This window comes from Ostrea edulis, chromosome 2, assembly GCF_947568905.1.
Source record: "Ostrea edulis chromosome 2, xbOstEdul1.1, whole genome shotgun sequence".
Lineage (NCBI taxonomy): Eukaryota > Metazoa > Mollusca > Bivalvia > Ostreida > Ostreidae > Ostrea > Ostrea edulis.
This window is the reverse complement of record NC_079165.1, coordinates 65,299,269-65,360,216: the sequence shown is the minus strand read 5'-3', so window position 1 is coordinate 65,360,216 and position 60,948 is coordinate 65,299,269. Positions and strand designations below refer to the sequence as shown.

At 35.4% G+C, this 60,948-nt stretch overlaps 4 protein-coding genes across 8 annotated transcripts in view; 2 read left to right on the top strand and 2 right to left on the bottom strand.

Annotated features, from left to right (window-relative positions):
• The first annotated feature begins 258 nt into the window (after positions 1-258).
• Positions 259-1,302, top strand: LOC130051481 (uncharacterized). The gene has a single exon (XM_056153432.1). It carries the CDS (start codon positions 259-261, stop codon positions 1,300-1,302), a length of 1,044 nt encoding a protein of 347 aa, XP_056009407.1.
• A 3,750-nt stretch (positions 1,303-5,052) lies between these two features.
• On the bottom strand, positions 5,053-21,552 carry LOC130052324 (protocadherin-9-like). 2 transcript variants are annotated; one of them, XM_056156823.1, is made up of 20 exons: positions 21,429-21,552; positions 21,098-21,334; positions 17,757-17,900; positions 16,997-17,179; positions 16,742-16,804; positions 16,448-16,612; positions 16,274-16,355; positions 15,806-15,984; positions 14,566-14,727; positions 14,327-14,442; positions 14,037-14,214; positions 13,784-13,945; positions 12,909-13,040; positions 10,655-10,777; positions 9,638-9,826; positions 9,186-9,376; positions 6,123-6,683; positions 5,658-5,830; positions 5,519-5,574; positions 5,053-5,381 (listed from the first exon to the last, which is right to left on the bottom strand). In XM_056156823.1, the coding sequence occupies exons 1-20, from the start codon at positions 21,496-21,498 to the stop codon at positions 5,197-5,199; spliced, it is 3,351 nt and encodes a 1,116-aa protein (XP_056012798.1). In that variant the 5' UTR covers positions 21,499-21,552; the 3' UTR covers positions 5,053-5,196. The 2 variants fall into 2 exon arrangements, with proteins under 2 accessions (XP_056012798.1, XP_056012799.1); XM_056156824.1 differs by lacking the exon at positions 9,638-9,826.
• A 4,386-nt stretch (positions 21,553-25,938) lies between these two features.
• On the bottom strand, positions 25,939-49,269 carry LOC130052325 (TBC1 domain family member 13-like). Of its 3 annotated transcripts, XM_056156825.1 has the most exons (16): positions 49,227-49,269; positions 49,039-49,112; positions 45,206-45,246; positions 44,133-44,183; positions 43,265-43,326; positions 42,867-42,948; positions 38,367-38,449; positions 30,331-30,490; positions 30,034-30,165; positions 29,732-29,798; positions 29,105-29,206; positions 27,264-27,407; positions 27,036-27,117; positions 26,542-26,599; positions 26,335-26,417; positions 25,939-26,179 (listed from the first exon to the last, which is right to left on the bottom strand). In XM_056156825.1, the coding sequence occupies exons 1-15, from the start codon at positions 49,244-49,246 to the stop codon at positions 26,355-26,357; spliced, it is 1,221 nt and encodes a 406-aa protein (XP_056012800.1). In that variant the 5' UTR covers positions 49,247-49,269; the 3' UTR covers positions 25,939-26,179; positions 26,335-26,354. The 3 variants fall into 3 exon arrangements, with proteins under 3 accessions (XP_056012800.1, XP_056012801.1, XP_056012802.1); XM_056156826.1 differs by lacking the exon at positions 44,133-44,183; XM_056156827.1 differs by lacking the exon at positions 49,227-49,269 and having other exon boundaries at positions 44,133-44,167.
• A 6,346-nt stretch (positions 49,270-55,615) lies between these two features.
• Positions 55,616-60,948, top strand: part of LOC130052323 (von Willebrand factor D and EGF domain-containing protein-like) — a 15,533-nt gene continuing 10,200 nt past the window's right edge. For both annotated transcript variants that reach the window (XM_056156822.1, XM_056156821.1), the window contains exons 1-2: positions 55,616-55,836; positions 60,920-60,948. The exon at positions 60,920-60,948 is cut by the window's right edge and continues 358 nt beyond it. In XM_056156822.1, the coding sequence (XP_056012797.1) occupies positions 55,800-55,836; positions 60,920-60,948 (66 nt within the window). In that variant the 5' untranslated portion in view covers positions 55,616-55,799. The remainder of the gene's footprint in view (positions 55,837-60,919) is intronic.

Below are 60,948 nucleotides of genomic sequence, written 5' to 3'. Positions count from 1 at the left end.
ATATGCGACAATTGGAGAGGTATAACATTGTTATCCATACCAAGTAAAGTATTCCTTAGAATATTGTTAAATAGAATAGATGACTTAATCGACAAGAAATTGAGGGAAGAACAGTCTGGATTTAGACGAAACAGAGGATGTATTGACCATATATTTACAATCAGAAATATCATCGAACAAAGCTTAGAATGGCAAAGCAAAATCATCTTCAATTTCGTAGACTTCAAAAAAGCATTTGACAGCATTGATAGACATTACATGTGGAAAATACTTTCAGCATATGGACTACCAGACAAAATAGTAGCACTTGTCAAAGCGTTCTACAACAACTATGAATGCTGTGTTATCCACAACGGGAAACAATCTGATTGGTTTAATGTACACACTGGAGTGAGGCAAGGCTGTATTATATCTCTTCTTCTCTTTATCACGGCTATAGATTGGTGCATGAGATCTACCCTCGGAAATGAAAATACTGGAATAAGATGGACATTGGAATCATTTCTCGAAGACCTGGATTTTGCCGATGATGTATGTCTTATCTCTAGCAACAAACAACAAATGCAAAGAAAGACAGCACGACTAGAAACAACTGCACAGTATATTGGTTTGGACACAAATGCAACGAAGACAAAAGTATTGGCGATAAACAATACCTGTAATACACCCATAAGAATCCAGGATCATGACATCGAAGAAATAGACAACTTTACATACTTAGGAGCCATCATAAGTAAAGACAATGGAACATCAAAAGACATAACATCGAGAATTAGCAAGGCAAGATCAGCTTTTTGTCAGTTAAGACCTTTATGGAGATCTGGAAAAGTTTCCCTTAAAACTAAAGTAAAGATCTATAGCAGTAATATCAAGTCCATATTACTTTATGGAGCAGAGTGCTGGAAACTCGTTCAGAGCGACCCTAAGAAGCTGTCATCCTTCCATAACACCTGCCTTAGGAGAATCTGCAAAATCTATTGGCCGAAAAAGATCTCTAATAAAGACCTATGGAGTAAGACATCTCAAAAGAGCATCCAATTAGAAATTAAACAACGCAGATGGAGGTGGCTAGGGCACGCCATGAGAATGAACAAAGCATGCCCAGCAAATGTCGCTCTCAGATGGACTCCTAAAAGGAAAAGAAAGAGGGGAAGACCAAAAGAAACCTGGCGAAGAATGATAGATGGAGAGTTGAAAGAGATGGGACTAACCTGGAAAGAAGCAGAAAAGAAGGCAAGGGACAGACAAGTGTGGCGGGAGCTGATTTCAGCCTTATGTGCAGACATGCACGAAGAGGATTAAGTAAGTAAGTATATAGGAAAAATCTTTTAAAATCTTCTTCTCAAGAGTCATTGGGCCAAAGAAGTTCACATTTACATGAAAGCTTTCTGACATAATGTAGATTCAAGTTTGCAAAAACCATGGCCTCCAGGGGTAGGTTGGGGCCATAATAGGGACTAGGGTTTTACATGCAAATATATATATGGGAAGTCTTCTGATATGGACCAAGGTGACTCAGGTGAGCGATGTGGCTCATGGGCCTCTTGTTAAGTAGATGGTTACAAAGCTGGAATAAATTGACTCCATTAGTATCAAACAGGCATGATAGTTTGGGATCAAATTGTGGAATGCAATGACCATTCCTGACTGACAAGAATTTGATTGTTTCCCTATCCATTCTACTTCTTATCTTATTCATAGCTTTGGTATTTCCAGAAAAACGCCAAGAGGATCTAGGCAACGCGGAAGACCAAACTATTGAGATGAAAGGGAACATGATATGTCTTTCCGACGATTTTGGTAACAAGAATCTGCAGCAAGCATTCTTTATTTGTTCAACATTATTGGCTCCACAGTGAATAATGAGAAATTGAGGACTATCCTCTAATTTTAACAATGCGGAAAGTTCTCGGACAAGATCTTGTAGTTTCATGCCGCTATATCTCTGCCACCATGCAAATGGAAATATTTTGTAGATTGAGATCAAGCTCGCGAGTCTTGAAACCACATACATAGCTGTCTTTTTTATGATGGAGGATCCAACGAGTAAATCCACCTACGAGATCTCGAGATAACAAGCATGGCGGAGCAGATGAAAACTTTTGTGTGCTGTACATGCTATTTAATGAATAACACCTTTATTAGACATCCTCGAGCACAAAGTTGGTACTCCTTTTGGTGTCAACAACTTTTGGGACTAATACACGGAGCTTATTATCGGTTATTCATTAAATTATTTTGCACCATTGCAGAGATCCTATGGAAGTGTAGCCCTATCCCGAAAACGTCAGAATAAAAATATAGGATAGGACTACATTATTGCAGCTAATGAAACAGGTGTGAATGCCATTATCCAGATGATAGAATAACATCACTGTGAACGCCTTACATAGCAAGGGTAGTGGTTGTCTCTTTCATAAATGAATAGGAATTAATATGTTGTACGGTGTGTCCGTTGAGACGAGCGAAGCCTATTAAAATCTTGCTTATAGACATTTTATCCGCCTCTTCATTTAACGCGGGAAATATAACGAGGTGGGTGTAAACAGTTACATTGTGACGTCATATTAGGTGCAATTTTTTTTTTCTTCTTCTCTCAAACAAAGCAAAAACAAAATGTTTGAAGCTATGAGAAAGCTTGTCTGGAATTTAAAAACATTTATTGTACTTTCTAAACAATCTAATTATTTTAATTACGGGATTATCAATGAAGTATACCGCAGTGACGGCGATATTTTTTCAGAAGCATTATGGGTAATACTCATCTTTTTTCAGCTGATAAAGAGCAAATCACGTGACTCATATGTATAATCATTGGAGCGAGCTCGTCGCGTCGCTTTACGACGCGAGCTTCGCTCGCTATAATTGGTATCGAGGGAACGAGTCAAGGTAGTACATTGTTACAAATTGATAGCGAATCAAAGGTTATCCCTGAAACTGAGTAAACTTTGGACCTGATTTAGAAGGGTGTATTTTGGTCTGTATTAGAATGTTTGATTGGGAGTTGGATTTTAGCCTGATGCAACAAAGTATCAGGAAATTAATATACTTTGAGCAGTGACACTCTTGGTCAGTATGAATTGGCCTATACATAAGAAGGCGCGAAATGCTAATGTAAAGGCAGCTGTGAACAGTTTCATTTCCAATACGACAGGTATATACTGTTTATAATGTAGGAATAGTTCTTATCTAAGAGATCTAATGCTATGGGCAGCCGTGTGTCTTCATGATAAAGTGTTCTTTGCATACCCTGTATCAGCTTTCTAATGAAAAAGTAATCCTTTAAAGGGAAAGGTAACGCAAAATATTTTTACATGATAAATGATAGGATTAATCATATGATAAAGATTTGTCATACAATTCTGTTGATATATGGCCTAGATAAGCTTCAGGACTAATTTGAAACGTCAAAAATTGAAATTCCTGTGACCTATACAGGTTGCCATGATGTGTAACTCTTATGTATTTAAGATCAGAAAAATCAATAATTTTGACGTCACACCATCTGTTCCGGTTTTGATGAGATTCTAAGATCATCCACAGGTGCTTGGGTAATATTTCTAATGCATGTCAACAACGTCTTGCATACCCATAAAGTCCAAAATAATTCAAAATAAACCCTTTTAAAAAAAAAAATACCCTCACTGGTTATTATAACAGAACTTATAATAACCAGTGAGGGTATTTTTTTTAAAAGGGCTTATTTTGAATTACATGTATTTTGGACTTCATGGGTATGCAAGACTTTGTTGACATGCATAAGAAATATTTTCAACAACAAAAAATTAAATCAACTCATGTAGCTTATTCGGATGGGGGGGGGGGGGGGTCCTGAACCCAAGCACCTGTGAGATCATCAAAGATGTGCATGTGGTAGATCTTACGAATAAATAGGTTGATGCCTTCCTGGCAAGCAGTTAATTACACTAATGCGAAGGGGAGACGTGAAAAAAGTTGGAGGTTTTTTTCTCGAAATTCCCGACTCAACCAAGTCATTTAAAAAGACAAGTTGAGGTTCAAGACATTAGAATGAAGAAACGTATACCGTCTGCCTGCTCTGCAACTTGAGTGAATGTCTTCTTTCCTCAATTTCTTCTTGCGAAAGAGCAGTCTCAAATCTATACGGCTCCAAACTTAACTGTTTGTGACTTGTCATGTTTACAGTGCTTATGATGAAATAACCGGAATAGACGGTGTGACGTCATAAATTAAACTCCAATGGCCACTCTCTTAGTGGCGGGTAATTCAAAATACATGATTGATTAATATTGATTTAATTGTTAAGCAAGGATTTTTGTTGTTAAAGACTGTCAATGACGATATCAGTAAGTAATACTTTATTCATAAAAGCAACTATGTGGTTAGGGTTGCCTTTCCCTTTAAATTTCTTGTCAACACATCCACTGTAGGTTTTAGTTAATTGTAAACCTTGATTTATGAATTGCCTTCTCCTTTGGTGGTGTTGCATGCGTTACGCAGAAGAATTTAGCATGCTTTTTGGTCGTTTGTGTAAGTCACCTTGTTGCAATCATCATGTAACAATAGTTGGAATAAAGGCCAAATTGCAACATAGCATTTCTTAGCCTAAATTCATCATTACAAGACCTTGTCACAGTTATTACATGTAATATTGATTGATATAGATCAATATGTATTGTATGTACTTTTTATTCATTCTTTGTCATTTAACTGGTGAATAAATGACGCAATCACACAATGCTTTTTGTTTTCCTTCAGTAGTCCATGGAAAAGAAACAAACTTCAGAAAAGGTATTTCATATCACTTGTTTGTAAGAAATGTTATTAATGAAATACTGGTGACTATAAATCCCATTCTCTGTGAATCAATGCTTCCACATTGTCGGGTATTGCAATAATCCATCAAGTTTCAGCTTCGTAGATATTTTGTGACTTGTATCTTGGAAAAAAATATTTTGTTTTAAGTGTAAACTAATTTTCACTAGATTGGTGTTTAAAATTCTATAGCATCATTTACATAACACAAAAATGATGCGTAATTCTTTCAACTAAAGTAAAATAACAAATAAAACAACAATTCTCAATATATAATGTGCAACAGGTGTTAAAAGAAAAACAAACATCCGATTTATAATGGAAAATAATAGCAAAAACATGAAATTGACAGTCCTGCAAGAGTACCAGACGTCTATATTTAACACACACTCTTAATATGTTTCATTTCCACACATCAACTTCCACTGATTTGGGTAAATCCTCTTCGTAGTTTTTAGGAAATGGGTGTGTAGATGCTGGGTTTGGCTCCTTGTCTCTCGTGGATTGTAGACAGTGTTTTGAATTGTGAATTACTTCCTCAATGGCATTGTTCTGGCTGACTTCTGTAATATCTGTGTTTGATGTTTCTGTTTTACAAATATACATCAAATTCGATAATCTTTAAAAATGTCAAGTTTTTACAACAACTAAAAGTATAGATTTTCAAAAGTTTAACAATGAAATAAAAACAAAATTATGTTTCATTTTTAAAACTGATACCAACCTTTTGTTCCCTTTATCTTTTTCTTTTGCAGTGTTTGTAGTCTTTTCTTTCTAACTCTAAAACAAAAAAGTGAAACTATATTCAACGAACACTTCCCTTTAATTACAAGATCTCGGAATATGGTAGAAACCAAACATACGTGGTGGTAAGCAATCCTTTCATGGACTCTGGTGTATACGTGAAGAAAAAATAAATAGAAAGAACTCCCATAATTCCCAGTAAAACACTCATGCATGTCAACCACAGTGTGTTCCACGACGAAGCGATGAATTCAACAGGCTTTTCTGTAGTCGATGTGGTTGTCGTATTTAGCTGCAAGATTTAAAATGTAAACTTGTTTTAGACAAAATTGGAAATGCATTTTAAATGTCAAATATGAATTATTTTTTAAGGTTTCAGATTTTATTCTGGTCTTGATCAATGATTAATGAATCTAATATTGACTGAAAATTAATGCATTTTGTGTGTAGAGATAACTCCTAAACTCCCGCGCTTTTTCAGCTTGCTTAAGAGCCGATGTTCAGACACCGTTGAAACGTATCATTTATATCAGTTTGTAGGAATCTTCAATTACCGATGATCAAAGAATGCAAACATCATATACCTCATAAAACACGATACGAATTTTAACCGTTCCCTGCTTTCCTCCAATATCCACTGCAGACAAATTGAGGTCAAGCGTGTCTCCTATAACGAAATCCGTCAATTCCTTATTGACAAACAGGGCTCCATCAGATGTCACATCAAAATATTCAAAGTTATATGACGACATATCGAGTCTATACGTGACATCACCATAGCTAGATATATCTGCATCTGTAGCTGTGACATTTACCAGAACTGTTCCCGTTGTTTCGTATGGAGTGATGTAAACAGGCACTTCTGACAAATCAAACGTAGGAGTATTATCGTTAATGTCTAAAATATTGATCACTAGAGAGGTGGTACAGGATAACGAGCCGGAGTCGGTGGCTGTCACTTTACAGTTGTAGCTAGAAGTCTTTTCTGTGTCAAGGTCATACGAATAAAAATAGGACACCCTTCCTGAATTAGTATTGATGGAGAATCTCCACGACTCTACTCCACAGCTCAGTTTGTAGGTATGAGAGGAACCGGCATCTTCGTCAAGTATCACAAACCCTGCGTCCGAAAATAGACCACCTGCCTATAAAAATGTAACAGTGTATATATTTAGTGCAAACGATGAAGATAACGAATATTAATGAATCTCATAAATCCTATAAAGAATACGAAATCGAGATCAGGGCAAAAACGAACCCCTGAAAACACCAGAAATGGGATCAGGTGTCCAGGATCAGAAACCATACCCTGTTGACCGGTCGTACCTGCAGTGAGCCCTCTATTTAGATCAGTAAGCAGAGTAATCCGTGGTCAAAATTAGTGTGGAAAAAACGGCCTAACAATATAGGTATGAAACACGTCATATAGCATTCCAACTCATGGCAGGTTGTGTTTGCAAATAAGATTATTATCACGACCATAGAATTTGCTAGCTGTGCCTTTAAACACGAGACGTTTGAAACCTCTGTAACATTAACTTATTTGTCAGTAGTCTGCCTTGGATTAAAAATTAGACCACAAATATAGAATATAACATGAACGATATCAATTATTATTTCTAACAAAAATACCATACGCTTAAGCAGTCACCCTAAAATAAAAATCCTAAGTGAAAATTAATCACTTCTAGACCCATTCCCATAATTAGAGGTCAACTCATGGGATATATATTTCATAATTTCGATATGCGTATCATTGTTCATTTTTATGAAGAAGTAAAAATGACATTTTTTAATTATCGAAACATTTTTTCAAGGTTTGGGTGCAATCAAAAGGGCGAGTGACCATGAATTTCAAACTCATTCATCCTCTCATTCAAACTTATACAAAATTGATTAGGATTTAATGTTTGGTAGATTCAGAGGAGTTAATTATTAAGTTTGTTGGAGAACACAAAGAATGAACACAAGTAAAGAATGACACCAGAAATATGGGTAAGAGATGAAGAAAGAATAGGATCTTAAACAAAGAACAAAGGATTAACTAGATTCCCTACAAAAGATGGGTCAAGGAGCACAGTAATGGCAAACAAATAGAGATTGATTGATTGACGTTTTCCGCCACAATCAACAAATTTTCAGTTAAATGATGGCGCCAGGTTTTTATTGGTGGAAGAGAGAATCCAGATACAATGTACCTCGGAAGAGACCACCGACCTTCTGAAAGTAAACTGGAAAACTTTCTCACTTACCGGCGCGAGCGGGATTCGAACCCGCACCGACCAGAGGCGAGAGGCCGTGTAAATTTGAGCGCGATGCTCTAAGCCCTCAGCCACGGAGGCGAAATAAAGAAAAGTAGCAAAATAGACAGAAGGTAGATTTAAAACGAGACAGAATGAAGAAACGTTAGGAAAACATGTGCCCTGACAGGAAAGAACTTGTACCAGTAAAATATAAACACGATATGATCATGGCCAGTGCTATAGAGTAAAGGGCTAGATTATTCAAAAACTTGTACGTGAGAAGAAAAAATCTCTCGCTGTGACCTTCAATTCGACTTTTAGATATATCGATGACGTTTTGTCTATTAACAATGATAGCTTTCATTCATATGTCGATTTGATATATCCCTGTGAGCTCGAAATAATGGACACCACAGAGTCGTCCACTTCTGCTTCATACTTAGATATTTTATTGAAAGTAGACATTAACGGCAAACTAACAACTCAACTGTATGGCAAACGGGATGATTTCAGCTTCTCCATCGTCAACTTCCCACATTTATGTAGCAATATTCCATTATCACCTGCATATGGTGTTTATATATCTCAACTGATTCGATATGCAAGAGCTTGTTCTGGGTATAGTCAGTTTTTAAATCGAGGTAAGCTACTGACAAACAAGTTGATGGTACAGGGATTTCAACAGTCTCGATTGAAGTCAGCATTTCGCAAATTCTATGGTCGTTATAACGATCTAGTTCGTCAATACAACCTCGCATTGGGTCAAATGCTGTCTGACGTGTTTCATACCGATTGTTAAGCCGTTCTTGGCACACTGATTTTGACTGCGGATAACTCCGTTTAGCTGATCAGGTTATAGGGCGCACGGCGGGTGTGACCGGTCAACAGGGGATGCTTACTCCTCCTAGGCACCTGATCCCACCTCTGGTGTGTCCAGGGGTCCGTGTTTGCCCAACTATTTATTTTGTATTGCTTGTAGGAATTATGAGATTGATCACTGTTCGTTATCTTCATCTTGCATTAGAGCACTTTAATGAAGTTCGAAAATCCACCGAAACCATCAACTACATGCAAAGAAAACCAATCTTCATATCAAACACCAAGACAGAATTTAGGAAAAAAGAGAAAATCTACCAATTTCCAGGTAGATGTAGAGAACATAAAAGAAATAAAAGGTTACTTGCCTGGAAAACATAGTACGTAGAGATTGTGGAAGATGACGAGATCAAGAGTTAAATCAATAAAGCTGGATTCACTATAAGAACAACGTGGAAGTCAAACGCACGTTGCTATCGAAACAAAAGAATTGTTAAAAATATTGCTGAAATAGTTCTTCTATACGACTCGGAAACATCGAGGGTAACTAACACCACAATTGCCTATTTGACATGGCATTTATCTTACCGATCCTTCATCAGCAGTAACCGAGTACTGATTCTGATGGAACGAGCACTGTTCATTTTCGTCGGCAATAGAGACAGTCATGGTGGCCGTAGAGGTATCTTTACCATCTGTTGCTGTGATAATCAGCTTATATTGTTTAGAAGGAACCGTTTCATAATCAAGTATTGTAGAACTTGTCATCACCTCCCCATCTGTAAATCAAAATTACAAAAACGAGAAACGAAAAATAAAACATTGAATTTTCATTGCTTTTCCATATTCCATAAATCTAGTAAATCAAACGAAATTCCTTTTAAATCATGCTGAGATCGTTGCCATCTAAAAATGAGAGTTCAATTACGTATACAAAATGAAACTATAAAACAAAAATCAAATCTTATCCAGATTGTTTAATCCTTCCTTTTCTTCAACTGGTTGTTCAAATAATGGTTGAAATATAATTCATAAATTACTTGTCTCGTTTATTGTAAAATAAGATGATCCAGTTGTTGGATTAAATCCCACATCATATTGCAATGTACTCCCTAGATCTAGGTCGTTAACGGCCACTTTGTACAGAGTAATTCCTAGTGGCGAATTTTCCGGCACATTCCAAGTTCCGCTGATGGGCAAATTGCCGAAGAGAGGAACGTCATTGACGTCTGGAATGAAGAGCGCTTCCATACTCATATAACAGAGAAAAGGTACACCGGTGTCAATTTTAATGCAACTTAGACTGAATGGGACATTGCATTAAATCAACATTTTAGTATGGCAGCTTATCAGATCTACAAAAACGAGAGTGGGTACGCAGGACTCATTTGCATATCTGTTGACAGGTTTACTCAAAAACACTATGTGTATATTTCATCAAAGGCTATTGTCTGGATTAATATCCGAATTTCACTTAAAAAGTTACATGTATCTTTTTATTGATTAAGTGTATGGTGTTCTACACCAAGTTTTAAATATCGTGATGGTCTCTTGAAAAAGTTCAGAAAGCAAACACGTAAAATTAGAGAGTGAATTTTTTTTTTCAATTTTGTTGTGTGACACATTTTTCATAAAGGATTTGCTGTTTGGACAAGTAGTGACTCCTTTTGATGGACATGATTGTTTAATCCAGTATCTAATGCATGTATATAAAATAAAGCAATACACCTCTTTCAAATTTTAGGACTAAACAGTTATTCCAATCAGTAGTTGATTAAGAGATATTGATTCAAAATTATTTTAATTACATTCCTTATAGTGTCTAGATACCCTTTTGTATCCATTCTGTTTGTGATTTTGAAACTACCAATATTAGTTGGACTGTGAGTACTACGAAAGGGAACCATGCATAAGAAAATGCAATTAATTAAACTGGTGTTAGACATCTATTGGTTACAATAAGATATATGTTCGACATTAAGAGGTCTCCAAACACACTTTTGTTCACAACGATATTCAACTGTGTGTAACTGATTCTATATAAATGAAGTACTTACTTTGTAAGTGGACAGCCAGAACCCGAGCTGGTATCGTTGTACGAGGGTCAGCCACAGTTATAGACAGATCATACCCCGCCTGGAATACTTCTGCCAAATCCCTAGTCACCTGTATATCGCCATCTTTGTAAAAAGATTCCGTAGACTGTATATCTATACATGCACTGTCAATAAGCGTGATCGAATTACACACCATTTGTTCAAATTAGCCTATTTCGCATAATTAGAAAATTAGTCATCTCCGCTATATTCAGTTAGCAAACACAAATTTTAAAAGCTAGTATGTAAGATCGATAAAAATGTACAGCGGCATCCTTGATAAGCATATTAGCATTCCTATCAAACGTATAGCAGCATAATTATCAAGCGTATGCGAGCATTTTTATCCAGCATATAACGATATCTTTATCAAGAATATCGCGGTATCTCCATTAAGAGTATTGAGACATCTTTATTACATTGTAAGTGTATGCGGCATCTTTATTAAGTGTACATCTTCATTCTTTACTTCAAAAAAGCAGTTCAAATGACTTAAAAACTTTTGTTTTGTTATATAGAATTATTATGACCATGTGGGCTAAAATTCAAAGAATAAAGTTATAATATGGAGTACGATTCAATACAGACTGGAAGCCATATACTGAATATAAATCGATTCAAGTGAAATACGAGGGCTGTTCGATATGTAATGTGTATTGTACGATATCTCAAAAGCATTCGACTCAAATAGTAAAATGAACATTACATCCCTTCAAAGTATTCTCCGCGGTTTGAAATACATAATTTCAATCTCTGAATCCATTTCTGAAATGCGTCACGGTACGCTGATTTAGGTAGACCTCTGAGGCACTGACTGATGGCTGAGCCAAGGGCTTGTCGGGACTTCTACCGACGACCAGATAAGAACTTTTTAAGTTTTGTAAAAAGGAAAAGGTCGAATGGAGTAGCAAGACGGTAACCTTCTCCGACTTCAAATATTGCTTCACAAACTCAGATGTATGTCGACAGGGGATGCTTACTCCTCCTAGGCACCTGATCCCACCTCTGGTATATCCGGGGGTCCGTGTTTGTCCAACTTTCTGTTTAGGAGTTATGAGATTGATCATCATTCGTTGTCTTCGCCTTTCATGTCATTGTCGGATACCCACGGCTGATCTCGTCTTCTAGTCATCAGTGATGAGTAGAAGACGAGATCAGCCGTGGGTATTCGACGATGCTTTCATGTATGTGATGGAGCATTATCATGAAGTAGACGAACATGCCTAAATACTGACACAGGGCGTTGTTTATGATAATATTTCTTGAGCTTTTTAATATAACATCTCGGTAATACCGACCATTTAACACTTTTGCCCATCGGCAACGAAATTTGTACGACTATACCATCACATGAGAAGAATATGCAATAAAGAACCTTCTTTGTGCTTATGGTTCTTTTGGCAACTACAAGCCTTCTACCGTGTTTAGTTAGTCATATTTTGTTTCCCATTTTTCTTACTGGTTCGAAATAGTAAACCCATGTTTGCAAACAATGTTTGCAAATTTTCTTTGATTGAATTTTGGAAACATTTTGAGCAATTGCTTAGCGGTTTGTACTCGTATCCATTTTTGGTCATCTGCCAATATATACGGTATCCATCTGGCAGAAATCTTTCGTACTTTCAAAATACTCTTCAAAATGATATGCACCCGCAATAGCGATATGCCAACAGCTTTTGTATTATCACGAATCGTGTATCTGCCATCACTTTCAATTATTTCTCTGACTTTTTCTCTGACTTTTGAGACATTTGCCTTGCCTATTACAGTCACAGGTCGGCAATATTTTGCTGCATCTTTGACGGACTCTTTGCTAGTCAGACATTTCTTTCTCCACCTACGAACTGTTTCATAAGATACCTTATCAGACCCATAAACTTCCCCTAATTCAGTAAAAATCTACAATACCGAATGATCGAGTTTTGTACGAACTTTTATATAAGCTCTAATTTTTTCAATATTCTCAACTCGTTTCCCAAACATTTTTAATACAGTGGTCAACGACTGGCTCTATTGAAATGACTATAAGTTTAAAACTATGTGGAGCTGAAGGCTTGTGTTTATACCGTTGGAAAGGTATTGAATAGAGCTATTCAAGAGTATCATTATCCACGAAATCGTTCAAAGTGTTATCGCGCTGTGGTACAATACATATTACATATTTAACAACCCTCGTATCTCAAAGTTCATCAAGTAACTGAAGAAAGCAACTCACAGTTCAATATTTGGAAGGGAGCGTTGCTAGGACTCAAAGTAAATGTTAACGTGTCGTTTTCCTCGTCATGAGTGACGACAGTAAACACTACGTCACCCGAATGTATCGTGGAGACGTCCAAAATGACGTCAGCTTGAATAAAATAGATAACAATTAGTGCAGAAAGGACTTTTACTCATCACAATTGGCAAATTTGTTTCGGGTTAATTACACATTTCAATCCATTTCATATTGTATTAATATTGAAATAGAGGAATTATTAATATTATATTCCACCACAATTTTATCCAATGATTTTGTTCAATTCCATTTACTAATAGCATGCTGCCTACAAGAAAGCCATTAGATGACCGGTCGACAGGAGATGCTTACTCCTCCTAGGCACCTGATCCCATCTCTGGTGTGCCCAGGGGTCCGTGTTTGCACAACTATCTATTTTGTATTGCTTATGGGATTTATGAGATTGATCATGCACTGTTCGTTATCTTCACTTTTCATTACTAGTATTGTACATTAAAATGAGACTTTCGAGGAAAGTCGAAGTTAAGCAAACTACTACTTCAAGTGATCCATATTGAATTAACTGACAATATTCTTTATTTGGCTACCTTCGAAAATACTTTGTCCTCATTTGAATCTATTTGAAAAGTTTGGGTAGGAAGGTAGGCAAAATAGGAAGTACTTTTACTTTAAGCTATGGGAACGTTACAGAGATTCAAATCTACCTACCGGTAAATAAATTTTAATAAAATCCACCCAAAAATCTCGTGGAAATTTTGCGTTAAAAATGGTCGGTTCAGTGAGATGAATTTCAGCCGGTCGAGTAAAAGAAAACAAACAATATTAATATCGAATTATGAAAATTGCAACATTACCTGGAAGATTTTTAATGACAGGTGGAGAATTTTTCTGTATGTTCACAAAGAAGTCCCCGGAGTCAGACCCTCCAGTTGCATCGGAACAGGAAACCGATATTTTGTATTGTTTGACAGTATCAAAACTGAAGTTAGGATTTGGCAAGGAAAATATTCCATAATCTAGAATAAGATTTTTGAAATGAAAAGTTCACTGTAAGCATGTTGAATACATTTTATTTCTTTATATAAAACCATTTCAAAATGAGTATACCTGAAGTCCCTTGGATCACTTGAACTTCGAATGGTGCGTTTGATGGTGATGTGGATGACTTAACACAAATGATGAAGTCAGACTGACGGTCAAATGCTCTTATAGTAAATAGGCGCACACGGTCCTTTGCATCTTCATGTAACAGATAGCTGTCTGGCAAATTAGTGATAACCGGAGGCTGAAATATTCATTTGTACATATATCAGTCATTGGGGACTTTAATTTAAAATACAACCAAAATTAACTTGCTTTGAACCACTTTTAAAGTTAAAACATGTTCAAAATCTTACCGTGTTGACTACTTCGATAGTTCCAGTCGCCTCAATTGAGTTTTGACATGAGTCCGTAGCCCTGAGGGATAGCGAGTAAGTCCCCAGCGACAAGTCAGACTCGGTGACAATGTATCCTGTAATTAAAAAAGATAACTATATTCAGTTACATATCTTAATGGAAAGACTCTTTATCTTAGAATTTTATGTATTACTTTTAACGCTACTAAGAGATATCTCCTATGATAATGACGTCAAACCGTTGTTATAGTTGAGGTGGGTGACTGCAGTTGTTGGGGAAATGGTGATAGTTTCCCGTTTATCGGCGTCCCAGACACTGACGGCATACACCCGGCTCCCTATCATAGTATTGTCATATACCGTACTCGTCAGCCCCATGTTCACAAAGTAAGGAGAGCCACCTGGTATACAAATCGACAAATTGACAAATGTACAGTAAGTTAATAATTTTCTTTCTCTTTCTATCTCACTCATTACAATTTTCACAGAATAGGTTTCATGAGCTGCAAGAGTTCATAAAATTTTGGGAGTGATCTGCAGTCTAAAGAAGTTGTAAACAGAGACATACAGGCAGGGAAAAACTTTGTTGGGAGTTTGCAGTCTGTGAATGCTGTTGTTTCCATAGGCGATCATTGCATAGGAATATCTAATAGCATAGTTACTTTTGATAACCTTTACAATAATACGGAAGAAAAATGTATTCTGTTTAACTTAACGAAATGGAAAATCTTCATTTTTTGACAAGTAGGAATATTTGTTACTGACCTAATATCCTATACAATTGATTTCGAAAAATATTTGATATTATGTATTTTCATACAAATTATATATATGCCTTATATAAAATAATATTATAATAAAATACATTCAATCCAATGGGCCCCTGGCACCATTGGTGAGAATTAAGAGGGAGTATCCGAGGATATTTTATCCCAAATAGTATGTATACTTTTTAATAAATGATGAAATTATAAAAAAAAAACAAATAATAATAATATCCTATACAATGTATATGATAAGCAAATCCGAATTCAATTCATAGTGACCAAGTTTATATTGTTGTGAACGTGTATCCATGTACTATCTCATGTTATAACGAAATCAAATTCCCATTTTATTTCACAAAAGTTGATGAATTAAACAAATGGATCTAGTTATCCTTAAGCTGCATTCTAATAATTACAAACTGATAAAAGGTGAAGATAACGAATAGTGATCAATTTGATAACACCTATAAGGAATACAAAATCAAGAGTTGAGCAAACTCGGACCCCTGGATATACAAGAGGTGGTATCAAATGCCTAGGTGGAGTAAGCATCCCCTGTCGACCGGTCACACCAGTACACACTGATCAGACTTTCTCTTCGTCAAGGAATACGACGCTTGTCTTTCCCTATCGGCAAGACTCCGAATAGACTTCAATTCATATCAAAAGAACAAAGACGTTGTGGTGGTCAGAAAATATAAATCGTACTCACTGTCCGCTGTTGACACTTTGATGGCGTATGAAATATCGTTAGTATACCCCACAGAGGTCCAGGAGAACGTGCTCCCCTCATACATAGTCACACCAGCGGCTAACGTCCCGACTCTAATGTTATCAGGATAATCTAAATTCCCGGAGGAGAAGGATACCACCGGGTCTACCGGACAGAACCTGTATGATGTAAAAGTGGCGTGTATTTGCAACTGGTTTACAAAATATGATATATATATATATATATATATATATATATATATATATGAACTGTCTTTGCTGTTGTGGTCTCTGGTCCCAAAATTAGAATAAACTTATCGCATATGTATTTGTATTATCCTAAATACTTTCAAGAATCAAAATTTTCAGCATTGCATTGTTTATATTCTTCCTTCTTCATTCTTTTATTTAGTGGTACACGTATTTTAAAGACAAGAGAACGATCTTAGAATGTAATATTTTCACCAACCACCCAATTAGATCCCCACTTTGTGTTGTGATTCTGTCAAACTCGGGAACTTGGTAAGTGTGAGTTATTCCAGTAGCTCCGGCTAATAATAGTTATAATGAAAGTTATATGTACATATGGTCACTTAGACTTTCGGCATGAACATACTCGGAATACATCAAGATTTATACCTACCTGGTACAGTATAACTGTTTTTGCCAAGCAGTGTGTAAGTGGTTCCATCCTTTCGCCAAACCTGGAAGTTGATTTCTCCTGCTCTGCCAGCGTGGAAAGTCCACGTCTTTATAACACCGCAACAAGTCAATCTTAGTGATGCGTCTTCAATCAAAACAATCTGTCCTGGACGTAAAAAATACTTTGTTGGATTTGCAAAGCTTATTCGTAGTATGAATCGATGGTGTGTTTTTTAAAAAAGCCATGGATTAGAATTTTTTAGTGTTAGCCATATACATGTATTGGCACACATACTTTGAGCTGTGTTCGTCGATGACGTAGTAGAAATAGAGTGAACGTAATCCCTGCTACCACAAACTGAAATATAATGACTTATGATTCAGAGTATTGAATGATATAACGCAAGAACGAATGTCTTAATTTTGGAAGTAGCCCATCGCTATGAATTTATAAGTTACACGAATATGCAAGCAATGCTCCCATGGAAGTGTAACGATCGTTAAAAAAAGTAAAAACCAATATAACTTTTATCTAACAAGTTACACTTACTGAAGCAGTCCAGAGTGTTACAGTTGACAGTTTCTGTGTCTGTATACGGGCCAGGGTACCCGCAGGTGTTGCCTCCATTATGGGGGGAGGGATTGTCACATTCTCTTGACCGTGTCTTCGTACCCCCGCCACAAGTGACTGAACATGAATTCCACGTATCCCATGTTCCCCATTCCCCGTGTCCTAAAGTCAAGAAAATAAACGATCAGATTACGAAAACCAACAAAATAATTATTGAAAGAGTAACATGCACTCAATATCAGAACGAGAATCTACTAGATAACGTATGAACTTTCATTATCCTGTTGTCTATCAGTGGACTAATTAACAGTGTTTGTTTGTTTCTACTTAATTTCTCTGTGAATGTAACAGTTTAAACATTGATAGTTTTAACCTGTTCATGGCACTGCACTTTTGCTTCGAATGTGTTGTATCGAAATAGCTGTATATTATCATAAACTACAACACTGTGGTTCTAAGTAGATTTTTATTGGATAATAAATCTGTTATTTTATGTATCTCAGGAAAAGAGTCAAAACTCTTGTCACTTGGAGGTGTGGTCGACCTCATGAACTATTGCCCTCAGCAATTGAACTCAGATAATAGTTCATGAAGTCTTCTTCACCAGTGCGGAGCATTACTTTTGACTATTTCCCCAAGATACATAATACAACTGTATACCATAAAACGCATAAAAGATACAAACTGCGAAAAACACAATTCACTATTCAGTAGCGTAATATATTACACGTGTACATACGGGGACATCCTACAGACAAGCAGTCACTGGACTCGCTGGAGGAACCAGAACATCCCGCGGGTCGATTACAGGTCCTGGTTCTGGTCAGCGTCTGGCTGGTACAGGTCGTGGGGCAGGTCCAGGAACTCCAGGAAGTCCAGATATCTGCACGAGATCAACAGTAACATCTTACCGATTGATACAACGACCATTACTTACAGAAATGATGATATCATGGAGTCTTTCACATGATCAACTGCGGGACTTCGCGGAAAAGGAGCTTATCATTCTTTCAGTATTACATGTAGCTATGCCTTCGGATTCAACCCATTTCCCGTTGTTTTTACTCAGCGCATGAAATCTTTATTCAAACTCTGAAAAGCTAAATATCACAAACCTGGTATTTATACAAATGATGACAATGGTTTATCATCGGATTTTGAGCAATGTAAATTTACAATTTATATTATACAACTATGAAAAATAAATTTGCGGTTTTACTTAAGAGTAGAGAGAAAAAATTCAGATCTTTGTTAATTGATGGAATGTCTCGGTTTCATTCGGGGTACGTGTTTTTACATTAATGCACAAATTTCCAATATATGTATAATGTCATGATATCCTAGTCTAGCTAAAAATTATTCCAACAAAGTTTTCAATAAGTACTGTGCACATAATGTGTCTTGAAATTGTCCCACGGATAATAATGCAGAGGAAATTCTTTCTGATTATATAATGAGAATAACAATTTTCATCTACATAATTTTCAAACCTTTTATTCTAACTAATCCTAGACAATACTTTCTCAGAATATGCAGATGAAAGGTGAAGATAACGAAGTGATCAATCTCATAACTCCTATAATCAATACAAAATAGATAGTTGGCAAACACGGACCCCTGGACACACCAGAGGTGGGATCAGGTGCCTAGGAGGAGTAAGCATCCCCTGTCGACCGGTCACACCCGCCGTGAGCCCTATATTCCGATCGGGTAAACGGAGTTATCCGTAGTCAAAATCAATGTGCCAGGAACGGCCTAACAATCGGTATGAAACACGTCAGAAAGCACTTGACCTAATGATAGGTTGTATTGACGAACAGATATAATTTTTAAAAAAAAAATGTTCATTTACCCTTATGAGGAATAAAATTTGAGGCAAATATGCTTAAATCCAAAGTTCAGTGTGAGAACTCTACAATTACGTTTAGACACAATCGTAAAAAAGAAAGACAATGCTTCATAATTACTCCCCACTGTGAAATGGGGAGGTGGTGTTTTTGGACTGTTCCATGAACCTCTTTGTCCGCCCAACTTGGTGGAGGTAAATTTCATAGTGAAGTACTAGTACTTGAAAGCAACACATTTGTTCCGTAGACCACCTTCAATCATCGTTTCGTTCTTACAAATGAAAACGGAGTATATCTCCAGAAAGAACACTACATTATATTAAAGATATATACAATACTGATCAAAAAACAAAACGCATAGCACGATAAGACATGAAAAATATTTAATGATTCTTTATTGATAATTCAAAAATAATGTAAACGTTGGGTTAATAATCAAAGTATCACAACTACTAATGATAATTACAGTCATTAACAGTTCAAGGTCATCCAAGTTCGATATCTAGTGTATCCCATGCGCACCAATGACTGCCTAACAACACCTTCTCATGAACGCAATTAAGTCTCTAAAAACTATCTAGGGATGTTGTTCCATTCTAACTGCAGAGCTTGGACCAGTTATTGCAGAACCTGAGGCTGCGGTTGTTATTGGCGGATGCACCTATCCAGTTCGTCCCATGCATGTTCAGTATGGTTCAAATCTCTTGATTTGGATGGACAAGGAAAAACCTGGATATTGTATCTTTGCATAACATCATGCGTTGAACGAGCAGTATGTGGTCTGGTGGTGTCATGTTGGAATACTGCTCCATGATGCTGCATTATTGAAACCACGAGTGGGTGTATGACTTAATTAGTATACCGTTGAGCCGTCAAAGTATCCTGTATGGGAGCCAATGTTGGCCTGTCTGTATAAGATATTGCTGCCCACATCATAACACTACCCCTCCAAACCAGTCAGCTGCCTGGATGCAATTTTGCGCAAAACGTTTATTTGTGGCGCCTGAACACTTTTAAGTATTTCACCAGGCTGTAGTAAAAATCGAGATTCACTGCTGAACCAAACTGACCGCCATTGTTGTCGTAGCCATACTCTATGACTCTGACACCATTGAAGTCGGTTCCGGCAATGTTGCAGAGTCAGAACATTGCCACGAACAGGTCTGCGCGCTCTAATCCCAGCATCCCGCAGTCGATTGCGAACAGTATGATCTGACATTCTACGAATCCCAGGAATGGCAGATGCTCTAAATGACGCTGTTGTAAATCGTTGACGAAGATGACGCAATCGGATGAAGAGATCCTGTGCGGCTGACATCACGCGTGGTCTACCTGCTCTATGACTATCATTTGTTGTACCATGCTGTTGATGTCTGCTCCAAAGACGAGCTATGGTGCGTTGTGTAACATTGAAACCTCTTGCAACTGAAGACTGTAACACACCTGCTTCCAGTCGTCCTATTGCGTTTCTGCATTGAGCATCATTCAGACGCGGCATTTCTCAAAAAAGCGGTTACAGTTAAATAGAACGCAATCAAATATCGAGAACCCGTGTATCTGAGAACCTACTGGTGCCTGAATCACGTGCATTAGGGATTTACAAATATCAAGAGTTACAGAGTTTATGAAAACACGTTTTATTGTCCTCAAATTCTGTAGAATATCTCTCCGGTAAACAATAGAGTTAGATGCAACAAGGAGTAATCGCCTATTCATTCTGGAAAAAATAATTTCAAAAAATTCTGCGAAAAATTACTACTATACGGTATTTTTTTCAAACAAACTTCAATATCTTCGAAGAGAAACGAAATCATGATGCAGAGAGACTCACCCCCAGTAGAACATCCGAAGAAGATTCGAGTTTTGGGGTTCAACAGATAAATATGTGTATAATATTTTTTCCATATCACAACCAGGTGCGTAACTATGATCTTATTATTGTATTATGTACTTAATTACATTTGTCAGCAAAATTAAGAAATAATTTTGAATGGATTGACTTTATACATAATGATATGTTTTATCTATGTTTTATCTATGTTTTGTGTACATTTTCCATAAGATAAAATCCGTAGCTGAATCAAATAAAACAAAGACTCAGTAATAACATGAACCACAGTACAAAACAAAACTTGAAAAGCAGCGATTTTGATATCGAAATAAACCGGTGTTTAAAAACCATGAAATTAAGTGAAAGTTACAATGTTTCCCAAAGTACAAGGAAAATGGTTACCTGTACACGATTCCTGCCAAACCAGGTCTTTGTGGGCCCCTACACACGGATCGTGACCGAGCCAGCTGTTTGTTGCCTGGATGGTACAGCTACTGACGTAGTTACAATTTGTGTTGAGAGCACTTGTTGCATCCCAAATACAACTTCCCTCGAAGTACCTAGCGTTACTGAACGTCAAGAACTGGACAGCAGAACAGGATCTACTACTGCTGTCACCCTCGGTAATTGTGTACCCCCCTAGAAATACGAAAATCGCTGTATTTCTTGAATTAAAGTAAATTTTAATATTTCATGTAATATTCAGTAAATCACGAAATGGGAATAAACTTACCAGAAATATCGACAGAAATCAAAATGCTAAATATCCATAGGCAAAAGTAATTTCTTTTACACATATCCATGTCCGATAGGCATGCCGATAATTTTAAATGCCCGTAAAATTTTAAACGGCTTTCTTTTCTTGAGAGGTCTGACAATTGTAATTTTACAATCGTTTTACATAAATGAAATATGATATGTGTAGTTTTGCGCACGAGTTCATATTGTTCTACTGACTCTACATTTTAAAAAATCTGCACTTATTTGTCCTTATCCATAATTTCTTGTACTGTGTTTCGCGAGGTCATTGTATTCATTATTGTATAATATTCATCATTTCGACTTTAAAGTTAAGAAATCTTTTTTTAAATAAAAGAAATCTAATGAATAAATGAACGTCATTTTTATGCATTTCGTTTGTACCCGAATATTTCACACGTGAAATTCCCGTGGTTCGTTTTCATACACGTGAATAATTAGTATATGAGTTTATTGTGGTGACCTCTTTTACAATGCCTCACCTGATACGCATCTTCCAAAGCCTACAGAATCATTCTAAGTTCTGAGACTGAATTAGTTTAAAGCCTACAGAATCATTCTAAGTTCTGAGACTGAATTAGTTTAAAAAGCTATCAACTTTCACTGAATCAAATGCCAGAAAACAATTGCATTTGGAAGAAAATAGTGGAAGGTTATTTTATAAAATATAGTGAGGCGACACCCTAATTTAAACGTTGGTTGATGATGTTAGCAACTCCTGCGCACAATTTGATGTAAATATTGACTTGGGGAAATTGACAGATTAAGCACTGAATAAACCGTTTAACACGACTTTGTACATTCAGTCTCGAGCACATCGATATGTCCATCAGTATTCATGCTCGTTGACGTCTGCAATGTTCACGTAACTAATACTTTAAAAATATGCATTATGTAGTACAGATGTTCGATTGACACCAAACCAAATGCATCTGGTTAAAACAATTATACACTGCAACAATACAAGGCATGTCTGATATCCGTATGAATACACACATGCGACAATTATCTCAGAAAGTGCAAACAGACACAAGCAATATGTGTTTATAAATTTTATTTGGCGATAAAGGGCACGGCTGATTAAAGTATCAAAAGCAAACAAATCAAGTTCAAATTGTGGGCTGCCTCACACAAATGGCAAACCCCATAAGCATCATATCAATGTCAACATCAATTAGGGATGACCTTGACCCTGGGAGATGCAGAGGTCAAGGTCGAGATTCAAACACATCAAACAAACATGGCCTTAAGCCTGGGAGGAGCAGAAATCAAGGCCGAATTTTCAAATCAAATGTCATATATTTCACATGTATATAATAAGCCGCTCGTTGGGCAATGAGCTCATAAGTCACACCAAAGTCATTGTTTCTGTATCAGTCGCACCGACATTTATTTGGGAGTGTAACCTGAAAGATAAAGCAAGCACAAGCAGTATCCTGGTTTCAGAAGAAAAACCAAAGACAACAGAACAGTTCTGGGTGGGTGGGTTTGGGTTTTGAAAATTCAGATATTAAATACGTCAAATTCTTATGAAATAGGGGAACACCAACCTGTGTGTAGCAGTTATAAATGGAAAAGGTTGATTTAATCCGGGGCACTTAATTCATATATGCCCAAGGGAAGTAATTGTAGAGCAATGAAAGACAACTCAAATGGTTTGCAGCCTTCGATAACAGCATCTTATGTGAACATGCGTATCACATAGATGCCAATTTATATCAGGCGGACAACAGTTGTACGAAATTTCGGACCATACATAGATTTAATGAATGGATAATTTATGATTCAGCTACCCTGGCTACAGTGTCCTTTTCTTACTATTAAACTGATTCACATATATTGTAATGTATCTTTGATATTTATGATTTGAATATCAATATGAATTGTTATCAATTGTATGTGATTTATACACAGACAATGTAGTGTCGAAAATATTCTAAAATCTAACTTATATTGGAAAATTTAGTAATTCATATTAAAAAAATTGTGAATCATATATTCGAATCTATCATGGATTTTCCATGAATACAATTCACGCGATTTCAAGATTTTCACATATATTACAAGATTTCAAATTTATATATACTTCTTTTCAAAAGTTCAACGTCACCATAATGGTTACTATGATCTGTAAATACATGTATATTAACCATGGTGTCTTGGTGCATGCTTCCACTGTTCGGTTCAGTTCATTTCACCCAAACCATGGAATGGTACATGAGGTATATGAAACGAGTTTACATATACATGTATACAATATTATACTCCAACTGTCCTTTTAAAAGACGAAATTCTTCAAAATCATGCTCCAGTTTTAGACACATTTACAGTAAAATCCTCTTCAATGTTGACGGATGAATACGAGTTACCGTACCTATACTGGATTCCTAAGTTTTACAAAAACCCTTGCCTTAGATCCAGTAAATGTTCTACCAAGCCTCTATCTCTGCTCCTTACGACAATATTAACAGCTGTGAAGGTGAAACTTCAATCTTCACCTTTTCAAACGTATTGTGCAACAACATATGCCAGAAGTGGTGTAAATCAAATGTGGATTCTAAAAACTTCTAAAGAATTTCTAGTAAATTTGAAATCACAAAACCTTTCTCAAATCAACATCAAAACATATGACTTTTCAACACGATCATTCCTCGCGATAAATTAAAGACTAGATTTTTTGACATTATAGACAGTTGCTTCTTCAACAAAATATTCATATCTAGTGATCAGTTATTTAAAAAAATACTTTGATAAACACCACTCTGATTCTACGCACAAGTACTCTGAAGTTGATATCAAAAATAGGCTCGAGGTCCTCATTGACAATATCTTCGAGGTCTTTGTGATAAGGTATTCCACCAATCTGTTGGAATTCCAATGCGCACGAATTATGCTCATTTGTTAGCTGAACTCTTTTTAAATTCTTATGAGGCAGAATCTACATGAGAAGAGAAAATCTCTAGCTGTGTGTCCCGTGGGGAACCGGGTTAGAATAGGTCCTCAGTACCCTTTGCTTCTCGTCAGAGTCGACTAAATGGGGCAGTCCTTCGGATGAGACCGCTGCCTAAATTTTGCAGTCCTTCACCGGCAATGTCTCCATATGAGTGAAAGATTCTCGAGAGGGACATTAAACATATACAACCAATCAATCTAGCTGTGACTTCTAAACTCGACATTTAGATATATCGACGACGTTTTATCTATTAACAATAATCATTTCATTCATATGTCGATTCGATATATCCCAGTGAACTCGGGGGAAAAAAAGACACCAGTCTTCCAATCCTGCTTCGTACTTAGATATTTTGGTGAATATAGATGTTCACGGCTAACAACTGAACTTTATGATAAACGGGATGATTTCAGCTTCCCATATCTATGTAACACTATTCACCTGCACATGGTGTTTATATGTCTCTCAACTGATTCGATACGCAAAAGCTTGTTCTGTGTATGATGAATTTTTAAATTGACGCAGGTTACTGACAAAAAAGTTAATTTTACTGCGGTTTTAAGTCTCGTTTAAAGTCAGCATTTCGCAAATAACAATATAGTTTGCCAATACAACATGTCATTGGGTCAAATGTCATCTGACTGTATCATACCATTTGTAATGCCGTTCTTTACACACCGAGTTTGACTACGGATTACTCCGTTTACCTGATCAAGATATAGGGCTCACGGGGGTGTAACCGGTCGACAGGGATTGCTTACTCCTCCTGGGCACCTGATCATCCAGGGGCCCGTGTTTGCCCAACTCTTAATTTTGTAACTCTTATAGTTATAAGATTGATCACTATTCGTTATCTTCACCTTTTCATTCAATCAAAGAAATATGTTCCACTCAACAAATGGGTTATTTCACACTTGCCTCGCCTCATCAAGATGCGGAATAGCCCTTATTTAACTAAAATATATGATAGGCAAATCATTTTGACAATAATAAATTTCAGATGTCAATATAATTTTTGTAAAGTACCTGGAATGCCGACAAACATTTATATTCATTAGTTGAGTCTACTTTTATCTTCTGGAGGAAGAGGCATTTCTCTATTTCTTGTAGTATTGAGTCAATTGATAGTGCAACTTCTCAGGCCTTTCCAACTAGCTTTTTAAAAAAGTACTTCGAAGTTTTGAAGGTCATTGAATGCAAGATTTCCATCATTGTGCAAATCATTGGTAATTAAATATGTTTGTAAACTGTTGCTAAATCTTACGGATTCTGGAGAAAAAAAATTAAAAAGACAGTAAACCGTATTCTATATTTGCTTTTTAACTTAGTCAAAATGTAAGCTACCACAACAAATTTAAGATTTTTCTCTACTTTCAATAAAGGCCACAGAAGTTCTTGAGTCTGAAACCGCTCATTTCACTCTAACATTACTGTAAGTCTTAGAAAAAGTAACTGCTTGTTCAAGCAATGTCAAACAACTCTGATTTTCCATTTCAAGAATATTTACACAAGAGGAAACAGAAAATGACAATACAGAAATATATATTGCTTTATTATTAATAAACAACAAATTATAAACGAAACAATCTGGCAATGATCTTATAAAAAATACATATGGAATATATAGTGTGCTGTTCAGAATAAAGACTCTTCTATAAAATTCCCATGCAGTTCTCGTCAAGTCCAGAGAAAACGGGCATACTTCATAGAAAATTCCTGTACCTTTATCGTGCTTTGGAGCAAATATCTAGTTGATTGTATTGCACATTTAACTACAAATAAAACAAACACACAACTTGGCATTTTTTCTTCACAAAATCAATTCATTTCGTTTGTGAAAAATATGTAACTATATTCATAAAAAAAAAATAATAATCTTTATGTCAAATAAAATTCTTTGAGAGGAAGATCCAAACAGAGTACTTACGTTTCAGCTGTCAATAAATGTTATCTAATGTCCACTGCTTTGGAGAGTATTAGATGAAGGTCAATCTTGGACGTTTGGAAGTTCTAGGAAGAAAGGATTAATAGTATTAATACACTTACATTGTTCAATAGGCCTTATACTTAAGGCAATTTCAATTCCAAAGAACATGACATTAGCTGCCACCACTTTCATATTTTCAGCTTTTACCTGTACTAGTTTCATTACAGTAGGGAAATCTTCGTTGAGTATTTCATCCCTGACAACCCTAAAGTAAATGAATGTTTAATCTTTCTCTTTTATCATTAATTAATTTATTCAAATAAAAAAGTACATTAAGGAGGAATACTAAACCAGAGAAATTTGATGTGGATGAAATGTGAAAGATATGTACAATATTTTGAAATTGAAATCTTTCAAATTTACTTCGTCTAGTCAAAAATTGCAGTTTTAGAAGAAAGTAATCTGGGGGGGAAAAAAGGAAAACTCCAACTGGACTCAAGCCCGCCATTGACACGCTAACCTACTGAGCTACTCAGCTTAGCAATTAAATCTAAAAGGAATAGACAAACATTGCTGATATTTATACTTTCATTCATGTTTTAAACGGAAGTCAGCCATTATGACAATGTAGTATACCTCCTTAAAACACAGATATACAGGTTAAGAATGCACTTTTTCGATCAAACAAATGAATTTCTTACATAAGCATGGCACAGCATATACAAATAAGAAAATTGAATCTGTTTTCGTCCGCAAATAGTGAATCCCATATTCGCAGTACATCTGTAAAAGAATGATTCAATGCATGCATTCTTTAAATAACCAAAGACATATATTATAAGATGCTTTACACTGACTAATATCTACATAGACATGTGCAGATCCAAATGAAATATGAGAAATACAGCGTACGGCCATGCTGAATATACCTGGTAAAGGAAATTCCTGAGACAACAAAAGCGTCAGCCATCGGAATGCATAGAACTGTGGTTTGAGATCTAGTTCCTGTATTCTGTTATACAAAAATTCGTCTTTGTCCTTCAATTTATCGGAAAACTTAGTCATCATACTCCCTATAGAAAGACCAGTGAGAAATCAAGAATGAACTAATATTAGAACCACAAAATGTGCGGGTAAACAACAATCACAGTGATAATTTGAGGATAAACAAAGCTTAAATAAATTTTTTATGATAACAACACATCAAGTGATATCTTCAGGGTAAACAACACACAGTTGATATTCATCAAGGACAAATTAACACTTGAGCAATATATGATTTTAATACATAGTGCAATTTTACTTGAATTAAACCTATGACTTTTTCTCTCTCGAATTGATGCAATATTTGAGTCCAATGGAAAATAAAAGAATTCAGGCAAGTAATTGTCTGAGGTTCTTTTATCATCCTTATTGTTTTATTACCTTACCAACAAAAAACTAGCTGCAGAACTGTAGCTCTCTGAGAAAATATTGGGACAGATTAGTCCCAATATCTTCTCAGAGAGCTACAGTTGTGCAGCTAACAAAAAACTTGACCATGTCCAATACCAACAAATGGAAAATTTCAGAACAATAAATGAATAAATCATTTTGTGCAAATACCAAGGCAAGAAAAATGACCGATTTACATGCTCCATTTTGTAAAATATGTCTTTCACCAGGGAAATATTCAATGACAAGTTCATTAAAAATTCATCATACTAGAACCAGCAAGCAAATAATAATTCATCTCTTAATTTTCCTGAATTCAGTATCAACTTATTTGTTCACATATCGTTAACGATTTGAACACAATGAATATTCTTTTATCAACGTATTTGTTCTCTACCCATGAATGTATAGTAAGAGCGTTTGCTTCGTGACCAGGAGGTCAAGAGTTCGAGTTCCACTTGTGCCATTGTCGCGTCAAACCTTGACATGAAAATAGGTAGTGATTGCTCCTTCACCAAACGCTTGGCATTTAAAAGTAACAGTCATGGGTCTATTGGATATGGCCTTTAAATACGGAGGTCCCATGTCGCGACAGGCATTGGCACACTAAAGAACCCTCACTGCCAAGGCCTGAGCACTAAGCATGAGTCTAAAAAAGATAGGTGAACAGGGCGAAAAAAGTGCCTAAGACTGGGTGATAGGAAAGATCACTCTCAAAAAGAGCTTGAATTCACAATTAGTTTCAAAGTATTAAGGTTGTAAATGAAACACTTGAGCAATTAAATTATTTGAAATATTGGAATGTGAAAATGAAAGCAAAGTCAAAAATAGTCAAGTTTGGTTAAATTTAAAAAAAATATATGATAGAATATATGTACATGTATATAGTATGTATTTCGATAAGCATTTTCCTCGCCTTGTCCACCCATCTCCTTTATGGTACTGCATCTAAAGCTGGTGATGTATCAATATGAGTGGAAAAAAACTCTCAAAGGAAAGTAAAAACACACAAAATGAATGGATAAACGTATATCTCATATGCATTGTAAATGTAGGTATGAACATTTACAGGATGTAAACGTACACTGGCAAATTTTCAGTTCTCAAAGGGAAATAAAATAAGGTTCATAATGAAATATTACTTTTGTACTATATTTTATTTTCACCACATAACTACACGCAGCTACAGAAAAACTGTTCCTAAAATCACAGTGCTTTCCCCCAAAATTTATATTACTCCCATCAATGACCGAATATGATCCAGTATACATTAAATACAACATGCAATCTAGATTCTTACAAGAGGACTATCCATCTAGAGAGACAGATTACTCACCTATGCCACATTCCACATCAAAATCTAGCGTCTTAATGAAAATATCTCGAATCTCTGCCATCAGATTGGTAAAGCAGAAAAAGGAATCTGCTTCTGCAAATTCTACAAGAACAACATATATTCTGATATTGAAAATTGATCCACTCTTGAACAGGGTCTTGTGAAACTAAGGATCTGCAGCAGTAATACACTTAACTATAGAATACCCGTCTGTTACGCATATTGTTACACACGTATACTTGCATCCATAGTGTGTAAATCAACCTTTCGTGTTAGGGAACGGGTACTGATACATGTAGGTTTTGTCTGCTGTCTGATCACAACCAGTATTGCACATATACTTAAAGACTATAAATCTGTAACAACCCAACACTTAACCAGGTCAGTTGTGTGTATTATGGCCAGATTGGTGATCCAACTCAGTGAAATTGTCACAACACAACACTTATCTAATTAATACAGTAAACACATTTTCTTTTCCCTTTTACTAAACTATATGTATATGCATTAGAAGAAATGAATAATTATTATGCTGAAAAATCAAGAGCACAAAATGATATTTCCCCATATTTTTCAGTTAATCTTTGTTGCTTGCACATTTTGTTTCTATTAATCATCTTGTTTTACCTTTGCATTCGCTCCGTGGATCCGAGGCAAACGTGTAATAGATCGGTCCTAAAATTTCATTCATACCCTACAACGAATTACCACAATGTAAGTCACATCAAATGTCCTCCATACAGTAACGTCACAATTACCACAATGTCAGTCACATCAAATGTCTTCCATACAGTAACGTCACAATTACCACGATGTCAGTCACATCAAATGTCTTCCATACAGTAACGTCACAATTACCACAATGTCAGTCACATCAAATGTCCTCCATACAGTAACGTCACAATTACATTTGCAGAACGTACTATTACCTGAACGTATCCCTGCCCAGGGTTAAGCTTGGCGTATATAAACAGTATCCTCTCGACCACTTCCCAGTGGGCCTCCTGACCGTCGGGAAGTAGCATGTACTCCTCGCTAGCCTTCCGCCTCGTCGCTCTCATCTAGATGAAAAAAAATATTGTTGAAACATCATGATGACAAATTTTAGAAATGAAAATTATGAAGATTATTAGTTTTGTGAAAAGCTATTGCTTCAATCAATTATCACTTTTTCAATGTTTTGAATAAACTTGTACAATCTTATACAGGTCTAAATGTGTACGTACGTTGGACTTGCCGAACCTGTCCACCTGCAGACTCTCTGACTGTAGAACACAGTGCTCTACTCTCTTCCTCAGCGTCTCCACCCGAGAGTCAGCATGAATGATTTCTTTACAAGGGTACTCCGTGGCTTTTTGGAAGAAAAACAGATCCGGACATAACCGACTGAAAAGAAAGCACAGATGCAATACACTAAAATCAATTTAACGTAACATTGAGGGTGTTTTCCATTTGCCATTGGCATCTCTGTTGCCGGATATTGGAACGCATGTTGCTGTTGTAATTTAACGTTAATAAGTGTTGCTGAGTTTGTCTGTGGCATTAACACAGTGTTAATGGAAAGTACATGTACCTTGAAATCTGTTGCATGCAGCATCCCATTGTGTCATATTGTCAAACTTGAACATTTCGATTGCTGCATGATTTATTTCCATAACAACATTAGCACATGCTACCTTTTGAACTTACACTTCTTCATAATATACAGAATATAAAGCTGGACTATAGTCAGAGCACTTGAAACATTTGTCAACTCCAGTATTTCTTAATGTAATTTGAAAACTCTATTTTTAAAAAGTCTTCATTCATTTCCTTTTTATGAAAGTCTGATACTGAGATTGCCTCTTTTGCCCCTTTTATAGTTTAACATATTTTTTTTTCACTTGATACCAATTTTCCACTTGATTTCACAAAATTCAATATTTATAATACATGTACATGTATTTATAATTCAGTTTTAATGATTACAACACCGAGGACTTCCTTTGAAGTTACACTGGTTAACATAAACTGACAGGAGCCTGGGGTTTAGTGTTTCAAGTACATCAATCAGCCCAATAGGAAGTTTATAATAAAAAAGTAAAAAGTATAGTGGTAATGCACATTAGTGAAACCCAAATCTATCGTACACTCTTATTTCATAGAAACACTAGAATTCTAAGGACCAAAACTACACACTGATTAAGAAAATATTTGATGACCTTGAAGTTTAAGGGAAAATAAACATTAAGTTTTCTTTTCTCAACAAATGGATTCAGTATTCTCTAATATTCCTTACAGCTGTTCGGCATCATCAACTAATCACAATATTCCTTACAGCTGTTCGGCATCATCAACTAATCACAATATTCCTTACAGCTGTTCGGCATCATCAACTAATCACAATATTCCTTACAGCTGTTCGGCATCATCAGCTAATCACAATATTCCTTACAGCTGTTCGGCATCATCAGCTATTCCCATATAAATCATACATTCGCCGCCACACAGAGTTGATATTCTACACATACACGGACTCTCAGTCTGACAAAGGGCTTTTCTTTGTGGGTCTTAAGAAGACAATTTTCAAAGAATTTTCCCAAATAATCCTAATATTGAACTACTATTGTGGCCTCATCCAGAACCCTGAGGTTATACTGCCAACAAAACAGAACCCTGAGGTTATACTGCCAACAAAACAGAACCCTGAGGTTATACTGCCAACAAAACAGAACCCTGAGGTTATACTGCCAACAAAACAGAACCCACACTACGAGAGGGCGTCTGCATATTGTATTTTGACTAATTGTGATCCTGTGGTTCATGAGAGGAAGGTTTGAAGAATATTCATACGCACTGCATATTTCTATATAAAATGTTAAAACCTCTTGAATATTAACGACAAAACCCAGGGTTCCTGTTGTGTTTAATTTTGAATCTACACTACATGAAGATGCTTGCACATTCATTTGACATCCTGGGCACTGAACCCTCATGGTTCTTGAGAGAAAGATTCTTAACAAATTTCGATATTAACGTTTTGAAACCTTACATCATGGCCCCTGTTATTATGGTGTGTACAAACTTAAATCTAAATCAAATGAGAATTTAACTCTTGTGGCTCTTTAGAGGATTTTTTTTTTATTTTTTAAACATTCCTACACAAAATTTTAACTCCCTACTGTCTCCCCATTAAAAAACCCGAAGATCATGATGTACACAAAATTTAAAGTACGCTATATGAGTATGTTTGAATAATTTGAAAGACACCATACACTGTAGCTAGCGTACCCTTGTGATTTTAAGATAAAGAATTGATGCGATGAAATTGAACCTTTACTGTGGCCTCACCACAGGCCCTGGGGCTATGATGTGAACAAACTTCAATTTAAACTACAAAAGGACTCTTGTATATTTTAACACATTGTTTCCTTTGTGATTCTTAAGATGAAGTCTTTCAAAATATTTAGCTATTTATTCATATGTAAAATTTTAAAGCTCTCATGTGACCCATTTGTCACAATGTCAACAAATTTAAAGCAAACTATATGAGGATTCTTGCATACCATTTTGACACAGTGTACTCTTACAGTTCTTGGAAAGAAGATTTCAAAGAAGCTTACTGAAGACTCCTATTCAAAATTTTAAAACTCCATGATGGCACCATCCTGGCACTCGGAATCATGATTTGAAATTATTTGAATTTAAAGTCAAGGCTTTCCTGGTCCAGTGGATCTTGAGAAGACTTTTTTTAATCACCTCGCCCAATTGCTACTACTTCCTAATTATATCCCTATGGAAGGAGGTACATGTATCTCATCCTACACTTTAATAGCTTTCAATACCCAGAGGATGCTTTATTTCAAGTTTGTTTAAAATTGGTCATGTGGTTCTTGAAAAGAAGCTGAAAATGTTAAAAGTCTACACAGATAGACAACAGACAGACAAACAGACAAATCTTAATCAGAACAGATCTGAGGGACATTTGAGCTGTCAACTGACAGCTAAAAACTGTTATGAAATCTAGTATCCTGAAAGTCATAATGACAAGGATAATAAGCATGCACTACAAATTTATCACAGTTCTTCATTAATAAGAATATCCCAAGAGTATACATGTCAGTTCCATCCTCACAATATACATATTGATATGGCCCATACCTTGACTGCTAGCTGACTTTATTCAGAGGTCCAGTAGAGGACAATTAATCAAAATCCAATACATCTGATATTCTGTTTAGTGATCAATTCAATATGAATTATGATGAATTAGTTATTAGAGGGTCCCTGAATTTCATGAAGATTACTTGATAGCATCAGGAACACCATAGCCAAGGGATATGATAATCAAAATCAACCAATGTTGAGTGTAACTTTTCAGCTTGCAATGCAACTAGGCAGATGCTCATTTCTCAACATGAGTTTGAAGAGCATACTGGCTATCCTAATTTTGATCACAACAAATCAAAAATGGGTTCTTGGTGATGACAACTACATCATTACAAAAAACCTATATGATAAGCTTTTCAGTGGAAACTACAGTTCGGAAGTTCTACCAATATGTGAAAAAGGTGGCATTGTGAATATAAGCATTGACACAGCCCTACGAGAATTGGTGGAGATCAATGAAAAATTTCAAACCCTTAAGCTGAAAATCTGGGTGCGATTAAATTGGACAGACTGTAATCTGCAGTGGAACCCCTCCGATTTCAATGACCTTGACCGAATCTATGTCAATTATGACCACATCTGGACTCCAGATATCACCTTGTATGAAGGAATCAGTGAATTTGGAAGTATGCCACAGGTAAAGGACTACAGAGCTGAAATACTTTCTGAGGGATTGGTCAGCTATAATTTTCCATCAACCATAACGACGGCTTGTTCTATTGATGTAACTTTTTTTCCTTTTGACATTCAGAAGTGTGATTTGACTTTTGGGTCCTGGATTTATGGTGGAAATCACCTTGCTGTATATCGGTATTCATCCACTGCAGATACCTCTTCTTTTCTGGACCATAACGAATGGCATCTTGTTTCCATGGACACTGAAAGAGTAGAACGTTATTATAACTGTTGTGAGTATCCATTTTCCAAGGTTGTATTCCATTTAGTCATCCAGCGGGAATCAAAATTCTACTTAATCACCATTATTTTCCCATGCATTCTGGTAACTAGCCTGACTTTCATCGGATTTTGTCTTCCACCATCTTGCAGTGAGAAAATTTCCTTACAGATCACTGTCTTGCTGTCCATTACAGTGTTCTTGCTGCTCATCCAAGACAAACTCCCTTCGTCATCCGACACATTTCCAATCATTGCATACTTTTTCACATCCTCAATGCTACTGGTATGTGTGGCATGCATCATGGCAGGAGTAGTTTTATTTGTGTACTACAAACGACTTTCAGGAAAAGAAGTTCCGAATATCCTTAAAACAATCTTTCTCCGCTACCTCTCAAAAGTTTTTTGTGTTAAACATGAAGAATGCATTTCAAAAGACATCAATGTTGCTGCTGTTTTTGGTGAAGTTAGAGAAAGGAGAATGTCTAGCGTGTTTCTGAAGGATGCCATGCGGCGAAGGGACTCCCTCCCAAGCAGAAAATGTCAGAAAATCATTCATGAAGACATACCAGAAGAAAGCAACAGTGTGTCGCTCCCTCTGACCAGAAATAACAGCAATACCGAGCGTTATGAAAAAGGGCATATTCCCCCAAGGGAATCCATTTCTAGTGTTTTTGGCGAGATTGAAAAGACCATAGAAAAAAACAAAGTAAAAGCGAATGAAGTAGAAAATATTGTCCACGAGTGGGTCCACTTGGCACATGTTCTAGATAGATTCTTTCTGGCATGCTATATCATAATTTTTGTAGGAAATGGAATTATTTTCACAATTTTGTTCTCCTGAGGAAGAGGGATAAGCTGTTGGAAACTGAATATTTAGAATCCATACTATGAACATAAACATTCACTATGTTTTCACCAACTTAATCAAAGAACCAGTACCTAACGTAACCATTAATCAAATATATCTGTATGCATCAATGTCTCAGTGAATGAAATAAATTATAGGTATGAAAGATTCTTAATTATCAATTAAGTGTCAATTTTTATTTCTCTCTCTCTCTCTCTCTCTTCTCTCAGTATCCTGTACTTGGTTCTGCAACCTTACTCAACTTAATAAAACAAAATGCTTTTATTTTGCTGAAGAAAATGTGGCATGACTCAGCTCTCTTGTTTTTGATAAAAAGAAATTACAGTCAACTCTCGATAAACTGCCAACTTTTGTTCTTTTGAATTTATGGCATTATAATGAATTTGGTGATGAATTGATTTTCCCTCATCTTGGAGAGAAAGAGTTACTTTACTTATATATATGTAAGATTTATCTTTGCTTACGTACAAACTTAGTGAAAAAATATCTCGTAATTATTTTTCCAAATTTTCTAACATGATTAAAATAGTTTTATATATTAGTGATTTGTTTGATGATGGAATTTTTAAACCCCTAGAACATTATGCAAATATTACTAACAAATCTAACTGGTTATGTGAATACAAAATTATTATGACAATCACAGATACTATACGATTTTTCAAATTCAAGTGTACATTGTAAATAAACAAAATGTCACTAATTTTAACTTCCTTGTTGGATTTACCAATATACTTAAAACATCTAGTAATTTTTTTTATAAAAATTTAGTTGAATAAAAGTTTTGCAAAACCTAATTTTCAGGCATTACTGTCTGAAGAATTCCGAATATACGGTGATTCAAATTGGATAAATATTTATAAATGTAAGATTAAAGATTTGAACGACAAACAGATAGCGGAATTCAGTTAACATATTATGTAATAATGCATATATTAGCAAATGGAAAAAAGATGTAAAGAATGAATGTACACATTGTAAGCAAGTTGAGACTACAAAACATTTGATTTATGAGTGTGATAATGTTTTAAATATATGGAACATAGTTAGCAGTTATCTATCCTTCAAAGTTCGATGGAAACACAATGTTGTTGGATTTTTTCTAGAACAAAATGATAAAACCAAATCCTTAAATTTACTTATTACTTATGTAGCCTATAGAATATACAAGCATAAAATGTTATGTAGATTAGATTCTTTAAGTGAAACGACTTTTAATATGTATAATCCTGTTAAAAAATCAATATGTTTCTAAACATCAGTATTGAAGTATATAAATGCAAAAGAGCATAAATGTTTTGAACATCTTTGTAAATTAATGTAACTTGACTACTGTGAAGAAACCAGTATATACTATCCTTAAATATTTATCATTATCAGTGCTTCCCAAGGTCTTCTGGTATTTACTGGACATTTGGTCCAGTAATGTTTGAGATATTACTGGACCAAATCACATTTTACCAGACCGAAATTTTATAGGCAAATTAAGTACTAATTCAAACGCTTGAAAGACGTCTATAGTTTCACGGTATATTGCTCAATTGTATTATCAAGCTCTCAGGAGAATTGAAGATGATTGCAAGTTTTTAACACATTTGAGTTACACGTAAACATGTTTTCTGTTTGCAATGACTAAAGAACAGACTAAATTTTGGGACATGCTGCTAAAAATTGAAAAATTATCTAATCATGTATTTCATTGAAAACAAATTATTTATCGGACACTTGGTCCGGCCAACAATTGATATCTATCAGACCAAAACAAAAATTACCGGACATTTGCCAATGTCCAACGGACCTTCGGAATTACTGCATTATACATGTAACTATACGGTCAACTTACGACTACATTGTTTAATATACATTATTCCTTCAGTAATTTCTATGTTATTCTATGCTGTTGCTATATCTACATCAACATTGTATATGATATTTCTATAACTTTGAATAATACTTGTAACAAATATTTGAGATATGTTATTATACATATAGTGATATTATGTATTTTTATATAAATTATATATATGCCTTTTATAAAATAATAATCATAATAAAATACATTCAATCTAATGGGCCCCTGGCACCATTGGTGAGAATTTGGCAGGAGTATCCGAGGATATTTTATCCCAACTAATAATATGTATACTGATATATATATATATATATATATATGATATATATATATATATATATATATATATATATATATATATATATATATGATATATATATATATAAATGATGAAATTATAAAAAAAAAAAAAAAAAAAAAAAATTTTAAAAAATAGTTTTTTCATTGCAAAATTGTTATTGTACTTATGCATTTTTTTAATGGTTATAAGTCCTCCATGTTAACTGCATGCTATGTATTTATTCTATGTACAATATTGCATTATATATTACAAATTACTTCTCTACAATAAACATGTTGTATTTATTTGAGAACAGATAATATTGTTGTCGTTGGGGGAAAAAAAAGAAGGTTTTATCAATAATAAGGCTTCATTTCAAAACAATACACATACAAGACACATTATACACAATATTTTTCAAGTTATCTATAAACCATGTCCAGTGTTGGCATTTAGCGCAACGCATGGCTGTCCAACTTCCCTGGTTGGTGAGCCATCATTAACTGGACGAAGATGAATGAGTATTTCATCCTTTGCAGCCAAAATATCACCCATTGTCTTCCATTTTATGGACTTTTCCCATAAAACAGTAGAATAATTTGAGATTCCCTGTTGTGTACATTTCGGATGGTTTCCGTGGTATGTAATAATTTGCTTGTTTTCTTAGAAATTCAACAGAAACCTCTTTTGTGGCGAAGCCATAGCTAAACTGAAATATTTTTCGATGAGGTAAAAACAATAAGACTACAGTTCATATTAAGTAATTATCTTGTTTATTTAATACTGGGTTCCTTCTGCCCAGGTGTACGCCGGAGATCGATAATGACCAATTTCCCGCATCACTGATCACATGCACCCATGGCGGCTTATCGAGATAATTAACACTTTGATATAGACTTTTGTACTAAAAATACTGTGGCAAATAGCAATAGCGAATTTGACGTTTTAATGAGAATTTTAAGTAATAGGAAAAACGTTCTTAGAAAAATGCGGCGTTATAACGAAAATGGCGATGAATTGAGTGGCGTTAATTCGAGAATTAACTGTAGTCCTATCTGTGAGTAAAATCAATCTTTTTTTTCATATTTGATTAAGAAGTTTCTGAAGAGTCAAGGATCTTTTGAGTTATCAGTATTATCTTGGGTTTTTGCATTCACAACAAATTATTTAATTTATCTGGAATCATGCCAATATTAGATGTTTATAGAATACCTACCGACAGTCCTTATCGATCTGTAGTAACATATCATTGTCTTTGAAGAAAGCTCCCCAATTACTGTCTGGGTTTGGGTTTAGTGGCTGAATAGAAAAGAAAGCATACCCAATGATATATATAACTATAAAATGAAAAGCAATATCAAGGCCCTCGCCTTCACTGTTTTCCTTAAACTCGAAACATGAAAAATTATCCACTTTAAACCATAAAAAGTATTTAAGTAAAAATGTCTTGGGTACATGAAAGAAATGATATCTATTTATTCATAGAGCAGAGTAATAGAAATGTTTCTGTGAATATGATATCTCTGTAGTTTAAGATATGTGATAATGCACAAAATCAATCCTCAGACAAAATATGTCTCTTCATGTGAACATGATTATGTTTGTGTCTCTCTTCCCTGAATCTCTTTTCCCATTGGAATGTATCACATGTACTTGTTGGTTTGAATGAATAAAGAAATTTGAAACTCTTTTATAAAAGTTGCAACCCATTCAAGTGAATGGAACTTTAAGATCACAGATAATTGATAAATATAACGAAATCAGATTTCCTTGAGAAAAGTTAGAAATATATTGTTTACATGAATCTTTATGCCTGCTAGCAGCTGTAGGTAGAGATGTTAGTTATATTGTTTACATGAATCTTTATGCCTGTTTGGAACCAAATGGTACAATGTATCATGTATATCTGATGGATGGATGGAGAGGTGGGGGAGGGATTATTATAGCTATAATACATGCCAAGCTTTTCACCTGCACACTACTTAAGTGCATATATAAATACATAATAATCAATAATACTAAACTTAAAACAGGGACTAAAAATGATTTGTACAAAATGTTGATGCATCTTTGTTATAAAAATAAAATCATAGGGAGGACATGATTTACACAGACAGTCAGTCAAATGAACAGACAAGGTATAGGGAGGACATGATTTACACAGTCAGTCAGTCAAATGAACAGACAAGGTATAGGGCGGACATGATTTACAGACAGACAGTCAGTCAAATGAACAGACAAGGTATAGGGAGGACATGATTTACACAGACAGTCAAATGAACAGACAAGGTATAGGGAGGACATGATTTACACAGACAGTCAGTCAAATGAACAGATAAGGTATAGGGAGGACTTGATTTACACAGACAGTCAAATGAACAGACAAGGTATAGGGAGGACATGATTTACACAGACAGACAGTCAAATGAACAGACAAGGTATAGGGAGGACATGATTTACACAGACAGACAGTCAAATGAACAGACAAGGTATAGGGAGGACTTGATTTACACAGACAGTCAGTCAAATGAACAGATAAGGTATAGGGAGGACATGATTTACACAGACAGTCAGTCAAATGAACAGATAAGGTATAGGGAGGACATGATTTACACAGTCAGTCAGTCAAATGAACAGACAAGGTATAGGGAGGACTTGATTTACACAGACAGTCAAATGAACAGACAAGGTATAGGGAGGACATGATTTACACAGTCAGTCAGTCAAATGAACAGACAAGGTATAGGGAGGACTTGATTTACACAGACAGTCAAATGAACAGATAAGGTATAGGGAGGACATGATTTACACAGACAGTCAGTCAAATGAACAGACAAGGTATAGGGAGGACATGATTTACACAGTCAGTCAGTCAAATGAACAGACAAGGTATAGGGAGGACTTGATTTACACAGACAGTCAGTCAAATGAACAGACAAGGTATAGGGAGGACATGATTTACACAGACAGGCAGTCAAATGAACAGACAAGGTATAGGGAGGACATGATTTACACAGACAGGCAGTCAAATGAACAGACAAGGTATAGGGAGGACATGATTTACAGACAGACAGTCAGTCAAATGAACAGACAAGGTATAGGGAGGACATGATTTACACAGACAGTCAGTCAAATGAACAGACAAGGTATAGGGAGGACATGATTTACACAGACAGTCAGTCAAATGAACAGACAAGGTATAGGGAGGACATGATTTACAGACAGACAGTCAGTCAAATGAACAGACAAGGTATAGGGAGGACTTGATTTACACAGACAGTCAGTCAAATGAACAGACAAGGTATAGGGAGGACATGATTTACACAGACAGTCAGTCAAATGAACAGACAAGGTATAGGGAGGACATGATTTACACAGACAGTCAAATGAACAGACAAGGTATAGGGAGGACATGATTTACAGACAGACAGTCAGTCAAATGAACAGATAAGGTATAGGGAGGACATGATTTACACAGACAGTCAGTCAAATGAACAGATAAGGTATAGGGAGGACATGATTTACACAGACAGTCAGTCAAATGAACAGACAAGGTATAGGGAGGACATGATTTACACAGACAGACAGTCAAATGAACAGACAAGGTATAGGGAGGACATGATTTACAGACAGACAGTCAGTCAAATGAACAGACAAGGTATAGGGAGGACATGATTTACACAGACAGACAGTCAAATGAACAGACAAGGTATAGGGAGGACTTGATTTACACAGACAGTCAGTCAAATGAACAGACAAGGTATAGGGAGGACATGATTTACACAGACAGTCAGTGAAATGAACAGACAAGGTATAGGGAGGACATGATTTACACAGACAGTCAGTCAAATGAACAGACAAGGTATAGGGAGGACATGATTTACAGACAGACAGTCAGTCAAATGAACAGACAAGGTATAGGGAGGACTTGATTTACACAGACAGTCAGTCAAATGAACAGACAAGGTATAGGGAGGACATGATTTACACAGACAGTCAGTCAAATGAACAGACAAGGTATAGGGAGGACATGATTTACACAGACAGTCAAATGAACAGACAAGGTATAGGGAGGACATGATTTACAGACAGACAGTCAGTCAAATGAACAGATAAGGTATAGGGAGGACATGATTTACACAGACAGTCAGTCAAATGAACAGATAAGGTATAGGGAGGACATGATTTACACAGACAGTCAGTCAAATGAACAGATAAGGTATAGGGAGGACATGATTTACACAGACAGACAGTCAAATGAACAGACAAGGTATAGGGAGGACATGATTTACAGACAGACAGTCAGTCAAATGAACAGACAAGGTATAGGGAGGACATGATTTACACAGACAGACAGTCAAATGAACAGACAAGGTATAGGGAGGACATGATTTACACAGACAGTCAGTCAAATGAACAGACAAGGTATAGGGAGGACATGATTTACACAGACAGTCAGTCAAATGAACAGACAAGGTATAGGGAGGACATGATTTACACAGACAGTCAGTCAAATGAACAGATAAGGTATAGGGAGGACATGATTTACACAGACAGTCAGTCAAATGAACAGATAAGGTATAGGGAGGACATGATTTACACAGACAGTCAGTCAAATGAACAGATAAGGTATAGGGAGGACATGATTTACACAGACAGTCAGTCAAATGAACAGATAAGGTATAGGGAGGACATGATTTACACAGACAGTCAGTCAAATGAACAGACAAGGTATAGGGAGGACATGATTTACACAGACAGGCAGTCAAATGAACAGACAAGATGATTCCTACACTACAGATTAGGAAATTTTCACCCCAGTTTATTTCTGCCCACTTCCTGAACAGGCTAATTCAAAACAGATGTAATTGAAGATTTACATGTTACTTTAGAGTAGTAATAAATAGTTTGGAGAAAACTTGAGATGAGACAAAAATCATTTTTCAATACATTTGCATGAACATAACACAGGGCAAACTTTATTAGCAAGAGGTATAATAGTCTAATAAATACATGCTAGCTGCTATTTTCAGTTTCCAGTTTTCAAAGATATTGTTTCCAATAGAAAAATTATTCATCTGAATAAATTACCTTAGAAAACCACATCCACTTTTGATGAAAATTGGACTAAAATCTGAATTGCATCGCAAAGATTTTTCAACATGCACATATCATTGTTTATAGACAATCACCTACATGACTAAGGTGTAGGCTCTTTATAAGGGCTATGTATATCAATCACCCACTAAACCATGCAGTTGCTATACAATTATTTGAGTGGATATGTAAATTATGCATAATGGAAAATCATTTAATTTCTTATACATTGACAATGATAAAGGTATTCTAATTCATGTTGAAAAATTTTGTTGATACTTCATCAACCAAAAGATGTACCTGGGAATTGGGATACTATCGAGTTCGACCTATCATAAAGTGTCTGCGACTTGACAAGCTACCAAATGTACATCAATCAATAACATGTACATGGAAATAAAATTGTTTCAGGTGATTGGAATATCAACTGAAGATTTGGATGAACCACTTTAGCGGCATTCAGTGTGCATAAGTTTTTCATTTCATTATTTGCTTGATACCTTGAACATCTAAAAAAAACTTGGAAGAGTATTTAAAATCTCTTAAATCAACATTAGATTCATAGGAATTTCGAACATTTCATCCTATCACACAGGTTGTGGACCATTAAGAAACTTACATGGTCATCCACTTGAGAACCTGCTGAGGCCTTTGTTCCGGGCTCCACGATCATCTCGTCTACAAAGTGGGTGTATAGTTTCCTGGTTTAAAGCAGAATAAATAATAAATCTACAGCAATAAGTCATAAACACCATATAGATAAATATAATAGATTGAGTTATAACACTATTAAGTCATAAGCACCATATAGATAAATATGACAGATTGAGATATAACAATATTAAGTCATAAGCACCATATAGATAAATATGACAGATTGAGATATAACAATATTAAGAGCAATGCTTATCAGAGTGTATTCACACAATTACTTGAATTAGTAACTTCCATTTATACATATAGTTTTTCAGTACAATGTGTTTTAAACTTAGCAAAAGAGGTATTAAAAAAATGAACCTTTGTTTTTGAAGAATTTCTTTCCATTGTGAGACATCTAGTGGTAAATAGTTCAGCAAAATCTGAAATCAATCAAATAGATTTATGTAAAACTTCAAAGTACACGGTATGTAAAGGGAACTGTTTTGAAAAAAAAATCCATGAAATAAACATAAAAAGTTTGTCCTTCACAACAAAAATTGGAAAAAAAATTTCATTATGCTGGGTAACAATAAGTTTCATAGCAATATCTCTTAGTGTAATGAAAAAGTGTGTACACAAATATTATGGACAGAGCCAAAACTCTTGTGAATTGATAGTAAATATTTACATTCACAGTGTGTGTTCTGCTTAATTTTTATTGAAATCCAATGCTTGTCATTTGCAACTATGAAAACACATTTTGTTTCAATCTTCATGTAGTTGGATCCAGTATTTAGTGCCGTCTTTTCACATGTGAATACATTCATTCCACAAACTCTGCAACATATTTTGTGGAATTGTTGAAATTATAGGAAAATATATTTTTTGGTTTATTTTTTTTACCTTTAATTTGAATTTAGTATAATAAATACTGCTAACCTATATTATACAAAAGTTTATGTTACAAGTTTAGAGAGTCAACGTCTCAGATGATTTTCAGCTGTTACGTTTAAATAACTTATAGGTCAATAATACCTTATATTTTATGTACCTCAAAGTATTCATATTTTTGAAAAACAAAGAAAATTATAAATAATAAAATATCTTTCATTGGTTTGTTGAACAGGAGATGAATGTCATAAACATGGCAAAAAAATTGGCATAACCTGCAAATGCTATCTCCAAACATATTAGAAGATAGAAAAGTGCAGAAAATTGTGAATAATGGAAGCATGGTTTCACTTACATAACCTGCAAAGTTGATGCATATTGAAATATCCCCTATAATATAAACAAACTACACATTCATTGAAAAGAAGAAAATCCTCAAACTTCATAGGGTTTTGTTGTCTACCACTATTTACTGGCACAACAGTTAATACGTCTTAACTTAAATATTGCACGTATTTTGAGAGGTCAATACTCAGCTTATCGAAAGCTCCATAATATCAAATCAATTTTAAGAGAGAGATGGTACAAATTGGATACAAGCTTTACATGATGATAGAAATCAGGTAATTGGAAATGAATTACGAACATATCGTACATGTACATACAAAAACAACTGTCTACCAGCCCATAGGTTAAGTCGATCAGTTCTGAATAGATCTCATAAGTGAGTTCTAGCAAACTTTAGAAGTGGCTCTTTACCATTAGCAATAGGAACTGGTCGATATACCAAGCCAAAATTACAGTTGAATGAAAGAATATAATGGTGCATATTCTGTAAAAACAACTGTATAGAAGATAAATTTAATGCATATTTTAATGGAGTGTGAATTTTATTCTGATTTGAGATGCTTTTTATTTCAAACGGGTCAAGAGATTAGTGATACTTTAATATCTCTTAATAACGCAGACAAGTTTTTTTTCTTAATGACTGATGTATCTGTCCAACCATTTTTAGCAAAGACAGTATATAATATGTTTTATCGTCGGAAACAATGTGAACAGTCCACGTAGTTTATTAGTTTATCTATTTATTATTATATGTAAATGTATATGACGTACGTGATCAGTTTATTCCTGTTTATCTTTTATATGACAGTAGTATTATGATATGTACTTCAATGACAGTGTCTCATAAGTCAATATGGCTGGATATCAATGCTTTTAATATTGGAATATTGTTTTATATATATATGAATTGTATGTTGGTATTGTATTGGTATGTGGCACGTTAATAATTAAAAATATTTTTGATTCTGATTCTGTAAAAAATGTCCAATAAGTTTGAAAATAGTGGACAGTTCTACAATAAGAATGGGCAGCTTTCACCTTATTGGACAGTTTCAATTTTTCTTGAAAATTTCAACTCACTTTCCAACATGTTGATCTGTATCCATGTTCATAAGGACAACCTAAAATAAAAACAAAATCATAGATTGTCACAAAATTTATCAACAACATTCTGTTCAATTTGACAAGGCAGGACACTGATTATGTGATGAAAATATATTACATCAGAGACAACCTAAAATAAAAACAAAATCATTGACTATAACAGAATTTATCAGCAACATTCCAACTATTCAATTTGACAACTTAAGGACAGGCAGGACACTATATTACATCAGAGATTTCATACACGATAGTGACTGTCTTCGCTTTTCTGGGCAGCTATCACATCATAGTCCACTAAACTACATAATGTCTCGTAGTCAGCAGCGACAGGCGGGACACAAATTTACTAATCTTCCCATAAAAAAGGGTATATATATTTAGCAAGAGCTAATTTTAGTGACTTTATAATTCCAAGAAAGGTAACTATTACCTCTGATATGGAATAAAATGTCAGCAATATTCAATTTTAGTGACCTCATCAGTTTTGCTAATAATACCAAAATTAAATCCTCACTAAAAATTCTGCTTATATCATGGTATATTGATTTCACACTGAGAGCACCCTCAAACCCAAGCAAATTAATTTGGGGACTTTTTATTTTCCTCATATCTCTCTGACATTCTCCCTCGAATTTGATGAAATAAAGGTTTCAGAATAAATGAATTCCATTTGTATAGCTCTTTGGAACATTTATTATTGATAAGGATTGAAGGTACTGTTCAAATATATGTGATAATAATAGGCAATTAAATCAGTGGAAGTACACAAAGTTCAATATTGCCCTAGTTCAACACTGACATCAGCTTGACAACTCAATATTCTCTTGACATATTTCTATATATTTAAAAAATATAATCAAGGAAGAAATGTCAATTTTATTTTAAGAGGAATATTTTCTGAATTCAATATAAACAAACTCCAATAAATAAAAGTATGAAAAGGGATGCAGAATTTCATGGCAGAAAGATTCTTAGCATAAGAAGCCTAAAATCTGTACAATTTCTCCTTTTCATCTTGTTTTGAATTTGTATTTATTTTAATGCAGACAACAATTTCATTTATGCTACTTATTCTAAACAAGAGGTGCTGTGAGCAATGCTCACTAAGAATACCCCCGCTTACCCCAATCTCCCAAAGGGTGTTGGTAATAGGTATAAACTACCTCTTTTCTGAGTGTAAAAAACAAATGGCATGACAAACCGAACAATATTGCTACTTCGATGTCCAGTGTGCGTGACCTTTGACCTTTTGACCCCAAAATTGATAGGGAACATCTTCATCCCATGGGTAGTCCATATGTATGATATGGTGACTGTAGGTGGAAAGGATAACGCTTTACAGCCCGGAAACCATATTGCTACTTCGATGTCCAGTGCGCTTGACCTTTGACCTTTTTGACCCCAAAATTGATAGGGAACATCTTCATCCCATGGGTAGTCCATATATACGATATGGTGACGGTAGGTGGAAAGGATAATGCTTTAGAGCCCGGAAACCATTGCATCTACAGACGGACGGACAGACAGATAGACGGACAACCCAATTCCAGTATACCCCCCCCCCCCCCCCCCCCACAACTTGTTGCGGGGGGTATAATAATCAGGATTATAGAATACATGTAGCTGCATGTTAAACAAGAGCACCATAAGCTCACCTGAGCAGATGCAACTTTAAAACACTATTGTGACCCTATCCTGGCCTCATTGATCACTATATGAAAGAAGCTTGAATTTTCACAATATGATCTTGAATATTCATTTGAGAAATTGTACCCTTACAATTTTTGAGAAGAAATATCTTATACATTCCTATTATATAAAGTTTTAAAGCTGATTCTCTTGTGGCCTTGCATCAAAGACCCCCATTTTGACCATCGTGTACACAAATAAATAATTAATTAATTAACATTTAATAAATATTATTGAATGAGGATGTCAACAATAATGTCACAAACTGTACCCATGTGGTTCATGAGAATTAGATTTTTAAAGAATTTTCACATTTATTCCTATGTAAAACTATAAAGCCCTATTATAGTCCTGTCCTTGCTTCAGCATACTATCTGAACAAACTTTAATCTACATTCCATACAAGGATGCTTACATATATATATTTGACAAATTGAACCCTTGTAGTTTTGTAGAAGATTTTTATAGAATTTTCCAGTATTTTTATGTAAAAATCTAAACCCTATTCTGGCCCCATCCAGACACCAGGGGTCACAATTTGAAAAACATAAATCTACTTTCAAATTACAGAGTCCAGGCATGTTCCCTACAGAAGCTTAAAATTTTATACAATACTGTACATTACATGTGAATAAGAAAATTCCTTTAAAAATTATAAGGGTACAATTTTTCACATCGATCATATACATGCATGTATGCAAGCATTCTCATGTAGCATACATTCAAATTTGTTCCCACCTTGACCACAAAACCAGGATGGCTGGAACAACAATACATCTAAATTTTTTACTTCAATTTTTTTAAAAATCTAAATCAATTTCTCAAGAACCACAAGGGTATAATATGTCAGCAATATGCAAGCATCCTCAAGTTTATTCAAAGTAAGACTCCTAGAGTCAACATCACTATTTAAATGGTTTTATTTGAAAGTTTAACATGAGAAAATTCAAAAGTTTCTTTCTGCGAGTTACGTGGACCAGTTACCAATTGTTTTATTGTGAATTTACTTGAACAATATTGCTTTATGAGATACAAACATTTTTAAAACCTCCAGTTGTCTTTGAAATTTAGGTGTATTTTACACAACACGTAGTCTATATATTTTTAAAAAAAAACATGCTTTGATAAAAGTGAATTGATTTGCACATCCTGCTTGTTTCCATGATATGGAAATTTCATCCCCTATGGTTTCAGAAATTAATTAGTTTAAAAATTGATTAATTATCAGTAATATCTTTGACTTACTTGACTTAATCCTCTGGGTTCCCTGGGGATCATAACATCTTATTCTAAAGTAAACCTAATAACTTTAAAGGTGCCCTACTATACAGAGAACTAACTAGAGAACTCTTGAAAACCCTGGGGATATTTATTTATTACGTGTGTGTGAACTGTTGGACTACATTGATTATTGATGATTAGTACACATATTAATCACACTAACGAATTTACATCCCTCTATAACCCGTTCTATTCATTTTTATTGCAGAAAACCGCTCCTCCTTCACCGCTCATTAAATCTAATCCATTCCAATCTTATTAATATAAGGAACTTTAAGTTCCGAGGTAATTCACATTTACTAGAATTATTCGTAAAATTCATTTTGGACATATGAAAAATTTAACATCTCAACAAATTGCGAAGTTCAACTGGTCCTAATTTTATAAGATTACAAAAATCAAAGAGCGAGGAAGGGAGATAGCATCTCTTCAATAATAGATGGATGGAAATTTAATTGTTAGTTATAATTGATTATCATTTGCACTATCATCAATAATCATTGAAGTCAACAGTTTACCCACTTGTAATGATTAAAATTCCCAGGGTTCTCAAGAGTTCTCTGTTATGTAGGATCGATTTAAAATACATGTATATATACAATCATTTCCATTGAGTGTTCAACAGACTGTTCAATGTGGATTAATTGTAGACTGCAGTAGGTTTGAATTGTCCACATTCAGCTGCAAGTCTAATTACCCACCTGCTATGTAGACCTACTAGGCCTATACCAAACATGTACTTAATATGGTGGTGGTGGTGGGGGCGGGGGGGGGGGGGGTCCCGAGACACAGTTAGATTATTCTAACTATGCATGTACCAACTTTATTCCAAGTCTTACCATTGAAACACAACTTCCTCAAAATTTTTAAGTCAATTTTCTCGTTGTTTAAGTTGTCTTCGAAAGCTTTCAATCTAAAAACACAACAATAAACATGTATTCAATAAACGTCATAGGTAGAAGAGAAATGAAATATCATATCAAGTGCAAATGCATAATAAAAATGGGGCGTTAAAATGTCAACAAACCTTGCCTTGTACGCGGCCATATTGTTTGTTTATCTTTTCTGCGCACACTCATAGCACAAAACTCCACGTGCTTTTCTTAAAATACACCCCCTCCCTTTCGTTACTCTTAGCTATTTAATCCTCGTGTATGTTTAGGGACGTACCCCATTTCCATGACATCTCTGATGAGTTTGCTTTTGCAAGTCATCATAATTGAATTTGATTTGAGAGATTCGCAAAAATATATTAAGCCATAAATTGATTTTTTACCTGCATAAAAATATTCTGAAGAAGCTAATTAATACTGTATACCAATTCAATTTCAATTCAATGACTTGATTTCAAGATGTTTACATGATAGTTAAATGCATGGAAAGATATATTTTATCACTTTCCAAACTCCTTGCCTTAGATAGGGATACTTATAATTATATAAACCCTTTTCAGTGGCGGATTCCGGGGGGGGGGGGGGGGGGGCTGAAAAATGTACGAAACGATAAAAGAAGCAATAATTTCTTCCACTCCCGGAGAAATAAATGACAAAATCTTTTGATTTCTTGAATACTTAATATTGGGAGAACGTAAAAAATTTTTCGAAAAACCCTTAAAATTTGCTTCATTTTATTAATTTCATCTTATAAAAAATGATAGTAAATAGTACAAATGACTAAATAGGAGATATATTTCAAGCCCTGTAAAATCTGTAAAATCCAGGAGCTTCCGGAGGCTTTGCCCCCTGGGCCCCCACCAGGGCTTCGCCTCAAGGCGGCCCACAGCCCCTGTCTCATAAAGTGGCGCCCCCCGTAACTGCAATTCCTGGATCCGCCCCTGCTTTTTGATTTATACCCTCCTATGTTATACAGAAACTTAATTGTTGGTTTCATTTAGGCTATTGAATAGTAGAATACTTAGAGTCTATCGTAATGCAGAGGTGTATACCATGCAAGCAGTCGAAAACAACGGGGAAAAATTCGTAAAGCGAATGTAGTCAGTCCAAGTACACACAGTGAGCAGGCATAATAAAGCATTTTAGAAAATAATTTTGTAAATTCTTTGGAGTTTGGAAATTGACAAGAAATCCTAGCTGTTTATATGCACAAAAATAGGTGATTTCTTTGATAAAACCCAGGAGCTTCAGCTTCGCTCCCATCAGGGCTTTTCCTGGACTCACTGGAGGCCTCAAAGCGGCCCCCACACCCCTTGCCATACTTTGCGTGCTTTTTATCTGGCTATGCGCCTGTCAGGAGATCAATTCCCTTGAAACTACTGAGTTCTGACAAATAAAACGTAAATATTTTAGTGTTTTGGACATATTTCTATGAGGAAAAAAATTAGATCATGTATGTACACATGTATGTGTGAGGGTGGAGGTATGCGAGCCCCGAGTCCTCCACTGTAATAGGTTCCATTTTCATGTAAGTTTATTATCAAGATAAAATAATGTATTACAAAGTGTTCAGTGGCGGATTTAAGGAGGGGGGGGGGCAGTCCCCCCCCCCCCTACTAAAATTTTCAAATTTAAGGTAAATCATGGTATCTTGTTTAGAAAAATGTACTAAACGATAAAAGAAACAGTAATTTCCTCCACTCCCGGAGAAATAAATGACAAAATCTTTTGATTTCTTGAATTACTTTATTGAGAAAAACTTAATTTTTTCCCAAAAAAACCTTAAAATTTACGTCATTTTATTAATTTCACCTTATAAAATATGATAGAAAATTGTACAAATGACTGAATAGGAGACATATTTCAAGTCCTATAAAATCTGTAAAATCCAGGAGCTTCCTGGGGCTTCGCCCCCCCCCCCCCCCCCCCCCCTGGACCCAATGGGGGCCTCAAGGCGGTCCTCAGACCCCCTGCTTCATAAAGTGGCGTCCCCCGTAACCACAATTCCTGGATCCGCCCCTGGTGTTAATATCAATGTGATACAGTATAAAGTGTCTTCCATCTTAGATCTATACACAATTTACAATCATCAATTTCCTTTTTCTTAGAACTGATGGTTTAAATTTATCTCCCAGTCTCCATGCACAAATTACAAGTACTAATTCTTAATTTAGAATCAGATTTTGTAATGGGAATTTTTAAGAGTTTTAACAATTTTCAAATGGAATTATTTTTCCAGACTCGAACGTAGAAAAGTTTTTCAACTGATTAGTTAAACTTTTTTATGATATGTATATCCAAAGATGATTAAATTCAAAATTTGTCGCAAATCAGATGCAAAATGTTTTCTTTGCAACTTCAGACATTCTAGAAAATCTATAGTATACTGTAATCTTTAAAATGTTGAACATGTAAAATACGCAAAACTTCATTCTCGATTTTATGTTCCTTTATAATTTTAAAAGCAGCTGGCATTTACTGCGCATAGTGTAATAAAGTTTTATATATCTTACATGTATATAAGAATTAAAATTCAGAAATATTTGTAAATAAGATAAAAATGAAAGAAAAGAACAAATTGAAATTGGCAACAATGATACGAAATTCTCACAGGCACTTGTTTCTGTAAATGACATGACTTCTGTATACTAATAACAAGTGTTGTTATTAGTATACAGAAGTCATAAGTCATTTACAGAAACAAGTGCCTGTGGAAATTCTACACTTATGGAGAAGAAAGAGACAGAAAAACAAACATATAAATGTGGGTGGGTGGGTGTGCGTGCGTGCGTTCGTTCGGGCGTGCGTGCGTGCGTGCGTGCGTGTATATATATGTGTGTGTGTGTGTGTGTGTGTGTGTGTGTGTGTGTGTGTGTGTGAACAAACTTCCCTGCGCGCTGCGAATTTCTTTAGTACAAGTGTACTCGAAGGGACACAATTTGACCTAATAGTTATACACTGTTGTTAACTTCGTTATCGTGATATTATTAATTCGATGTTAAAAGTGACATGACAAATACCCCATCAAGGAGATGACGGAATTTAGAACGGTCTTTATCAGTGAGAAATGTTCGGGGTCTGTTTAAAAAGTTCATCAATTATAACCCCGACTGCGCGAGACTGTGGATTAACATTGACCTCTATGAAATCACACGTGGCAGCCTGGTTTATCAAAGGATTGACATTTCCTCCTTGATTGTAGTTTTTATCATACTATTAGACTACAAAATAGATTTAATGACACTGTTAACTTCAACTCAGAATCCGTGGGGATCCAGGTTAGAATAGGTCTTCAGTATCCCTTGCTTGTCGCGAGAGGCGACTAAATGGGGCGGTCCTTCTGATGAGAACGCAAAAACCGAGTTCCCGTGTCACAGCAGGTGTGGCATGATAAAGATCCCTCCATGTTCAAAGGTGGTATCGCCGAGCATAGGCCTAAATTTTACAGCCTTTCACCGGTAATGGTGACGTCTCCACATGAGTGAAAAATTCTCGAGAGGGACATTAAAAACAATATACAATCAATCAATTCAGAATAAAATATATCTATATTATATTTGCGAACCGGTGTAGATTAATTGGTTGCTTTGCTGTTTTCCGCCACACTAAACAATGTTTCAGTTATATGGTGGCCCCCAGTTTTTATTGGTGGAAGAAAGAACCCAGATACAATGTACCTGGGAAGAGACCACCGACCTTCCAAAAGTGAACTTTCGTACTTACGGGCGCGAGCGGGATTCGAACCCGCGCCGACCAGAGGTGAGAAGTGTGATTTTGAGCGCTATGTTCTAACCACTCGGCACCCGGCCACGGAGGCCAGTATAGAACACAGGGGCTCGGTTGTCAGATATTGAAGTTTTGTATTATTTGTTCCCGAATAATAAATTGAAGTTTTGCATGATTTGTGTCCGAATAATAAATTATATAAATAAAATCTACCAACAAATTCCGCTTTTTTCGAGGTTTTAAAGAAGGTGTATCATGTGTACATTAAAAAAGGTGTATCATGTGTACATTAAAAAAGGTGTATCATGTGTACATTAAAAAAGGTGTATCATGTGTACCAGGGCCGTAAATTAACCTTCAATTTGGAGGAGACAGGAAATTAGGCGGGGGTCTGGGGGCCTGGGCGGCCCCCAGACGCTGAGCACATTTTGTGCACACTGAACACGTTTCGTGCAAAATCCTTGATTCTAGGGCCTTCTAAGATGTTACTTGACTAACTCATTCTAAAAGAAAGATTTGGAATGCTTTTTAAGGGAGGTATCATGTTCTTAGTTATTGGAAACAACATAAATTCTAATGAACTTTAAATTTAAATTTTTTTTGGCTCAAAAGTTGGAGGAGCTGCCTCCTCCGCCTCCATGTAATTTACGGCCCTGTGTACATTAAAAAAGGTGTAAAACCTCGAAAAAAGCGGATTTTGGTGGTGGATTTTATTTATATAATTTATTATTCGGACACAGTGGCGGATCTATAAAGGGTATGTGGGGTGCATGCAACCACGCCTTTAGTCAGTAAGAAGTTGCCATTTTTGAGCTCTTTAGTCTCCCTTTTTGGGATGGAAAAGGTACAAACTTGGATCACACCACTTCTTTAAATTTTCTGTAGACTGAAGAGCTCAAAAATGGCAACTTCTTACTGACTAAAGGCGTGGTTGCATACCCTTTATAGATCTGCCACTGTATACTATATACTATCTACCACTACCAAACGTGAAAAGTAATATATTGGGGGGGGGGGGGGGGGCACAGCTAATATCAGTAGTTTTCTCCTTCGTCCGTCTTCACTCGCGGTAGCTCAGAGCTTTCCCTGGTGTTGGCATTCGAAAGATCTTTTTTTCACTAAGCTTAGCGGTAAACACAATTAAAGTGACGTCTCAATTTGAAAGAAACACTCTGGAAGTGACGAATGACAAACAAAATCGTACCTCTCTTTAAATGTGAATGAAGAATATATACTGCAGTTCTGCAATACATGTAGTTCAGATATTTTAAGAAGTGGGGCACTTTTTCGTATTTAAATATATGATAGGTTAAGAATTAGAAAATCTTTAGAAGTGAGTTATCGATCGAGGGAGGGGTGGGCACCCTGGGCCACAAAAGGGGATCATTCAACACACAATGCAATAACCACACACGCGCGCACGCGCGCGCGTTAGCTAGAGTTATCGGTTCACGAGAAGTATGCCGGCGTGAAGCGTTACTGTTCACACTCTCGTGTATTTTCAAAAACGCGAAATTTATTTCTTATATTTACATTCAGGCGCGTAGCTGCCTATACGCAAGTACGCAACTGCGTACACATTATTTGAGAGAGAGAGAGAGGGGGGGGGGGGGAGAGATACTTTGCCGTTAAGATAGTTGTGCCTAATATAACTGCATTATATAATTATAATTCCGGTTTATGATTTAATCAGCATCATAATGTCCATTCAATCAATTTCAAATCATTAACATAATGTTGAATATCATTTTAATGTTCATCATACAGTGTATGTATATGTAGTATACGGATTAGGATATTCTTCGTTAATGGCACACTGATTTTGACTACGGATAACTCCGTTTACCTGGTCAAAATATAGGGCTCACGGCTGGTGTGACCGGTCGATTGGGGATGTTTACTCCTCCTAGGCAACTGATCACACCTCTGGTATATCCAGGGGTCCATGTTTGCCCAACTCTCTGATTTGTATTGCTTATAGGAGTTGAGATTGATCACTATTCGTTATTTTCACCTTTCATCAGTAACATTTACCATACATGTTTCTACCAATACCATGCTGTCGAAAACAACGGGGGAAAATCATATAACGAATGTAAAGTCAGCCCACGTACACACGATGAACACTTTAGAAAATACTTTTGTGAATTCTTTTGGGTTTTGAAATTGACAAGAAACCCTGTTTCTATGCACAAAATAGGTGATTTCATTGGTAAAACCCAGGAGGTACCCCCTGGACCCCCACAAGGACTTTGCCCTGCCGCATGGCGGCCCTCAGATCCCTTGCTATGCTTCGCGTACACTTCATTTTCTTTCTGGCTACGCGCCTGACATTTTTTTTTTTTCATTTCTGTCGGAATACCCAGCCGTTAAAATGGATGTACAAAATGTACTATATTCATCAAGATTCATACGCGCATTATTTACAATTGCAGCGCATTCATATAAAGATGTCTGTTCTATTTTTCCAAATTCTATAGGATTTTTATTTCCATATTGAAAAATTTGTTTCCCGTGGGGGATCGGACAATTTCCCCTGTCTACAGCTAATTTATCCAATAGGAAAATTAATTACGCGAGGAGGTTGATTTCTTGTAAGAATTTTAAAAATTCCCCTAGAAGTTTGCTGAAATCTATGGGGGGAAATAAAAAAAAAAATATAGGGTATTATATAGGGTTGATACCTCTCTTATCAGGTTAAATATCCTTAAGGGAAAAGAATAAACACGAAGAAAGAAACAATTTCAAATGGCACGAGTAAATAAAATTGAGGTCAACCTGTTGCACCATTACATGTTCTAACACAGACCAAATCAACAAAGGTGAAATTCCTTTCTGAAATTTCGTTGCCAGTCAGTTTTATTTTTACGAAATCCAAATCTCAGTTCAACACCACATGGTCGATACTTAAATCGCGTATTTTTGTGGTTGGTGTTAGCTTTAGCCCATGTTTCACTGAGCGTGGTTACTCGACCATAGGGATGGAGCTACTTTTGTTGACCACAAGCATAGCTTTGGGTATGACGTTACTTGTATGTTAATCATTCATTTTATCAAAATACTTTCCACTGTATCAAAATTCGTTTGTACTTTCTTAGGAATGTTTCATATTGCGATACCCAGTAAAGTAAAGGTTTTATTTCATTATCATCACATCACACAATACAGTTGAAGCGTAATGACTTTTCAGTTTATGCGTATGTTTATTGAGCTTAATTGCAGGAATGGTACCTTAAATAAAGATCAGGATCTAACTTCGCAAAAGTTAGCCACATCTAACATACAGATAACACTATACAATGTTTAGATAGCTGTCCTTGACTAACTTTTGTTGAACTGGATTCCAGATTCCTATTGGTTTTCAGATGTATAAGATCAAGGTCAAACACGAAAACAAAAAACATATAAGATCAAGGTCAAATGCGAAAACAAAAAATATATAAGATCAAGATTTTTAAAAAAGTTTCTATTCGTTTTTAAGGTCAAATGTGAAAGGTCAGAATCCATGAGTGAGAAATTTAAAAATGCTTGGTTACAATATTGATGCAGCCGAATTTAGCACACTTTTGAGAATGGTAACCAGGATAAAGAGCTGCGACCCATTGGTTTTCCTTGTTAATTTTGAAAGGCCGAGGTCACTAGAAGGGGTACATGAATCAAGGGAACTAAAAGGGAACTTCTGTTTTGTGGTATCTTGCGTAAATATCGTTGTTCCTCTTTCTTTTTAAGACAAGAAGATTGTGGTCACTCAAAGATAGTTTATTTCTTCTTTTTCTTTTCTTTTTCTGGTTCAACACATTTATTCAATTCTTTTAGTCAGGATTTTTACAACTGCCCCTACATTCCAACCTGACCAGCGGGTATGGGGACTCAATGCTATTTACACAAACACTCACTTTCACACTTATGATAGACTTTCATACCAAAGATAGAAGTAAAGAGTAAGAAGATAGAGGGAAAAATTACTCTGGCTGCTGAACAAATACATGAAAATAAGGGGGGGGATTGCCAACATAGGCTACGTTGTTTTGTTTACCCTGTGCACAATCTACGAGTCTTAAATGTTTGGTATCAAAATCAGTAGAAATATATATTCATGCACAAATTATGCTGATGTAGCATTTATGCCTATAATCTTTTTATACATGTACAATGTGATATAAAATCATTCATTCAGTTTTTTTAAACAATTTCCATATTTCCTCAAATTGTTCTATGTAATTCTTTCTAAGAGCTATGTGTCTTTCAATATGATATACATTTATCCAGACATTCTTAAATTTTACTAGAAGCAGTGGACTTTCTTTACATCGAGAAGAATATATATAATGTTTCAAATGAAAATTTATGATATTAATCAATTCATTCTCTGAACAGCCAAGTAAAAATGTTTCTTATCTATGACAATATCAAATGTAAAAGATTCAAAAAATCATGTATAAACAATATATAAAAAATTCTGCACTTTTTCACTCATATAGAATATGCTCTAGTGTTTCTTTTTCTCTAACACAAAAACTGCACATGTCATGATTGATTATTTTAATATTTTTTTTCAAAAAAGTATTTGTAGTTAATATTCTTTGGTTTATTCTGTATTGTAACCACTGTATTTTTCTATCATTTGTAAATTTAATCACCCCAACGTTTCCTTTGTTGTCATGTCCCCCATAATGAAAAACAAAGTAGACATCCATTTATGGCGTGTAAAACGTTGCAATATTATACAAATCTTGATTTACGAGGGCTGTTCGATATGTAATGTGTATTGCACCACGGCGCAATAACGCTTTGCACGATTTCGCGAATGATGATATTCTGGAATAGCTGTACCCAATACCTTTCCAACGGTATAAACACGAACTTTCAGCTCCACATAGTTTTAAACTTTTAGTCATTTCAATAGAGCCGGTCGTTGACCACTGTTGTCAAAATGCTTGGGAAACGGGTTGAGAATATTGAAGAAATTAGAGCTAATATAAAAGTTCGCACAAAACTCGATCATTCGGTAATGCAGATTTTTACTGAATTGGAGGAAGTTTATGGGTCTGATAATGTATCCTATGAGACAGTTCGAAGGTGGAAAAAGAAATTTCCGACTGGCGCAGAGTCCGTCAAAGATGAAGCAAAATCTGGCCGATCTGTGACTGTAACAGGCAAGGCAAATGTCTCAAAAGTCAAGGAAATAATTGAAAGTTGTGGCAGATACACGATTCGTGATATTGCCAAAGCTGTTGACATATCGCTATCATGGGTGCATTTCATTTTGAAAGTACGAAATATTTCTGCAAGATGGATACCGCATATATTGACAAATGACCGAAAAACGGGTACGAATACAAACCACTAAGCAATTGGTCAATGTTTCCCAAATTCAATCAAAGACAATTTGCAAACATTGTTACTGGTGACGAAACATGGGTTCACTATTTCGAACCAGTAAGAAAAATTTGAAACAAAATATGGCTAACTAAACACGGTAGAAGGCCTGTAGTTGCCAAAAGAACCATAAGCACAAAGAAGGTTCTTTATTGCATATTCTTCTCATGCAAGGTGAAGATAACGAACAGTGATGGTATAGTCGTACAAGTTTCGTTGCCGAAGGGCAAAAGTGTTAAATGGTCGGTATTACCGAGATGTTATACTAAAAAGGCTCAAGAAATATTATCATAAATGACGCCCTGTGTCAGGATTTAGGTATGTTCGTCTACTTCATGATAATGCTCCATCACATACATCTGAGCTTGTGGAGCAATTTTTGAAGTCGGAGAAGGTTACCGTCTTGCCACACCCACCATACTCTCCAGATCTAGCCCTATGCGACTTTTTCCTTTTTCCAAAACTTAAAAAGTTCTTATCTGGTCGTCGTTACAAGTCCCGACAAGCCCTTGGCTCAGCCATCAGTCAGTGCCTCAGAGGTCTACCTAAATCAGCGTACCTTGGCGATTTCCATTTCAGAAATGGATTCAGAGATTGAAATTATATATTTCAATCCGCGGAGAATACATGTACTTTGAAGGGACGTAAAGTTCATTTCACTATTTGAGTCGAATGCTTTTGAGATCTCGGTCAATACACATTACTTATTATATACTTTCAATTTCATCTCTTCTTTTTTCTTTAAAAGTTTGCGGGCATATATCACACGATATATGCCCGGAAACATTCCGGCCCGCAAACATTACGTCACAATCAAATTTCTACGCCGTTAATTTTTAAATTTTTCGTGCTTTTCATCTTTTACTCAGTTAAACCGATAAAGTTATTGTTAAAAATAAAATTATTGTTAGTTTCTAAATGAAATTGAAAGTATATAATAAAAAGGTTATAGACTTTGTATGGGAAATATGACGACCTCGTTTTTTATCGCGAACGGACCTCGCAAGCTCGGTCCGTCTACGCGCCAAAAAACTCGGTCGTCATATTTTCCCATACAAAGTCTATAACCTATAAATATAGAACAGCCCTCGTATATTCGACAATTTTGATGTTTATATGCGTAAATCTTAATCTGCATTCGATAATCTTTATATTTATGTGCATAAATCTTGATTTATACTTCAATTCGATAATCTTGATGTTTATTATGCGTAAATCTTGATTTATCTTCGATAATCTTGGTATTTATATGCGAAAATTTTGATGTATATTCGATAATCTTGATATTTATATGCAAATATTTTATTTATATGCGATAAATCTTGATTTATATTCAATAATCTTGTTATTTATATTCGATACATTCGACAATCTTGTTTAAATTATCAAGATTTGCATAATATTGCAACATTCACACGCCATACCCATTCATTGCATTCATATTTTTAATATGGCTTTTTATATTGATTTGAAAGGTCACTTGTGTGTCTTTGTTCGAGAATTATAAACACATATTTAATATTGACAATACATTGTTTGATTTAAAGTTATTGGAGAACACTTTTGGAAATACACCAGCTTTAGGGGGATGCAGAGTCCTCATCGTATTTCGAGTATAATACTGGGTCTCTGAGCTAGGGAATCTGATTCATCGACGATAGATGTAATGTTAAAAAAGATGCAATGCCAAAAAACCCAACATGTATTGAATGGAAACAAACGAAAATTGCTTTTATTTTCAGTATAGTCCATGGTAATTTCTGTGCATTCTTGTTTTGTACAATCCCAACTCATTTTTAAAATAACCCTATATTCAAATAGCAATATTCCATTGTCGCCTGCATATGGTGCTTATGGTTTTTCAACTGATTATATACGCAAAAGCATGCTTTACGTATGATCAATTTTGAAATCGAAACAAGCTATTGTTGAAAGAGTTGATATTATAGGGGTTCAACAGTTTAGTTTAAAGTCAGCTCTTCGTAAATTATATGGTCGTTATAATGATCAAAATTGCACATACAACCTGTCATTAGGTCGAATGCTGTCTGACGTGTTTCATACCAATTGTTAGGCCGATATGTACATCTTATTTTGACTACGGATTACACAATTTACCTGATCGAGATATTGGGCTCACGGCGGGTGTGACCGGTCGACAGGGGGTGCTTACTCCTACTCACTTGATCCTACCTCTGGTATGACCATGGATCTGCGTTTGCCCTACTTTTGATCCTGTATTTTTATAGGAATGATGAGATTTATCACTTTTGTTATCTTCCCTTTTTTATTTTGTATAATCTTCACTCGTTATTTACTTACCCTGACCGTCACATGTGGCCTCAGCATTCAGACTGTAAACAAAAGTTCCCAATTTGATAACCAAGTATTTTGTTCTTGGAGCAGTTTCTAAGTTACTTACATGTACCTACTAGTATCTAAAAATCTAAAAATCGATCTGTATGTTAATTAAATTCATGATTAAACTCCGAAGAAGCTACTGCATTTTAAAACAAAAATTTTCTTCACATGCTTAATACGATAGACATCTGTTAAGATCCAAATAATCATTAATGAATTCAGAGTATTCATATCATAGATATTATATATAACATTAGTTTGCAGTTAAACGTAGTTCACAAAATCACTGAAAAGCTAGGGTGGTCTTTTGTTTTGGTAATATCTTTCAATTCACATAAAATACACTTTATTTTACTTTAAGCCTTTGCCCAAGATCCTTGTTCACGTGGT

What these genes read in the sequence shown, in the direction of transcription:
- LOC130051481 (XM_056153432.1), top strand. Translation starts at nt 259, where the DNA reads ATGTGGAAAATACTTTCAGCATATGGACTACCAGACAAAATAGTAGCA.
- LOC130052325 (XM_056156825.1), bottom strand. Translation starts at nt 49,246, where the DNA reads ATGGCCGCGTACAAGGCAAG. An exon ending in GAGGAAGTTGTGTTTCAATG is followed by an intron (nt 45,247 to 49,038) that starts GTAAGACTTGGA and finishes TTTTTATTTTAG; the next exon opens with GTTGTCCTTATGAACATGGA. An exon ending in GCATCAACTTTGCAGGTTAT is followed by an intron (nt 43,327 to 44,132) that starts GTAAGTGAAACC and finishes GATTGATTTCAG; the next exon opens with ATTTTGCTGAACTATTTACC.
- LOC130052324 (XM_056156823.1), bottom strand. Translation starts at nt 21,498, where the DNA reads ATGGATATGTGTAAAAGAAATTACTTTTGCCTATGGATATTTAGCATT. An exon ending in TAACACTCTGGACTGCTTCA is followed by an intron (nt 16,805 to 16,996) that starts GTAAGTGTAACT and finishes ATTATATTTCAG; the next exon opens with TTTGTGGTAGCAGGGATTAC. An exon ending in AAACAGTTATACTGTACCAG is followed by an intron (nt 16,356 to 16,447) that starts GTAGGTATAAAT and finishes AACTATTATTAG; the next exon opens with CCGGAGCTACTGGAATAACT.